The sequence below is a fragment of the Bos grunniens genome, chromosome 6, assembly GCF_055505025.1.
Source record: "Bos grunniens cultivar Pamir isolate PY7600 chromosome 6, Bosgru_T2T1.0, whole genome shotgun sequence".
Classification (NCBI taxonomy): domain Eukaryota; kingdom Metazoa; phylum Chordata; class Mammalia; order Artiodactyla; family Bovidae; genus Bos; species Bos grunniens.
In genome coordinates this window covers 7,534,997-7,607,085 of record NC_141170.1, presented here as the reverse complement: position 1 = coordinate 7,607,085, position 72,089 = coordinate 7,534,997, and the positions used below count along the sequence as shown (strand labels likewise).

At 41.8% G+C, this 72,089-nt stretch overlaps 1 long non-coding RNA gene across 1 annotated transcript; it reads right to left on the bottom strand.

The window, feature by feature from the left end:
• Positions 1 to 33,285: 33,285 nt before the first annotated feature.
• LOC147370253 (uncharacterized) lies at positions 33,286 to 60,616 on the bottom strand. The gene is made up of 3 exons (XR_015166079.1): positions 58,817 to 60,616; positions 35,503 to 35,759; positions 33,286 to 34,301 (listed from the first exon to the last, which is right to left on the bottom strand). It is a non-coding gene; the product is annotated as an uncharacterized LOC147370253 (long non-coding RNA).
• Positions 60,617 to 72,089: the final 11,473 nt, after the last annotated feature.

The window sequence follows — 72,089 nt, the reverse complement described above, 5'->3', positions numbered from 1 at the left end:
GGCTTTTTAAAAAAATCACTCAAGGAAGAAAAGTGCCCTTGGGGGGAAGTGAGAAAAGCTTGCAAAACAAAGTTTTACAACCATCACAGGGTGGTTGCAGGGGAAAGGGATGGGCGATAGCATGGGGTAACGGGAAGGTCTTTCATGGGCTTGAAAATTAAAAAAAAAAAAAAAAAATCTTGGTTTAAGTATTGATTTTCCCAATTACTTGTGTGACCTTGAAAAAGTCATTAACAGAGCTGGAGTGCAGATTACTATCTCTAACGAGAAGAGTCCAGACAGTTATTTCATGGTGCTGTGATGAAAAGGAAAGGAACTGATGCATGCAATTACTTGCTTAGCCCATCTTCCTTCTGGTGGCTCAGGTGGTGAGGAATCTGCCTGCGGTGCAGGAGACCCAGGTTTGATCTCTGGGTGAGGAAGATCCCCTGGAGAATGGAATGGCAACCCGCTATAGTATTCTTGCCTGGAGAATCCCATGGACAGAGGAGCCTGGTGGGCTACGGTCAACGGGGTCACAGTCGGACACGATTGAGTGACTAAAACCAGAAGTTGGCAAGCTTCAGCCCAATCTGAGCTGTTTCCTGTGTTTAAATCAAGTTTCATGAGGAAATAGCTAGGTCCCTTTGTCTTCTGCTGTCTATGCCTGCTTGTGCACAGCTACTGCAAAGTTGGGTATTGCAAGACATCACATGGTCCACAAAGTCTAGAAAATTTATTATCTGGCCTTTTGTTAAAAAAAGTTTGCCATCCATTGCTCCAGAGAGTCCTGAAACTTGGGAGTCATCTCAGACCATCAATCACCATATATCACGGATCCCATCTCTAAAATATCTCTTGAGTCTTTGCTCATCTCTCTATCTCATAACTACCACCCCCATCCAGGTCACCATCTTGATCATATCAATCTCCTGCAAGAGCTCTCAGCAGCCACTCTTGCTCTCCTTTCCTGCCCACCCCACCAGATACACACGCTCACTATTCTTCAAATAGCAGCCTGAGTAAGCTCTTTCAAGTGCATTTCATGCCAACTCTCGGCTGAAGCTGCTCAAAGGAGTCCCATTGCACTTAGGATAAAAACCACAGTTCTGACGGTGGCCCTGCAGAAGCAGCTCCCGGCTCCTCACACTCTAGGCTTGAGCGATAACTCCCCTAACACTTTTCTAGATCACCAGCCTTCTTTCTGCTTATCTGTTAAAAACAAGCTTGCTTCTTCTTGCTTCAAGGCCTCCACATAGGATGCTTTCTGATCTAGAGACAGACTTCTCACATTCTCCATCCTCTCCACCCAGATAGCTCCTAGTCAGCCTACAGGCCACAGCATAACTGTCACCTGCTCAGGTACAGCTGTCCTCAACCCTCATCTGCATTCCAGACCACGTCAGAATCTCCTGATTTACACCTAACTGTGCACCTGTTAATTGCCTTTTAAATATCTACCCTAAGAGTATAAGCGCTCAAGTGCATGTGAAGGTCATGCCAGTGGCTGCCTCTATCTCCAACACATGGCAACACCTCTGCCTATGGCAGGATGGTGTCATGGTGAAGAGTGGACATCACTGCTAGATTTCTGGATCAAAATCTCTACTGTTTGCCTACTGTGTAATCAGACCATTTAACCTCTTGTGTCTTGATCTCTATGTATATAAAATGGAAATGATAGAGTATATCATAGGGTGTTATAAGGGTGAGATTATTTAGTCGATGGAAAACACTTAGGACAGTGCCAGGTCAAAGTTAAACCCCACGTGAGGGTTTGCCATCCTGACTAGAGGAGGCCTCAATAGAAATGGAATGGAGGGATGATTAATTTCTCCGAGGGAACACATCTTTGGAGTTTGCTATTTAATCTGAAGTTCATATCCATGCTCCAATAAACTAGACATTTGACTCTCCCAAATATCATCTGTATTGTGACCCCTATTTGCTTTTGCACATGCTATTCTCTCATCATCCCCAGTCTCTCTACTGAATTGTGTTCATTGATTACAATTCTTTGCAATACGATCTTCACCCCAAAGCCAGTTGATCCTCAAGGACCCAGAACAAACAAGAGAAATTTTTCCCCTTTTCCTCTGTGCTATAATGAAATAGATAAATGATAGATAGATAGATAGATGGAATGCTATATTGATCTTCCTCATTACGCATACATATTTATATATGTACATACAAATCTATCCACGTGTATATATGAATATACATATACATATATACTATATGTACATAATTATCCCATGATGCTTTAAGTCATTTTTTTCTGCACAGGGACCATGGTAAAGAATTCTCACCTCAACATTCCTCAAGTGTAGTATTTTCACCTTTGCTATAACATTCAAACTATTTTATTTCAATGTTTATAGCAATTTACTTGTCTCTTTTTCAGGGAATTTTAACTTATGAAGGGACAGGGACCACATCTTACCCTGGAATGCCCTCTTCTATGCATGCAGTAGGTATTCAGAAAGTGCTTAGTAATTTATTACCGGTGGTTGAATTAATTTCTGTGTCATTAGCACCTACTGTGAAATACTAGGCTTTTGAGCTAATGTTTGTGGAACTGTGCTTTTTTCCAGTACCCATGTATGGGTGTGAGAGTTGGGTCATAAAGAAGGCTGAGCACCTAAGAATTGATGCTTGCTAGCTTTAGTGCTGGAGAAGACTCTCGAGAGTCCCTTGGACAGTAAGGAGATTGAACCAGTCAATCCGAAAGAAAATCAACCCTAAATATTCACTGGAAGGACTGATGCTGAAGCTGAAACTCCAATACTTTGGCCACCTGATGCAAAGAGTAAACTCATTGGAAAATACCTTGATGCTGGGAAAGATTGAGGGCAGGAGGAGAAGGGGGTGATATATGGTTGGATGGCATCATGGACTCAATGACCCTGAGTTTGAACAAACTCTGGGAGATAGTGAAGGACAGGGAAGCCTGGTGTGCTGCAGTTCATGGGATTGCAAAGAGTTGGACACAACTTAGCAACCTGATAAAGCTGCTAAGACAACAACTTGATAAAGAAGCATCTTTGGCATTGAATTTTTACTTTCTGAGATTAAACTTCAAGGACCAGCAGTAATGCAACCTAATGCAAGGGGAACAGGGATTTGCCATTTACTGAGTCAGAGGGATAGCTAAGGAGTATGTTCATGAAGGCCAATGCAGTAATGAATCAGGGAGTCCCAGAGCAGAAACAGATATAGTAGACCAGCTAGAGAGGGCAGTGAGATTTTCAGATTCCATCCCCCCACCCAAAATCAGATTGACACCCTCATTCCCAAGCACCTTAGGGCTTGCCCTCAGTGAGATATTACTACACATTGCAATGTTCCCATTGGGCTGTTTGCATCTTTGTGGACAATATGGTCTTCTTGACATGCTACATGCATATATTCGGTCCCACCATGTGTAGGGCATGTAGCTACATGCTGAAGATGCAGCAATAAAAGTCCTGTCTGCCAAGGAGCTCACAGCTTAAAGTGTGTTGGAGGGGGGAGGTCCAGAAAAATCAGGAAGTCACACATTCACATAAAAGATTAGAAGTCATTGTGTGTAGAAAGTTGCTTGTATAATACGATCGGGTGAAGAGTATTTTGCAAAATAACTTGTTGAAGTAAATGCTTCTGTCTATATGTATTTTTCTATAGAAAATCACATTACTACATAGAATTTTGTGTGTGTGTGTATCAAAATGTTAGTTCTATTTCAGGTGAGTTGATTTGGGGGGTCTCTGATGAAAAAGAATTTCTGTAGTGTTTGATACATTTTTTAATAATAATTGTGCCTTTAAAAGTAAAATTTTTGAGATAAATTCACATGCAGTTGTAATAAATAATACAGAGATCCTATATGTATCCTTTATCCAGTTTCACCCAATGAAAACATCTTGCAAAGCTACAATACAGCATCACAACTAGGATACTGACATTGGTGAAATCAAGATGCTGAGCATTTCCATCACTGTGGGGATCCCTCCTGCTGTGAATGACTTATTTTTGAAAATAAACAAATACAGTTCTCAGGGAAAAATGTAGTAAGTCACTGGTCCTAGAAAACAAGGATTTAATTCATTAAGATTAGATGCTTTTTTATTCGATACCTTCATACAAAGATATAATAAATGAATTTTGTGAAAACTCAAAGTGGAAGAATTATTGTCTTTTGAATCAATATAAATATATTAAAAGAGAATTTTAAGATGTAAAGTTCTTGAATGAATCAAACCTTTGCCACCAGTTTTACTAATAGTCCAAAAGCACTGATGATATTTCAAATGATTATCACTCAATATCATGAATACTCCTTTACTCCATGAGTCAGACATTATAATGCTAAAAAGAAGAAGAAAATAAAAAACACTCACCTACCCCTTCCATACCAATAGAAGCAGAATATTGGGGGGGGGAGGATCAAATGCTTTTAAACTTTTACATTCATTAAATTGGAGTACTCCCACTAGCTCGGAGAAGGCTATGGCACCCCACTCCAGTACTCTTGCATGGAAAATCCCATGGACAGAGGAGCCTGGTAGGCTGCAGTCCATGGGGTGGCTGAGAGTCGGACACGACTGAGCGACTTCACTTTCACTTTTCACTTTCATGCATTGGAGAAGGAAATGGCAACCCACTCCAGCATTCTTGCCTGGAGAATCCCAGGGACGGGGGAGCCTGGTGGGCTGCCGTCTATGGGGTCGCACAGAGTCAGACATGACTGAAGCGACTTAGCATAGCATACCAACTAGCTATTGACTTGAGGGAGTCAAGATTCTGGGAGCTTTTATGGTGCCTGAACTTTTGTGGCTGCCCAGAATCTAGACACCTTTCCTTTTCTGGGAATACCAAGACGACTGGGAGCAGGGCAGTTGTCTTCAGGGACAGAAGCCAAAGGAGAATAGATGCTGTCTCCACCTCTACGTATCGAGGGTGCAAGCACACAGGTGATGCTCACAACCCTCATCCCACAGGGCTCCGAGCCCTGAAGGACTGACTTATAGGCACAGATGCCATAGAGTTTATTTGTCAAAGAGGCTGATTCTAAAATCCAGTGTGAATGGCAAGTGACCAGTTCGGAGACCCTAGAGTGGACATTCTAGCCAACTGGGTCTGTCATCGGCTGGTGTCTGAGCCTTGGCTCCTTTGGCCCCTGCCCATTTTCCAAGTCTTCTGATCAATAAGGTGAGCCTTCTCACTCAGAATTCCATTTAATTCATTTTCTGCTTAAATAAGCCAAAGTTTCTTTTAGCTGTTTGCAAACGAGAAACACTGAGAGGGATAAGCATCTACTGTGTACAATTAGCTGTTATTGCTATGACCTCTTTGGTTGGCAGAACAATCTTATTAAATGGGCAGTATTCCACTATGCAACCTTTTTTTCCCCTAAGATTTTAAATATTAGAAGCACCTAAAAAAAAGACCGCAGGGCCTAATGGGTAAGGTGTCTGACTCCGGAGCAGAAGATTGAGGGTTTGAGTCCCTTTGCTGTTGTCTGTCTCTTGTTAGGCAAGAAACAGAATCTCTTTTTCTGAGGTTTCCCGCGTGGCACTAGCTGACTTGGATTCCACCCCTGGGTCTGGAAGACCCTCTGGAGGGGAGAACGGTATCCCACTCCAGTGTTCCTGCCTGGGAATCCCATGAACAGAGAAGCCTTGTGGGCTGTAGTCCATGGGCTCACAAAGAGTCGAACACAGCAACTAAACAACAAGAACAACAGAACTTCTAATCCACTCCATTTTTCTTCCGGTGGGTTTGCAAAGAGCTTAGTAAAGTGCCCAGCATATAATGAGCAACACATACCTGTCAACTGTCAGATCAACAAGATGATTCGTCTCTTCATTAACCCATCCATTGGATTTTAATTTCAATAATTATATTTTATCTCCAGAAGTTCCCTTTCATTCTTTTACTAGATCTGTTGGGTTGTGATTGATAGTCACTTTTTGCTTGCTACTTTTATTCCATCTTTTATTTCTTCAGGCACAATAGTCTTGGGTAGTATATCTGTATCTGATAATCCCAAAGCTTCTACTGACTCTCACTCTTGGTGGCCTGCTCCCACATGTGCTGGGATATTTGGTCATCTTTCTCTAGGAGTTTATATTCAGTTCAAGTTAACCTGTAGACATCCTGAAGGCCTCAGTTGAAGGTGCTGATCCCGTAAGAGATTTTTGTACATGTATGTGCCCTGGTATTTCTGGACACCAGGGAGTGCTCTCTCAGGCTGGGACCACTTTCTTTTTTTTTTTTTTTTTGGCTTTATTTTTTCTGACACCATGGAGGCTACAAAAGGAGTCTAGGTCCACATGAGAACAGATCTGGACTGGAGCTAATGATCTCCAGGGTAGACAAGTATTACCATTAATTAAGTTAATGTGACTCTATCCAGAGTCACAGCAAAGACAGATACACTCTCGCCGGCTATAGGCAAATATTTTTCTTTTTAGTCCAGCTTTTCCCTGACTATAGACGTGCTTGTGGACTCATGGTTTATGTGCATTGCTTAGTCGCTCAGTTGTGTCAGACTCTTTGCAACCCCTGGGACTATAGCCCCCCAGGCTCCTCTGTCCATGGGATTCTCCAGGCAAGAATATTAGAGTGGGTTGCTGTGCCCTCCTCCAGGGGATCTTCCCAATCCGGGGATCGAACCCATGTCTTCCTCACTGCAAGCAGATTCTTTACTATCTGAGCCACCAGGGAAGCCTACATAGATGCTGTAATTTAAAGAATGTAAACCATGTACAATAAGTACACAGGATAGATGAGGGGACCTCAGGTCCAGTTTGGCGCTTGTGTGTGAGCCCCAGATACCTTTTGTCATAGTCTGTGTGATCACCAGTCCTCAAAGCTTCAGGTATACCTGGTTGTCTCATTTTATGCAGGATGACTCTGCCTTCATGATCCTCACCTCTCTGGTTTCATTGTGGTATTAATAGCTTGAAGTTTTGCCCTTTAGGAAATCCCCTACTTTCTTGTGGACTCAGTAACACACTCACAAGTGTGTTGTGTGTTGGTTGGTTTTGTGATTTATTCCACACATAGGTATTCCATAGCAGAACATTTCTGCAGTCCATCTAGTCCATCACCTGGCTAGAAGAGGAAATCTGTACAAACCTCACAAGTGCAATTGTAACCAACCTGAGAGAAAGGGGACCACACAAGAGCTCTGAGCCCTCTTATTCCGTCCCCTTTCAAATGCCAGGTGCAGAAGAGTCCCGCCAGGTCCTAGAAGGGCGTCTCATAGGTGCTCTGAGAACTACATGCCTTTCAACTTTTTCTCTTGTCCTCTGTGGATCACAGTGCTGCTATTAATGTCACCAGTCACCAAGACACCAAAGTGGCCACTCTTCCCTTCACATCCATGAAAGGACCCTCTGCCTTTGCTGCTGCCGCCCAAGGACCAGAGCACTGACTTTACAGACAAGTGTCACAGCGCCATCCCACTCAGCCCAGCCAGTTCAGCCCTGTGATCAAGGCCACTGCTCCCAGGCTATTGGCAGCTTTGTCCTCAACCTTTATAGAAATCATAGAAAGATCACTTTTTAAAAATGTTAGCAGTAAGGGTGATAGTCAAAGACAGTCACTGTCCTTGTGAGTAGCATTTGCCGAGTATACCAGGCACTGTGATTTCTCTATACATGCTGTCTCATTCATCTGATGACAATCCTCTGGTCTCCATTTAGGATCTGCCAACGGGGAGGGTGGGTGTCTCCTTCTGTTTTCAAATGAGCATCTAAACCACATCACGGTTAAGAATGCTGGTTCTGAAGCCTCACTGCGTACGATTCCTCTTCTGCCACTTATTAGACATGTCATTTTGAGCAAACTACTTCATCTGTCACACAGACTCAGTTTTCCAGTCTGTTAAATGGAGCCAGACAGAGAAGATACCCCATAGGACTGGCAAGAGAATCACCATTAAAATGTTTGGCTCCATGCCTGGCATGCTGTAAGTGCCAAATGCATTTGAAGATTTTTAATGTTTTGCTATAATTATGTATGTCGATGTAAAAGTTAATGAACACAGGATAGGTTTTGATCACCATGACTTTTTCAATGAGTGAATACTGAAACTATAATTAGTGGACAATTTTGACACCAAAAGGTGTGGGGGTGTCACAGATTCAAGAAGATTATAAACTACCGGCTAAAGGAAATCCATTTCTACTACACAGGGCTGCTGTGAGAATTAAAATAGAACTGTGGACCACAGGTCCAGAGGGGTTACACCCACCTAGGCCCTGAATAGGGATCAAGTCCACCAGGACCTGTTGAGGGCAGGGTCTGGATCAAGAACAGCTTGTGTGACAGAGATGGGTGGGACTTGTGCCAAATCTCTTCCCATCCCCTGATCAAGGGTTTGCCAGGCCAGACCTGTGCACATGTTAGGGTTCTGGATCTGTTGGGAGAGGTGAAAACATTTAGGAAAATCACCATTTCCTAGCCCAGGATCTCACAATGGACGACAGGAGAATGGCTTGCAGAAATCTCTTAAGGTTTCTGAGCCTTTTTTTTTTTAAGATATATATTGAAATAACATACGAGAGAACAAATGAGTGGCACAGCCTTGAAGATACAACAGGGAGACTGTATTTATATCTCTATTGATACTCACATCTCTACCATGTCTATATTTATAGCTGTGCTTTTATCACCAATCTCATTTGTCTCATGCAATTAAGAGTCATCTTCTGCAGAGCTGGCAAGCAACATGGAATTCAGGGATGGCCCTGAAATACAAAAACCTGCAGCGATAATTGCCTGTTCTCTCTCTCTACACACACTGCCTGGCTTTTCTCTTTCTTGGGACCTGGCGTCTTCATTTATACTCATTAAAATGTGTTAATGAGAACTTTGCAGAGTGAAAAATGAGGAAAGTAAGAAGGGGAAAGAGAAGGAAAGATACATCAAGGGAGTTTAGGTTCTAGTTAATAAGCAAGACAGAGCAAAGTTGTATTTCTTGGCCATGGGCATACTGTTTTCTCCCTAAAGATGCTTATCACTCCTTCCCCAGTTTCTCTGAGTCTGTAATCATTTTGCAGTGCCATGAACAGGTTTTCAATTCAATATAAAGCTGGTTTTAAATACCTGCTGAACACAAGATACGTATCTGGATGAGCTAGGAAATGATGTGTATAGCTCAAAACTCTTCTTTCTGCCCATGCCTGAGCTTCTCTGGTGGCTGAGACAGTAAAAAAATCTGCCTACAATGTGGGAGACCTGGATTCGATCCCTGAGTCAGAAAGATCCCCTGGAGAAGGAGATGGCTACCCACTCCAATATTCTTGCCTGGAGTATTCCATGGACAGAGGGCCCTGGAGGCCTACAGTCCACAGGGTCCCAAAGAGTCAGACACAACTGAGCAACTAACCCTCAGGTAAGTCAACCGTAATCACCATCCAAGGCTCCTCTGTTCAGCCTTCTCTGATACAAAATGTTGGGCATATGCTAGCTACTTAGTAAGTATTTGCTTAGTGAATAAATAAATCCACCTGGATACACAATCAAGGCACACCACCATGGCAGGGCCTTGCCTCTTTCTTTAAAAGCAACTCAAACCAGCCAGACCATGATTATTAGTATGAAACCCTGTGCTTCCTTCCCTGGTAGTTCAGCTGGTAAAGAATCCGCCTGCAAAGCGGGAGACCTGGGTTCGATCCCTGGCTTGGGAAGATCCCCTGGAGAAGGGAATGGTAACCCACTCCAGTACTCTGGCCTGGAGAATTCCATGGACTATAGTCCATGGGGTCGCAAAGAGGCAGACATGACTGAGTGACTTTCAACTTCACTTTCTGTGTTTCCTTACTTTAAAAGATGCCAATTTGGGGATTCCTCTTACCTCATTCATGTTGGTCCTCGCTTGCCCCCCACCTCATTTTCCCACTCCTGCTCTGACACCTTACCACAGTTGCACCCCTTTAGCACAGCTGCTGAAACACCTCAGTTGATATCAACTTGGCTGCATTTCATGTCAGACCTTCAGGACTATATTTGAGGTGAGGGGTCAGCGGATGAAAAAGGAACCTCCAGCACACACCACGTTTCAATCTCCCTTAGCTCTGCCCTTTCACTTCACCCTGTTAGTCGATCAGTCATATCTGACTCTTTTTGATCCAGGTGGACTGTAGCCCACCAGGCTACTCTGTCCATGGAGTACTCCAGGTAAGAATACTGGAGTGGATATCCATTTCCTTCTCCAGGGGACCTTCCCAACCCAGGGACTGAACCTGTGTCTCCTGAATTGCAGGCAGACTCTTTACCATCTGAGCTACCAAGGAACCCCCACTTCACCCTACAAGTTTCTAAAGAATGTATTGATGCAGGCAGAGCTGTGTGCTTCAGGGAAGATGACCCTGAAGGAAATGGCAGGTTGAAGGGAAATTAGAGTGAAGGCAGAAAGTTAAGAAAATATCCGGCCATCCAAGTGAGAAGAAACGAATATCTGAACTAAGGAGGTGATGAGAAAGAGAAGGAAAACATGAGACAGATATTCTGGGAGGCAAATGGCCTGGAAAGGGAATTGAATGAGATTCAGGCACAGTGAGCTGTGGTGAGCTGGTGATCTGTAAAGACCTGCTGGATCAGAGAAAACAGTCTTGATGGATAAGAGCTGCCAGAGAAAATGCCATGGAGTCCATGACAGGGGGACTGAGTCCTCAGTGACAGAGAGTCTACACTGGCTCAGGAGTGAGGCAGATGGGATTTCAGGTGGGAGACAGTGAGTGGGGAAAACCAGAGCAATGGCCTTGAGTATCACAGTGTCCTAAACACTGAGACTTGTGGGTAGGGACTGACCACACCTTTACCCTGGATTCCGGAGTGGACAAGCTAGGCTAAGCTAATTAAGATTTCTACTTGGACAATTAGCCCCCAAAGGCCTAATTCACTGGAAAAGACCCTGACGTTGGGAAATATTGATGGCAAAAGGAGAAGGGGGTGGCAGAGGATGAGATGGTTGGATGGCATCACCAACTCAATAGACATGAGTTTTAGCAAACTCTGGGAGACAATGAAGAACAGGGAAGCCCAGTGTCCACAGTCCACAGGGTTGTAAAGAGCTGTACACGACTTGGCGACTGAATATCAAGAAAAAGATGGAGATGACCTATTCTAATGCACTACAACTATTAATAAGACTTATTTCTCTAATTACCTAAATGGAAGGAAATCCAAGAAAGAGGGGATATATGTATGCATATAGTTGGTTCACTTTGTTGTACAGCAGAAACCTACACAACACTGTAAAGCAACTATACGCCAATAAAGTTTTAAGAAAATATTTATTTTTTTCTAGCTAGAGTGTAAATGGTTTCTCAGGTGGCACTAGTGGTAAAAAAAAACCTGCCTGCCAATGCAGGAGACATAAGAGCTGGGGCTCCTTCCCTGGGTCAGGAAGATCCCCTGGAGGAGGGCATAGCAACACACTCCCTCCTCTATTCTTCCGTAAAAAATCCCATGGATAGAGCAGCCTGGTGGGCTACAGTCCATAGGATTGCAAAGTGTCAGCCATGACTGAAGTGACTTGGCACAGAGTGGAAATGCACTCTAACTTTTATTTTTCCTAATCCTCTTCCCCACACAGCCATTAGAGCAGCCATGGGGAGCTTTCAGTTGCATGTAATTAAAACCCAATGCTAACTAGTTTAAGACAAAAAAAAAAAGTTACCCCGATTCCCAGGCTAATTTTCCTTCCACTGTGTGCTACAGTCTTCATCATCCTTATAGAGATTTCAGCAGAGTTGCCCTCCCAGAAAAAAAGCCTTGCTCTGCTAATTATACAACTGTCTTCTTGACATTTCTGCTCTGTTACCTCTTCACACCATTTTTAAAAGATGTAACAGCAGATGATGTTACTTCACATCACACACACACACACACACACAGCCCCATGCCTTTGAAAAGTGCTACTATCTTTTGTCTCTCTGGCTGTTTTTATAGTTCTCTTTCTTTTTCGATGCTGGCCTTTTCCAGGTAAGAAAAAAAAAAAAGTCTTAGAATTGTATAAAGGTTAGGGATGAACCAGTACCACCCTATTGTTGTAGAGCTGAGAAAATTGCATAGTGAACACCTATTTTCTACATTGAAGACACAGGGCTGGGCTAGATCTGATTCTGCAGAATTACTGAGAATCAATGCACAGCTAGTAGGTACTTACATTCCGCAAGGAGCCAAACCTGTCTTGCTCAGCAGAGGTGCTGGAAGCTTCTTCTAATATCACCTGCAAGTTTACTGGAAGGTATGTCTGCCACTGGATACCTCTGATGGGGCAAATGGAGTAGTCTGATGTTCACATGGCCAATGAAAATCAATTATCAATGGAGTGAGTTTTTATACGATTTTAGAGGATCACACTTAAAAACTGCTTGGATACGAATATTTAAGTAAGCCTCAATTTTTAAAACTCTGTTAACTAGAAAATTTATGCTAGTAGACTTTTAGGAAAGAAGCAGAAAAACCACAAGAAAACTTGCTGAAGTCAGGGATTATCTCCAAAAAGTTTTTTTTGAAAAGTCTAGGCTAATCACATAAATAGTTACTCATAATATTCTAGGCTTTTACCATTTGAAGATACTTCGCTCACAGATGCTTGAGTTCAGGTAAGCAGGCACCTTTATTTTTATCCCCTTTTGACAGATGCTAAAGTTGAAGGATAGAGGGGTCGAGCCAATTTCCAAAGGTAAAACAATGCAAATTCGACAGCCAACCTGTAGTACGTAGTCATTGTTAGTTCCTCCCTTCTCCCTCCTCTTGGAGCACATTGCAAATTCCATATGTACTACAGTGTAATTCCAGAGCCAGGATCAGTGTGCGTATGTTCACACATTCATGATAAAAAGCACGAGGAAGCCCTTGGCCATCAGTGAAATATGTATTCACACTCACTGTCTCCCTCTCCACCCCACCTCCACCCCAGGAGTATACCTCCTTTATTTCTTATTTGAGCACTTCCCCAAACCTGAAATCTGTGAGGCAGCCCATGCTCTGCCTTCTTCTTGCCTTTGACATCCTGTTAGTCATTGAATCCTACTCACGACACATCCTAATAATCTCTGCTCACTCTCCTTTCTCCCCTCCATCACTGAACTGTCTCCAGTGATCTAACACAATCCCATCTAATGCTGTAGGATAGTGTGACTTTGCTCTCAGCCCACTCTATTCTACCCTCCAGGATGGTTCCCACAGTGAGTCTGTAAGGGACAGATCTGATTACAGAATCAGATCTGCACCAAGTTACCCAATCTCTGCAACTGCCTGAAGCATCTACAGTCTTTAGTCTGGTACATAAGACCCACCATCGGCTGTTCTCTACCTCACCTCCTCCAGCTCCTGGTGGCATAAGATGTTCTCTGATGCAAGGCCACATCACTGCAATCTCTGCCTCCAATGCCATGTGACCTATTCCTTTTCTGTATCTTCCATCTCTATGTCTCTCATAAAGACATTTTTCACTGGATCCCATCTTTTTTCCAAAACTCCACAGGCCATTGGGCTTCCCTCGTAGCTCAGACAGTAAAATGTCTGCCAGCAATGTGGGAGACCTGGGTTCGATTTCCGGGTCAGGAATATCCCCTGGAGAAGGAAATGGCAACCAATTCCAGTACTCTTGCCTGGAAAATTCCACAGATGGAGGAGACTGGTAGGCTACAGTCCATGGGATCACAAAGAGTTGGACATGACAGAACAACTTCACTGGCACCACAGGCCATGTCTAACTATTACAATACCCTAAAGGTGCTTTGGCCACCTGACGAGAAGAGCTGACTCATTTGAAAAGACCCTGATGCTGGGAAAGATTGAAGGCGAGAGGAGAAGGGGAATGACAGAGGATGAGATGGTTGGATGGCATCACTGACTCAATGGACATGAGTTTGAGTAAGCTCTGGGAGTTAGTGATGGACAGGGAAGCCTGCATGCTGCAGTCCATGGGGTCACAAAGAGTTGGACATGGCTGAGAGACTGAACTGAAACTGAAAGGTGCTTTGAGCTTTTCCATTGTTTTTGTTTGGAAAACTTCTTGATGTTGTTTAGTCACTAAACTAAGCCATGTCTGATTCTTTGTGACCCCGTGGACTGTAACCCACCAGGCTTATTTGTCCGTGGGACTTTCCAGGCAAGAATCTTGGACTGGGTTGCCATTTCCTTCTCAAGAAGATCTTCCTGACTCAGGGATCAAACCCATGTCTCCTGCATTAGCAGGAGGATTCTTTATCACTGACCTACCTGGGAATCTCCTAGGAAAACCTACCCCACTTTATAATCTAGAGAAGTATCTTCATCATCAAAAGCAGCCCAATATCTACTGTCTCTTCTAGGATGACTTCCCTGATAATCATTCCCCCAAAGTTGGGAACATGTAACTTTTGCATGTACCCTCGTATGCTCCTATAGCCCTTTATATTTGCACCATGTTTTCAAAGAACATTTTGGAGTATAATATAACTGGTAGTTTATCTCTGTGAAGACAGAGTTATAAGATACAATATTCTACTAAGGTTGAAAGCAAGTTCTAAAGCTGCCTGAGTTAGTGTCATATAATATCATCTACTAGATATGGGACCTTAGGTAAGTTTAATTGACCCTTTAATGCCTTGATTTCCCTTGAGAAAACCGTAACTGAAAAAGATGCATGCACCCCAATGTTCATAGCAGCACTGTTTACAATAGCCAGGACATGAAAGCAACCTAGATGTCCATCAGCAGATGAATGGGTAAAGAAGTTGTGATATGTATATACTAAGGAATATTATTCAGTCATAAAAAGGAGCGCACTGGAGTCAGTTCTAGCGTGGTGGATAAACCTAGAGCCTGTCATACAGAGTGAAGTAAGTCAGAAAGAGAAAAATGAGGTTCAAGTATTAATACCTATGTATGGAATCTAGAAAAAATGATATCAATGAATCTATTTATAGAGCAGGAATAGAGGTGCAAACATAGAGAACAGACTTTGGCCACAGTGTGGGAAGGAGAGGATGGGACGAATTGAAAGAGTAAAGCTCACATTGCTGTTGCTGCTAAGTCACTTCAGTCGTGTCCGACTCTCTGTGACCCCATAGACGGCAGCCCACCAGGCTCCCCCATCCCTGGGATTCTCCAGGCAAGAACACTGGAGTGGGTTGCCATTTCCTTCTCCAATGCGTGAAAGTGAAAAGTGAAAATGAAGTCGCTCAGTCGTGTCCGACTCTTAACAACCCTATGGACTGCAGGCCACCAGGCTCCTCTGTCCATGGGATTTTCCAGGCAAGAGTACTGGAGTGGGGTGCCATCGCCTTCTCCAAAGCTGACACTACCATGTATAAAATAGATGGCCAGTGGGAAGCCACTCTATGGGCACAGAGAGCTCGGCGCAGTGCTCTGTGACAACCTAGAGGGGTGGGATGAAGAGGGTTAGGGAGGAGGCTCAGGCTGGAGGGGACATATTTGTACTTGCGGCTGATTCGCATTGTTGTTTGGCAGAAGTCAATTCAATATTGTAAAACAATTATCTTCCAACTAAAAAAAATTTTTTAAAGGAGCTATCTTCACATAGGCTATTTATCTTTCTTTCTTAAGGACATTAAACATTTTATGCTTAAAAATATTATGTTGGTTTCTTCCACCTGCTGTGACAACACATTACCACAAACTCAGTGACTTTAAACAACAGGGCTTTATTTATTCCCTTCCAGTTCTGAAGGCCTGCTGTCTGATATTAAGGTGCCGGTAGGGTTGTACTCCCTCTGAAGCTGAATGATCTGTTCTTTGCCTCCCTGGCTCCTGGTGGTACAGGGTGTTCCCTGGCCCATGGCCACATCACTCTGCCTCCAATGCCATGGGATTTTTCCTCTTCTATGTCTTCCCTCTGTGTGTCTCTTTTAAGGACATTTTTCATTGGATTTAGGGTCCATCTTGATAATCCAGATGATATCATCAACTCAAGATCCTTAACTCAATTACATCTATAAAGACCTTTTTTTCAAATAAGTTCACATTCATGGGCTCCAGGAATTAGGACATGGACATATCTTTTGGGGGACCACCATTCAACACACCACAAGTCTAGCTTTTATATTTCTTGGGAATCTTGAATGAAATTATGCATGCAAAGCTCTCAGAACAGTACCCGACAGGGAATAGATTTTCAATAGCTATGATGATAATAATGAAGATGATGAGTTATGGTGATTATCTCAGAAGCTGGTATATACATAATCATTCATACTTGGTTTCTTTTTTTTTTTAATGTGTTTCTTAGATCAAAAAAAGTTAACTAGTATACTTAAGACATATTGCTAACACCAAGGATTTATATGGACTTCTCAGGTGGTGATAGCGGTAAAGAATCTGCCTGCCAATGCAGGAAGATATTGCAGGAAGAAATGCAGGTTCAATCCCTGAGTCGGAGAGACCCCCTGGAGAAGGAAATGGCAACCCACTCCAGTATTCTTCCCTGGAGAATCCCATGGACAGAAGGGCCTGGCAGGCTACAGTCCATGGGGCTGCAAAGAGTCAGATGTGACAGAGTGGCTGAGTACAAGGGTTTATACAGGTTTTTCTGGTTAATTTTCACTTCAACAACAAAAAATGCAGTTCACCAGAATTCTCCTCCACCATCACACATGAACCTTGACAGTGCATCCAGTAGTAGCTATTTCCCCAAAGGAGTTTATACATGCCAAAGGCATGGAGGTCTTTACTATTTGCCAGCACCCAAAAATGAATGACTTTATGGGAAATGAAGTTGGAGAGATCAAGTGTGTTTGACTGTGGACTTGGAGAGGCTAGGAAAGCAACTATCAAATAATCACCTAGCAAGAAGACAGATATAAGGTTACCAAGGCTGGCAAAGAGACAACCTTCCCCAGGTCACTCCTTGAGTTGGTGACAAAGCAGAGACTAGGACCCAGGTCTCCTTATTCACCCCACTGTTATTCTCACCAATGATCTGCCTCATGTTGTTGACACTACTTAGAGCAAGAAATTAATATAAATAGTAAGATCCGCTATTTAAAAGGATGAAGAAGGTCAAGCACTTTAGCACAGGCTTATCGTCATAAGCTTTTGATATTCTACTCCAATAGACTCATATAACGGTATAGGTAACAGCCATATAAACTTATCAGCTCAGCTGCTCAGTTGTGTCCGACTCTTTGCAACCCCATGGACTGCAGCACACCAGGCTTCCCTGTCCCTCACCAACTCCCAGCACCTGCTCAGACTCATGTCCATTGAGTCGGTGATACCATCCAACCATCTCATCCTCTGTATATTTCATTTTCATTTGGTAATAGCGACATAGAAAAGTCATGCAGTGTATTCCAGCCACTTCATTTTGACACCAAAGGCCCTCTATGACTTTCCTTGATAATATAATCACCTTCTGTTCCCCTTCATATACCTACCTCTCCATTAAATGTGTCAACTCCATACCTATTCCATCCTTTTCCAGCCCACGTGTTGTCCCAGCTCTTGTTCTTTGTGTCCTGAACACCTTCTTCTCCATGTCTACATCTCCAAGTCCTGCCATCCTTGAAAGACTCAGTTTAAACAGAACAGGATCCAAAAAGCCTTTTCTTTTGCTTCTGCCTGCATGTGACATTTCTTGTTTCTGAACCCCCATTTCCTATTTTTTTACACCACTCTTAAAGCATTAGTCATTTCCTGATTTATATTTTTGTAGCTTCCTCTTAATCTGTTAAGATCTCAGAGATATCTGTAAAATAAGAATTAAACAAATAATATTTATCTTAGAGTGTATTATACACTGTAAACTCCCTCTTACCCAAGGACTTTCTGAGAAAGATTCATGGTGTTCCTGATACCATGACCACAGTATAAATGGACCAGGATGGGAATCCAGTTCCAGGCCAGCCAATCCCTAGACTGACCAGTAACTCACAGGATCCAATTTAAAAATTTTTAAGATTTGAGGAGCCAGGTGACACTGTGTCAATAGCTTGAAGTCAACCAGAGTGGAAATATCTGCACCATAGAAATTGGCAAACACTACGAATCAGAATTTTCCCCTACCCCAACCCCCTACAGATAGCCAGTTATCAAATATTTATCAGCACACCACTAATGCTAAGGAACTGAATCTTCTCCCTCGGCAGTTTGAGGGAGAGACCTATAGAAAGAGGCAGTGGTCCTTAACAGAGACAAAAGCAGAATAACTTAGAAGAGACAGCTGTAAGCAGGAAATTGAGACAGCAAAAGCTAGGAGGTAGCAAGGGCCACAAGGTGGAGAGACAGGATAGAAAGAAATTAATCCGTCATGGCAGGTTCGGTGAAGTTGTTATGATGACCAATTCTTGAAGTAGGAAAAACAGGTGCCCCCATCTTGGGTTGATGCTAATCCTGGTTCCTAGAGTCTCTGGCTAGATCTCATGTGATCTTTCCTAAATCCTTTTGCTCTGTGAGGCTGGCTCTGCAGTGATTCCTGTTTTTCCCTTACTTCCCTGTCTCTCCTGAAAGACAGATCCTTATCACCGAGGACAAGTGGCCCAAAGAGGGACCGTGATGCTTCACAGCTCATAAAGGACTTTCACATCCATCCTCAAAAGTCAACCTTCCAACAGCTCTGCTGGTTACACAGACCATCAGCTGCTGTAGGTACCAGCCAGCCCATGAGACTAGAAGTTGAGGCTCAGAGAGTGTCTGGGACTTGCCCAAGGACATGCGGCTAGAGAACAGTAGAGGCAAAACATAAACCCATGGCTTCTGGTGTCAGGATCGAGGCTCTGTTCACTTCGGGCCTACATGAGCTGTACAGGTCCAGATAAGTGATGCTCTGACGTTCTGACCACCCAGATTACACTCTGAACAACAAGCTTAGTCAACAATTAGAAGTAGCACAGAGGAAAAGTAAGAGAGGAGACAGGAAGAAAGAGAGAAAACGTGATTTGAAAGTTCAGATGCCATATACAGATAACATGGTATAAAGGTAAACATGGGATTTCCCTGGTAACTCAGCAGTAAAGAATCTGCCTTCCAATGTAGGAGGCACTGGTTCAACCCCTGGGTTGGGAAGAATCCCTAGAGAAGGAAATGGCAACCTACTTTGGTATTCTTGCTGGAACATTCCATGGACAGAGGAGCCTAGGGGGCTACAACCCATGGGTTGCAGAACAGTTGAACATGGCTTAACAGCTAAACAATAACAACAAAGGTGAACACACATATATGCACATACAACATGCAATATCAGATTCCCAGGTGGCTCAGTGGTGAAAAGCCACCTGCCAGTTCAGGAGGTTCAGGTTCAATCCCTGGGCCATGGAGATCCTTTGGAGGAGGAAACAGCAACCCACTCCAGTATTTCTTGCCTAGTAAATTCCATGAAAAGAGGGTCCTGGCAGGCTACAGTCCGTGGGGGTCTCAAAGAGTCGGACACAACTAAACAACTGAGCACATACACACATGTAACATCACATAGATTATAGTTTACGTATATTCTGGAGCATCAGACACACCTGAATTAAAGTCTTAGCTCCCTATTCATTGGTCCTGAGAACTTGGGCAAGTCATTACCCCTATGAAACTTCGTTCACAAAGTAGATATTAAATTTCTTTATCTACTTCATAAGATTCTGATGAAGCTTAAAGAGAAAGTGGATGCAAACCATTTGGCACAAAGTTTGCCATGAAGTACATATTTGATATATTTGGTATATATTTGCTATTTTTTATGTAAAATAATAAACATAACTAATAATTTGAATTTATCTGTATTAATATTTAATTGATTTTAATGAATCTTGAAATTTGTGAAAGGCACTGGCTGCTAATTAAATGACTGCTATACATAAATCAGTGGTGTTTTAGACATGCACACAGTCTGCTCTACAAAACACACACACACACAGGAAGACACACAAGGCTCAAAATTAAATGTCTTTAAATAAAACATAAAGCAAAAACATCTGCTGCTGGAACCTGGTCTCTGGGCAGATTTGATTTTTGAAAATGACAAAGAGGCCAAATTGTGCTTCGATTCCTGGGCTGTGAGAGAGTGGGACAGTGATTGCTTCCCTGGAGCTGACAGCCTGCTGGAGGGAAAGATGCAGATGCTTAAACAAAGGACATTGTATGCTGGACACACAGCACTCTGGGACCCTGGGCCAGCAGGGAATTCTGTAGCCACATCGTAAACAGTGTTGCTGAATTTCCTTCCATTTTCTGAAATAGCAACCACCACAAATGAGATGCCCTAACAGAGCCGTGAATGTGAAAAGAGCAAATTCATTAGGCTGCTGGAGGATAACACTCCTTGCTACTGGCAGAGAAATCACCTATATTTCCAGAGGCCTCGGGATGTGGCCTTATCATTTCCTAATAGAGCCTCTGCTAATATATTACAGACCGAGACCAGTTCCTCCTGGGAGATGAGTTTCTGTGGCCGTGACCTAGAAATTAGACTCAGGATGTCTGTCGGAGGTCTTCTTCAATGTAATTCAAATATAATTTTTTAAAATATAATTTTAAAGTCAGTAAAATCAAACAAACAAAAAGACCCACGTAATATAGAGACAAGAATATCCACCAACAAACCCATCCCCCTAACATAATTACCACCTTTTACGTAAAGGCTTTCCAGCCCTTCTTTCTCACGTGGTTGCTCTCACAGAATTGAATTGAGAGCATCCACATGATTTTGCAACGTGAATTTCTGGGAACTGGGCTGGGGTTCCTTGAGGGTAAGTGATTTAAAGGGTGGCCATCTATTCCACTCACCTGCCAGGGGTTCAAGCAGAAAGTACTCCTAGGAGGAGATTCGAGGAGAGGAGTATGAGTTCCCGTTGGGACGGGACTGTCACAGGAGTGAGAATGAGAATCTGCTTCTTTGTCTCAGCCCAGCTTACCTTTGCCACGTTCCCACCTCACTTTCTCCCTCATGCCCAGTGCTCCTGGCCTAGAGGACTGATTCCAATTTTCTGACCACTTCTCATGGCGATCAGAAAGGGAAAAAGTGCAAGCAGTGACAGATTTTATTTTCCTGAGCTCCAAAATTACTGTGGACGGTGACTGCAGCCATGAAGTTAAAAGATGCTTGCTCCTTGGAAGAAATGCTATAACAAATGTAGACAGCATATTAAAAAGCAGAGATGTCACTTTGCCAACAAAGGTCCGTGCAGTCAAAGCTATGGTTTTTCCAGTAGTCATGTATGGATGTGAGAGCTGGAACAGAAAGAAGGCTGAGGGCCAAAGAATTGATGCTTTCGAATTGTGGTGCTAGAGGAAAAGATCCTGATACCAGGAAAGATTGAGGGCAGGAGGAGAAGGGGATGACAGAGGATGAGATGGTTGGATGGTATCACTGCACATGAGTTTGAGCAAACTCTAGGAGATAGTGAAGGACAGGGAACGCTGGCATGCTGCAGTCCATGGGGTCACAAAGAGTTGAACATGACTGAGCAACTGAACAACAACGACAAAGCTTTCTATTATTTTATATATATTTTATTAATTTCATTTTATTTATTTTCACTAAGTGATGGTGTTACATGTGTTAATTTATTATAGCAGGAGATGACCAATGTTGAAACCTCACCGTGATGATAAAATCCCAACATTAGCAAAGAGGCAACTTTATAGTGAAATTAGGTACTTGATATTAATATTGCTTTATGTATCAGCCCTGGGATTTCTTTGGAAGGAATGATGCTAAAGCTGAAACTCCAGTACTTTGGCCACCTCATGCGAAGAGTTGACTCATTGGAAAAGACTCTGATGCTGGGAGGGATTGGGGGCAGGAGGAGAAGGGGATGACAGAGGATGAGATGGCTGGATGGCATCACTGACTCGATGGACGTGAGTCTGAGTGAACTGCGGGAGTTGGTGATGGACAGGGAGGCTTGGCGTGCTGCGATTCATGGGGTCGAAAAGAGTCAGACACGACTGAGCGACTGATCTGATCTGATCTGATCTGATGTGTGCTCAACTGTGTCCGACTCTTTGTGGTCCTATGCACTGCAGCCCACCAGGCTCCTCTGTCCATGGGATTTTTCCAGGCAGGAATACAGGAGTGGGTTGCCATTTCCTTCTTTAGGGAATCTTCCTGACCCAGAAATTAAATCTGTGTCTCCTGCTTTAGCAGGCAGATTCTTTACCATTGAGTCATCTGGGAAGACAATGTTGCCACAGTTGCTTCTCTCTTTGTGAACTTTCGCCTATCATAATTTTCTAATCTTTTACTTTTCATTTTTTACTTGATATTTTTAGAAGCATGCACTGTAATACATTGCACGCGTGTGTGCTCGGTCCCTTCAGTGATGTCCGATTCTTTGCAACCCTATAGACCCTTGTATCCATGGGATTCTCCAGGCAAGAATACTGGAGTGGGTTGCCATGCCTTCCTCCAGGGGAATCTTCCAGATCCAGGGACGGAGCCCGAGTCTCCTGCATTGCCAGGAGGATTCTTTACCGCTGAACCACAGAGAAGCTCCATTATAATACATTCAGCTCATTTCAGTCACTCAGTAGTGTCCAACTCTTTGCGACCACATGGACTACAGCATGCCAGGCTTCCCTGTATAACACATTAAGTTGTATTTAAAAGAAAAGAAACTCAGACTCTGTCCTTTAACAGAGGCATTTAACCTGTTTACATTTTTGTGATTACCAGCATATTTGGCCCTTATGAATTTCATTGAATCAATGTAAATTTCCTGTAAGGATAGCTGAACGATTGAAATAGTTTAGGGAGTGCAAAAGCTCCTTTTCAAGACAGCTGAAGTCCTTTGGGACTTTAAACTTCCAGTGTTCATTTGAACATATGGATGCTGACACTGCCCTGATTATTCCCTAAAGTGGTACCTAGTCAAGAAACAGGGTCCCACTGAATCAGAGCCAAGGAGGCTTCCCTTCATGTATTTGCAAGCTGCTTCTCTCTTTGATCTTAAAAAAAACTCTATTTATTTATTTTTTGGCTGCACTGCATGGCATGTGGGACCTTAGTTTCCCAGACCAGTGTTCAAACCTGCACACCCTGCATTGGAAGTGCAGAGCCTTAACCACTGGACCTCGTGGGAAGTCCCCAAGCTGCTTCCCTCTTTGCGTCTGCATTTGTCCTGCTTTGCTACTGAAACTGTCTTTTCAAACTCCTGGTTGAGGAAATGACTGCCTGAGTGATACTATTTTTGTGTTACTTTCTAAGACCCAATTATCTCTGTGATACCCGGTAGTAGCAATTTACTTTCCCTTCCATCCATCCATCCACCCATCCAACAAATGTTTACCATCATGCTTCATCCACCAGCTCTTGTTCTGGGTACTATTATAATTTAAGTGTACATGAAAACTATTTTGAAGGTCTAGAAAAATTCTACCCTTGAGGAGTACCCAGGACTTTTCTATGGACAGCCTCAGCTCTGCAGACCACAGCTTGGGTTTATTCTGGCCCTTTTCTCTGAGCACAGGACTGTGACCTGTGTTGCCGTAGCTGACCACTATTCTTGGCCTTAGCTCCATGTAATTTTGCTCCACTGCAATAGTCCAGGGCCTTGGAGTCCCTCAGAGAGCTCCTAGTGGGGCTTTTCACATCTCCTCCTCTCACTCCTTCTTGGCATCATGTGTCTAGCAGTGAGAACTGATGTTGGTTGTCTCCACTCTGAGCCTCAGGACATTTCATCATGACTATCACGGTTGCATTTTCTCAAGTTGATGGTTTCTTTTCTTCAGTGATGGCCCTTTTAAAAACTGACCCCATTAAAAAGAATACATTTGAATCAGTTCTAATGAGGCGAATGAAACTGGAGCCTATTATACAGAGTGAAGTAAGCCAGAAAGAAAAACACCAATACAGTATACTAACGCATATATATGGAATTTAGAAAGATAGTAATGATAACCCTGTATGCGAGACAGCAAAAGAGACACAGATGTATAGAACAGTCTTTTGGACTCTGTGGGAGAGGGAGAGGGGGGGATGATTTGGGAGAATGGCATTGAAACATGTACAATATCATATAAGAAACGAATTGCCAGTCCAGGTTCGATGAGGATACAGGATGCTTGGGGCTGGTGCACAGGGATGACCCAGAGGGATGGTATGGGGAGGGAGGTGGAAGGGAGGGTTCAAGATGGGGAGCACATGTACATCCATGGTGGATTCATGTTGATGTATGGCAAAACCAATACAATATTGTAATTAGCCTCCAATTAAAAGAAATAAATTTAAATTTAAAAAAATAAATAAATAAACTAAAATTTTAAAAAATAAAAACTGACCCCAGCCCGGAAGGCCATTTGGAGCTGTGAGAAAGGAGCATCCTGTCTGAATGGATGGGTCCTCCTGCAAGCCCTAGAGTGGCTTCACCCCAGACCTACTGCTGCTGACTTAAAAAATAGTCATAACCTAAAAGTTAAGAGTTATGTTTTACTCAGTGGAAATTTTTAGGATTCATGCCCGGGAGATAGCATCTCCAGTGACCCCGAGAGAGCTGTTTCCAAGGAGGCAAGGAGAGAAACCAGGTTATACAGAAGTTTTGCAACAAAAGGTAGGTAAGTCTGAATATCCCAAAATTATTGCTAATTAAGGAGAACCAGATATCCCAAGTTAAGGAATTTAACACTTTTCTATGTATGGAAGATACAAGAGTCTGAGCTCACTGAAATCATTCCTTTCATGTGCATCTCAGCTCTCTGGGACCAGTTTCCTGTGTTTTTCACATCCTGAGCTTCCTTGAGGCTCACCATAGGGAGTGGCTGCAGTCTGGTAGCTGCTGGGTGGCAGGTATTTGTCTCCTTTTTGAGTGCCCTTAGGGTTCAAATGGGCTTCTCTGGTGGCTCAGATTATAAAGAATCTGCCTGCAATGTGGGAGACCCAGGTTCTATCCCTGGGTTGGGAAGATCCCCTAGAGTAGGAAATGGCAACCCACTCCAGCATTCTTGCCTGTAAAATCCCATGTATAGAAGAGCCAAGCGGGCTACAGTCCATGGGGTCACAAAAAGTCAGACATGACAGAGTGACACACACTTCACTTTAGGGCTCAGAAACTCACAATGGAGGGCTGTAATTGCTGATGACTGTGATATCCTTGTTTATTCAGTCCTTTCAATGATTATTCAGGGTTGATTTCCTTTAAGATTGACTGGTTTGATCTCCTTGCTTTCCAAGTGACTCTCAAGAGTCTTCTCCAACACCACAGTTCAAAAGCATCATTTCTTTGGTGCTCAGCCTTGTTTATGGTCTAACTCTCACATCCGTACATGACTACTGGAAAAAGCATAGCTTTGACTATATGGACATTTGTTCTCAAAGTGATGTCTCTGCTTTTCAATACACTGTCTAGAAAACACATATACCCTGCATGTTTAGTGAATAAAATCTTACAAGATATAGGTTCCATGTAGTGACAGTAAATAGAAGGGTTGGTGCTCCACGGAGAAATGTATGAGCACCCCAACCTAATCTAAGCTTCTCAGAGGACTGAAGCTCCCAGAATGCCTGGGATCTGTCCGTAGACACTCCCCCGGGCTGTTTAACTCCAACACTCAATTCTTTTGTACGCAATCAGTTCTGTCCCACAAAATGAAAGCCTGTTACAAAATACTGAGTGTCTGAGACCCTGCAGCCTTGCTGCTTGGCCCTAGACCCACCAGCCTGACCATGTGAAGTCTGCCTTTCCAAGCCTGCAGTGAAACAGTAGACACCTCTCAAATACCACTGGAGCCCCCCAAACTGTAAGCTCAAACAGATTCCTATGTTCCAGTCTGGAGGCCAAATTCCTTCTTTGGGAAAACTCACTCTTTGCTCAGAAGGGCACTGGTCAGCATAGCTTAGCCACATTGACTCATAAAATTATCCTTCCCAGCCACAGTTCTATCAGTATTCAGAAAACTCCCAAGGCAGAAGAAAGAAAAAAAACTCTTAGAGATGTCAGCTCCTTCGGCCTCCTTTCCCGAATCTGGCAAGGGAGAAAGATCACATTCTGTGTGAGAGAATCACCAGTTTTTAAAATGCTGACAAGGTTCAAATTAGCCCCAAGTGTCCTATGGTGACTAATACACAGGGCAGGGCTCCCTAGGTGCCACCTTCTCAGCACATTTCTGCACCCCAGGTCCAATCTACTTGCCCATGAGTCCTGAACCTTGTGGGGAGGGGAAGACTTAACTACACACAATGAAAAGGAGCTCTTTATCATTAGCTCCGACTCTTGCCCCAGCTTGCCACTCCTAGCTGGACTGCGCCAGATGGATTCCATTGCCAAGTTGTCATAAATGTCTTCCCAGCCCCAAGCCATGTGCCCTTTCTGCTTAGCTGTGTCTGGTGTCATGGGAAAGCTCACACACACCCCTTCCCTCTGTGGGCCAAGGGGAAGCACCCACAAGGTGGTGGGAAGCCCTGGCTCAGAGTCCACACACACACGAGGCCTGGCATTGATGGAGGCCCTGGAGAGTTTGCTGGTTTGACTCATTGTCTCAGTCATGCCCAGGCCCGAGAAGTCAAGCTTTTCGTCTTATCATTTCTTTTCTTTTTTTTTTTTTAGCAAGGAATGTACTGTCTTCTGGGGCTTCCCAGGTGGCTCAGTGGTAAAGAATCTGCCTGTAGTGCAGGAGATGAGGGTTCAATTCCTGGGTTGGGATTGAAGACTCCCTGGAAACAGAAATAGCAACTCAGTCCAGTATTCTTGCCTGGAGAATTCCATGGACAGAGGAGCCTGGCAGGCTACAGTTCATGGGGCCGTAAAAGAGTCGGACACAGCTTGGCAACTGAATAACAACTAGTGTTGTCTTCTACAGGTGTGAAGCACCTTTCTGCTTTGGAGGAGACCTGCATCCACATAATAGAGGAGAATTGGAGTAGACTCACTGCTGGCTGCTCTATCCTTGGATCTCTCTTACCTGGGAAGCCAGGAAGGTTGGCAGTCACCCACAGAGTCCTTGTAAGGGTTACATGAGGTGCTGATCTTAAGTGCCTGGCTCCAGTGTGCATTGAACAGAGTGTCTTTCCTCTCCCCTGTTATCTATGGACTGCTCTTGTTACAACTCAGTTCCCCACATGCTGTCCCATTGGATCACTCATATTCCCATGAGACAGATGTCGATTTCCTGGCCAGCAGAAATGGGACTTGAGAGTTGGCATGTCATCCTCCTAGCTTTGGGACCATGGGTGGCGGCCCCACAGTGTTCCCCAGTCTGTCCATGAGCAACCTCGAGCCTTTCTGTTTCACAACATATCAGGGAAAACAGGTGTCTGAGGAAATAACAGCCCACAGGGAAGGGCCAGCCAGCTTGAGCCTTGTGGGCCTCTGTGGCAATTCTTAGGCTACAAGTGGGCCAGACAGAGGAAGGAGCTGGGATTGGTAAGTGTGTGGGAAGCTGAGGGGAGAAAGAATGAGGATCCAAGCCCCACAGTCCAGGCGGAGAAAGAAAAGACCACCTTGCATGTGCCAAACAGCCATCTGAGATTCTAGAAGCACTGGTAAAAGACAGGTCATCACCCAGTGAGAGAAAGATTAGGAGAAAGGCAGGCCCTCAGCTCCAGCTGCTATTTCAAGGCTACTGTCACCTCTAACCCAGAATACTGCAACAGTCTTTCAACTGGTCTCTTGCTTCTGACTTTGACTCCGTCAGGTGAGACTAGGCTCCACATAGCAGCCAGAGAGCCCGTAAAGGCATGAGTCAGCTTATGTCACTTTTTTTGCTCAAAACCCTGCAGTGACTCCCATCTCAGAGCAAAACCAAACTCCTCATAAGGCCTTGCAATGACCTCTGTGGTCACTACAATCTGCCTTCCATCCCTGACCTCCCCTAATACTACTTCCCCATGGGCTTGTTATCGTTAATCACTAACTCATGTTTGACTCTTTTTTGACCCCATGGACTGTAGCCCACCAGGCTCCTCTGTCCACGGGGTCTCCTAGGCAAGAATACTGGGGTGGATTGCTGTTTCCTACTCTGGGGGATCGTCTAGACTCAGGGGTTGAACAGGCATCTCCTGCATTGCAGGTGAATTCATTACCACTGAGTCACCAGGGAAGCCTTCCCCACAGGCTTACTCTGCTCCAATCAAACCAGCCTCTTGGCCTGTCCACACACACACTAGGCCCACATCCACTGTCCTTTCCACTGGCTGTTGCTCGACTCGGAAGACTTTTTCCCTGAAGATCTACTTAGTTATTCCATGACTCAAATCTTGTATCAACCTTGCTCAAATCTCCTATTCTCCGGGAGGATTACCCTGCCAGTCTACTTCCTACTACAAACTGCCCTCAGTCCCCACTGCCTTCATTTCCTTCTCTGTTCTTGCTCCTTTGTGTCTGCATTTTTTTTTAATTTTACTTAAAGATATCCTCTGCATTTCAGTACAAGAATGTCAGCCTCACAATGGTAGCAGACTTTCTTGTTTTTAAATATAAATTTATTTATTTTAATTGGAGGCTAATTACTTTATAGTATTGTATTGGTTTTGCCATACATCAACATGAATCTGCCATGGGTGTACACGTGTTCCCCATCCCGGAACCCCACCCACCTCCCTCCCCATACCATCCCTCTGTGTCATCCCAGTGCACCAGCCCCAAGCAAACTGTATCATGCATCGAACCTGGACTGGCGATTCGTTTCACATATGATATTACACATGTTTCAGTGCCATTCTCCCAAATCATCTCACCCTCGCCCTCTCCCACAGAGTCCAAAAGACTGTTCTATACATCTGTGTCTCTTTTGCTGTCTCGCATACAGGGTTATCATTCAGATCAGATCAGTCACTCAGTCGTGTCCGATTCTTTGCGACCCCATGAATCACAGCACGCCAGGCCTCCCTGTCCATCACCAACTCCCGGAGTTCACTGAGACTCACGTCCATCGATCTTTCTAAATTCCATATATATGCATTAGTATACTGTATTGGTGTTTTTCTTTCTGGCTTATTTCACTCTATATAATAGGCTCCAGTTTCATCCACCACATTAGAACTGATTCAAATGTATTCTTTTTAATGGCTGAGTAATACTCCATTGTGTATATATACCACAGCTTTCTTATCCGTTCATCTGCTGATGGACATCTAGGTTCCTTACATGTTCTGGCTATTATAAACAGTGCTGCGATGAAAACTGGGGTACCAGGAAGAAATTGAAAATCTTAACAGACCCATCACAAGCACAGAAATTGAAACTGTAATCAGAAATCTTCCAGCAAACCAAAGCCCAGGTCCAGATGGCTTCACAGCTGAATTCTACCAAAAATTTAGAGAAGAGCTAACACCTATCCTACTCAAACTCTTCCAGAAAATTTCAGAGGAAGGTAAACTTCCAAACTCATTCTATGAGGCCACCATTACCCTAATACCAAAACTTGACAAAGATCCCACAAAAAAAGAAAACTAAAGGCCAATATCACTGATGAACATAGATGCAAAAATCCTTAACAAAATTCTAGGAATCAGAATCCAACAACACATTAAAAAGATCATACATCATGAACAAGTGGGCTTTATCCCAGGGATGCAAAGATTCTTCAATATCCACAAATCAATCAAAGTAATACACCACATTAACAAATTGAAAATTAAAAGCCATATGATTATCTCAATAGATGCAGACAAAGCCTCTGACAAAATGCAATGTCCATTTATGATAAAAAAAAAAAAAACCTTCCAGAAAGCAGGAAGAGAAGGGACATACCTCAACATAATAAAAGCTATATATGGCAAACCCACAGCAAACATTATCCCCAATGGTGAAAAATTGAAAGCACTTCTCCTAAAGTCAGGAACAAGACAAGGGTGCCCACTTTCACCACTACTTTTCAACATAGTTTTGGAAGTTTTGGCCACAGCAATCAGAGCAAAAAAAGAAATAAAAGGAATCCAAATTGGAAAAGAAGAAGAAAACTCTCACTGTTTGCAGGTGACATGATCCTTTACAAAAAAAACCCTAAAGACTCCATCAGAAAATTACTAGAGCTAATCAATGAATATAGTAAAGTTGCAGGATATAAAATCAACACACAGAAATCCCTTGCATTCCTATACACTAATAATGAGAAAACAGAAAGAGAAATTAAGGAAACAATTCCATTCACCATTGCAAAGAAAAGAATAAAATACTTAGGAATATATCTACCTAAAGAAACTAAAGACCTATATATAGAAAACTATAAAACACTGGTGAAAGAAATCAAAGAGGACACTAATAGATGGAGAAATATACCGTGTTCAAGGATCAGAAGAATCAATATAGTGAAAATGAGTATTCTACCCAAAGCAATCTATAGATTCAATACAATCTCTATCAAACTCCCAACGGTATTTTTCACAGAGCTAGAACAAGTAATTTCACAATTTGTATAGATTTACAGAAAACCTTGAATAGCCAAAGCAATCTTGAGAAAGAAGAATGGAACTGAAGAAATCAACCTGCCTGACTTCAGGCTCTACTACAAAGCCACAGTCATCAAGACAGTCTGGTACTGGCACAAAGTCAGAAATATAGATAAATGGAACAAAATAGAAAGCCCAGAGATAAATCCATGCACCTATGGACACCTTATCTTTGACAAAGGAGGCAAGAATATACAATGGAGAAAAGACAATTTATTTAACAAGTGATGCTGAGAAAACTGGTCAATCACTTGTAAAAGAATGAAACTAGAACAATTTCTAACACCATAGACAAAAATAAACTCAAAATGGATTAAAGATCTAAACATAAGACCAGGTAGCAGACTTTCAATTTGCTCATGACTATACTCTAAGGTCTGGTAACCCACTCCAATACTCTTGCCTGGCAAATCCCATGGACAGAGGAGCCTGGTAGGCTGCAGTCCATGGGGTCACTAGGAGTCAGACATGACTGAGCAACTTCACTTTCACTTTTCACTTTGATGCATTGGAGAAGGAAATGGCAACCCACTCCAGTGTTCTTGCCTGGAGAATCCCAGGGACAGGGGAGCCTGGTCGGCTGCCGTCTCTGGGGTCGCATGGAGTCAGACATGACTGAAGCGACTTAGAAGCAGCAGCAGCAGCAGCAGCATACTCTAAGGTCTGAGAATAGACCTTGACAAACACTGGGTGTTTCGTAAACATTTTTGAAAAATGAATGAATAAATGAAAGAAAATGTACTTTGGAGCCAGTCAGACTTAGGGCTCAAATATACCACCATCTACCATAACCCACTGATCTTTGGAAGGTAGATTTAGCTTTCAGGGCTCAGTTTCCTCATCTGTAAAATGGGAATTGTAGTTTATACCTCATAAGATTGCTTTAGGGATTAACTAGAAGAACTTTACATAAAGTGACTGGCTATCAGTAAGAGCTAATTTTCTTTAAATATTTTCAGGAATTTTTCAGCACCAAAGTATCTGAAAGTGAAAGTTGCTCAGTCATGTCCAACTCTTTGTGACCTCATGAACTATACAATCCATGGAATTTTCCAGGCCAGAATACTGGAATGGGTAGCCTTTCCCTTCTCCAGGGGATCTTCTCAACTGAGGGATCGAATCCAGGTCTCCCACATTGAAGGCGGTTTCTTTACCAGCTGAGCCACAAAGGAAGCCCAAGAATACTGGAGTGGGTAGTTTACCACTTCTCCAGTGGTCTTCCCCACCCAGGAATTGAACCAGAATCTCCTGCATTGCAGGCAGATTCTTTACCAACTGAGCTCTGAGAGGTTGCTTATATCAAAATAATCAGGGATAAGTTTCAAAAATCAATAAAAACTTCTGAACACCAACCTGTACCAAGAACTCTGCTCGTCTAAGTGAATACGAATAGATAATAAAGCAGCTGTGCACTCAAGGAGCTCAGAGTCCTTGAGAGTCAGAGCCAACAGTTCAAAGCGTGAAATGTTCTCTTAGAAGCATTCAGAACGTGTTTCAAGAGGAAACAAAGCAGCATAAATTAGCTTTCTTAAAAGTATATTTTGAAATAACTTTAGATTGGCAAGATACTGCCAAATAATGCAGAAATCTCTGTACCCTATGTCCAGCTTCCTCCAGTGTTGATCTCTTCCACGTATGTCATGTTGGTTTGGTTTAGTCACTAAGTAGTTTCTGACTCTTGCAATGCCATGGACTATAGTCATCCAGCTCCTCTATCCAAGGGATTGTCCAAGCAAGAATACGGGAGTGGGTAGCCATTTCCTCCTCCAGATCTTCTCCACCAAGGGATCAAGCCCCAGTCTCCTGCATTGCAGGCAGACAGTTTACAGACTGAGCCACCAGAGAAGCCCCCATGTATCTTACATTCCTCATCAAAACCAAGAAATTGACGTTGATCAGTTGCAACTACAGAACTTATTCAGATTTCACCAGTTTTTACATACATTCTGTGTGTGTGTGTGTGTGTGTGTGTGTGTAGCTATGAGATTTTATCACATATATAGAGATTAACTGTTAAAGAAAACCAGAAAACATTTCACAAAAGTAACACAGTATCTTGTGTTTTTCCTGAGGTTGTGAATTTGATATTTCCATTTTACAGATAACATAATGAAATTCATAAAGCTAAGTGACTTGCCTAAGATGACATAATTCCTAAGTGGCAGAGCTGGTACCTGCAATTTTCTGACACTCAGCATGTATTGACATGAAAAACCTTAATGTTGGAAGTTAGGGTGCAATAGCATTAGGAGTTATCAAGGCTTTGTTTTCTGACTTATCTTGCCATAGAGACATTTGCAGCTATAGAATTGCTGTTTTGTAGGTATCAAATTGCTATTTTCTTTGATCTTGCCCCAATATCTGGGCTCTGGAGTATCTAGGATATAAAATGCAAAAAAAAAAAAGGCACTGATATTTCAGGATGACCTGAGTGAAGGATTCCCCAGGACTTTCCCACTCTTAGATGTGCCAGCCAGACTCACCTGTCTGGGCTGTCAGAATCCTATAGAGCAAAGAAAGCAAAAAGGTTTAAAACAAGGGCCATGGACAGAGGCTTAAACAGCCTGGGAGGAATCCTGCAGAAAGAAAGTAACTGTTGTCCTTTCCTCTGAAGCTCCTCTCTATTGCCCAGTTTGAAAGCAGCTGAGTCTGAACCTCAGCCAAGAGATAAAGGGCTTTTTTTTTGGCTAAAAGAAGTAACTGTGATCACGGTGGGCCAAAATAGGAGGGAAGTATTAAGACTTGAAAGGGTAACAGAGCTACCAAGTGTCAGAATCAGTGCTTTAGGATACGCATTAATTCTGCAAGGAGTCATGCAGTACATGCATCAGGCATGCATACGTGATTATGAGACAACTCCAGGTCTTTCAGGGAACTCCCAAACTAGTAGAAGACTTGCTCATTTTGCTCACTGTTTTTTGGAAAAAATCTCTGACTCTTTCAGAATATAATTTAGTTGTTAAGAACATAGTCTTGAAATACGAAAGTTTCACTCATTCATTCATGTAATATTTATTCAGTGCCTACTAAGTTCGCAAGACTGCTCAAGACACTAGGAAACAAAAGTCAACAAAACATAGCTGGGAACTGAGAGATGGAGGGACAATGGACAGGAAGCAGAGCAAATAAATAATATAGTATATTGTTTCTGTTCAGTCACTAAGTCATATCTGACTCTTTGAGACCCCATGGACTGCAGCACACCTGGCTTCCCTGTCCATCACCAACTCCCGGAGCTTACTCAAACTCATGTCCATGGAGTCAGTGATGCTATCCTCCCATCTCATCCTCTGTCGTCCCCTTCTCCTCCTGCCTTCAATCTTTCCCAGCACCAGGGTCTTTGCTAATGAGTCAGTTCTTCGCATCAGGTGGCCAAAGAATTGGAGTTTCAGCTTCAGCATCAGTCCTTCCAATGAATATTCAGGACTGATTTCCTTTAGGATGGACTGGTTGAATCTCCTTGCAGTCCAAGGGACTCTCAAGAGTCTTCTCCATCACCACAGCTCAAAAGCATTAATTCTTCAGTGCTCAGCTTTCTTTATGGTCCAACTCCCATATTCATACATGACTACTGGAAAAACCACAGATTTGACTAGACAGACCTTTGTCGGTAATGTAATATCTCTGCTTTTTAATACGCTGTCTGGGTTTGTCATAGCCTTTCTTAAAAAGAGCAAGAATCTTTATATTTTGTGGCTGCAGTCACCATTCAAAGTGATTTTGGAGCCCAAGAAAATGAAATCTATCATTGTTTTCACTTTTTGCCTATCTATTTGCTATGAAGTGATGAGAGCGGATGCCATGATTTTCATTTTTTGAATGCTGAATTTAAAGCCAGCTTTTTCACTCTCCTCTTTCACCTTCATCAGGAGGCTCTTTGGTTCCTCTTTACTTTCTGCCATTAAAGTGGTATCATCTGCTTATCTGAGGTTGTTGATATTTTTCCTGGCAATGTTGATTCTGGCTTGTGAGTCATCCAGCCCAGCATTCCACCTGATGCACTCTGCGAAATAATATAGTATATTGGAAACTGGTAAATGCCATGGGAAAAAGAAAACAGAATTAGGTTAAAAATCTCAGAAATATGGGGCAAGAGAGTTTAGAAGGCAGTATTAGACAAATTTGTCAAAGTCGACCTTATTGAGAAGGTGGCATGTGAGCAGGGATCTCACATGAGATGAAGCAGGTGAGGGAGTGGGCGATTGTGTGGATATGGGATGGAGGAGAGGAAGCAACGGAGATGGGGGGACAGACAAAGACAAGACCCTAATGTGGAGCCAAGCCTGATCTTTCCAGGAACACTAAAGAAGGCCACAAAGTTAGGTATAAAGAGGGGAGGGGAAAGGGGGAAGAGAGTTAAGACTGGGCCGATTATAGAGGGCCATGTTGGACACGGTAGGATTTCTTCTTTTATTTAGTGACATGGGTAGCCACAGCAGAGTTTCAGCAGAGAACTGCCATCATCCATCTCGTGTTTCAACGCACCCCAGTATTCTTGCCTGGGAAATCCCATGCACAGAGGAGTCTCATGGGCTACAGTCCACAGGGTTGCAAAGAGTCAGACATGACAGAGAGGGAACATACACAATATATATTGCTACAATACATAATCTGCAACATATTATAATACCAGTATATTTATACAGAGAACACACAGAATATACACCTTGCATATATACAGCAATATATGTATATACACACATATATAGATTACAACACATATACAAACACATATAGCTAGATATACTCAATAGCTAGTTATGGACACATATATACATAGGTAGATACAGCCACGGAGAAGGCAATGGCACCCCACTCCAGTACTCTTGCCTGGAAAATCCCATGGATGGAGGATCCTGGTGGCTTCAGTCCATGGGGTCGCTGAGTCAGGCACGACTGAGCTACTTCACTTTCACTTTTTACTTTCATGCATTGGAGAAGGAAATGGCAACCCACTCCAGTATTCTTGCCTGGAGAATCCCAGGGATGGGGGAGCTTGGTGGGCTGCCATCTATAGGGTCGCACAGAGTCGGACATGACTGAAGTGACTTAGGAGCAGCAGCAGCAGATACAACCACAGCATGCATAGATAGATAGATAGATAGATGAAATTGAACTGGTGAGATTCCGAGAAAACTGCTACCAGGAGCAGGACTGTGAGGTTGGAGGAGGCGCAACCAATTCTGCCAGAAAAAGAAAATAACCTGGCATTTCATGAAGCAAATTAAAGTCCAAGTGTTTGGGGAGCGTCTCAGTGTTTGTCTTTCTGGTGAACTCCGGTGCTCTTGGCCGTGGGCCCAGGCTGGAGAGCGAGTGCAGGAAGGAGGCAGTCCTAGGCACCCAGCCTGCCGAGATCACACTTGTAACACTCCTCTCATGGGTCTCTCAGCCAAACATTGCTCAAGGACTCCAGAGGCAGGAAAACACTGTTCTGTTTGTGTTGGAAGTTTGGAGAATCTGTCTGAAACAGAGAGAAATTCCAGACTTTTAGAAGTTTATCTTTTATGTTTGGGAAATAAATACAAACAGGACTGGTGTGAGAAAAGTCTTAGAATGTCCTAAGGAGGTGACATGGTCACATAAACATAAAATAAATAAGATATGTGAGGGGCATTCAGGAGGGGGTATCACAGAACACAGTGTCCTGGTTAATTTATCCGAATCGGACTTGACCATCTCCTACCCTTTTCACCAGGTGAAAAAGCATGGACTTTCATTTGATGGTTGGCTTTTGTTGTTTGCTGCCATCTGGTTGATTTTTAAAGACTTTTTAGACTTTCTATGAAGATGGGATATTGAATATAGAGTTTGTTCCTCTGATCCACAAAAAGAAAAGTGATAGGGAAAAAATAAGTTCAATGAATAAAGAAATAAATAATAAATTCTATCATTAATATATGTTATATATATTGATATACAGGTGGCCAAGAATCTGCCTGCAATGCAGGAGCCGCAGGAGATGTGGGTTCAATCCCTGGGTCAGAAAGAACCTCTGGAGGAAGAAATGGCAACCTACTAGAGTATTCTTGTCTGGATAATCCCATGGACAAAGGAGACTGGGCTACAATCAATGAATACATACATATATGGAACAAATAAACTAACATATACATATATGTTAGTCACTCAGCCATGTCAGACTCTGCCACCTCATAGACTGTAGCCCCCCAGATTCCTCTACCCATGGAATTATCCAGGCAAGAATACTGGAGTGGGTTGCCATGTCCTTCTCCAGGGGATGTTTCCAACCCAGGGATCAAACCCGGGTCTTCTGCATTGCAGGCAGATTCTTTACCATCTGAGCCACCTGGGAGTGATTTTGTAAAACCACTCCCGAGTTTTATATACATATATGTATATATACATGTATGTATGTATACACATAAGATGGCAAGAGTGAACAATGACATTTTAGGAATCAGCAAATTAAAATGGACTGGAATGGGTGAATTTAACTCAGATGACCATTATATCTACTACTGTGGATAAGAATCCCTTAGAAGAAATGGAGTAGCCATCATAGACAACAGAAGAGTCTGAAATGCAGTGCTTGGATGCAGTCTCAAGAATGACAGAATGATCCTTGTTTGTTACCAAGGCAAACCATTCAGTATCACAGTAATCCAAGTCTATGCCCCAATGAGTAAGGTTGAAGAAGTTGAAATTCAATGGTTCTATGAAGCCCTATAAGACCTTCTGAACTAACACCCAAAAAAGATGTCCTTTTCATTATAGGGGACTGGAATGCAAAAGTAGGAAGTCACGAAATACCTGGAGTAACAACATATTTGGCCTTGGAGTACAGAATGAAGCAGGGCAAAGGCTAGTAAGAGTTTTGCCAAGAGAATGCACTGGTCATAGCAAACACCCTCTTCCAACAACACAAGAGAAGACTCTACACATGGACATCACCAGATGGTCAACACTTAAATCAGATTGGTTATATTCTTTGCAGCCAAAGATGGAGAAGCTCTATACAGTCAGCAAGAACAAGACCAGGAGCTGACTGTGGCTCAGATCACGAACTCCTTATTGCCAAATTCAGACTTAAATTGAAGAGTGTGGGGAAAACTTCTAGACCATTCAGGTATGACCTAAATCAAATTGCTTATGATTATACAGTAGAAGTGAGAAATAGATTTAAGGGACTAGATCTGACAGAGTGCCTGATGAACTATGGATGGAGGTTCGTGACATTGTATAAGAGACAGGAATCAAGACCATCCCCAAGAAAAAGAAATGCAAAAAAACAAAATAGCTGTCTTGGGAGGCCTTACAAATAGCTGTGAGAAGAAGAGAAGTGAAAAGCAAAGGAGAAAAGGAAAGATATAAACATCTGAATACAGAGTTCCAAAGAATAGCAAGGAGAGATAAGAAAGCCTTCCTTAGTGATCAGTGCAAAGAAATAGAGGAAAACAACAGAATGGGAAAGACTAGAGATCTCTTCAAGAAAATTAGAAATATCAACGGAACATTTCATGCAAAAATAGACTCAATAAAGGACAGAAATGGTATGGACCTAACAGAAGCAGAAGATATTAAGAGGAGGTGGCAAGAATACACAGAAGAACTATACAAAAAAGATCTTCATGACCAAGATAATCACGATGGTGTGATCACTCACCTAGAGCCAGACATCCTGGAATGTGAAGTCAAGTGGGTCTTAGGAAACATCACTATGAACAAAGCTAGTGGAGGTAATGGAATTCCAGTTGAGCTATTTCAAATCCTAAAAGATGATGCTGTGAAAGTGCTGAACTCAATATGCCAGCAAATCTGGAAAACTAATAAGTGGCCACAAGACTGGAAAAGGTCAGTTTTCATTCCAATCCCAAAGAAAGGTAATGCCAAAAAATGCTCACACTATTGCACAATTCCACTCATCTCACAAACCAGCAAAGTAATGCTCAAAATTCTCCAAGCCAGGCTTCAGCAGTACATGAACCATGAACTTCCAGATGTTCAAGCTGGATTTAGAATGGAACAATATCTGGTTCCAAATCAGGAAAAGAGTATGTCAAGGCTGTATATTGTCACCCTGCTTATTTAGCTTATATGCAGAGTACATAATGAGAAATGCTGGACTGGATGAAACACAAGCTGGAATCAAGATTTCCGGGAGAAATATCAATAACTTCAGATGACACCACCCTTATGACAGAAAGTAAAGAGGAACTAAAGAGCCTCTTGATGAAAGCTAAAGAGGAGACTGAAAAAGTTGGCTTAAAACTCAACATTCAGAAAACTAAGATCATGGCATCTGGTCCCATCACTTCATGGAAAATAGATGGGAAAACAATGCAAACAGTGACAGACTATTATTCTGGGCTCCAAAATCACTGCAGATGGTGATTGAAGCCATGAAATTAAAAGACGCTTACTCCTTGGAAGGAAAGTTATGACCAACATAGATAGCATATTAAAAAGCAGAGACACTACTTTGCTAACAATGGTCCGTCTAGTCAAGGTTATGGTTTTTCCTGTGGTCATGTATGGATGTGAGAGTTGGACTATAAAGAAAGATGAGTGCCGAAGAATTGATGCTTTTGAACCGTGGTGTTGGAGAAGACTCTTGAGAGTCCCTTGGACTGCAAGGAGATCCTACCAATCCATCCTAAAGGAGATCAGTCCTGGCTGTTCATTGGAAGGACTGATGTTAAAGCTGAAACTCCAGTACTTTGGCCACCTGATACAAAGGGCTGACTCATTTGAAAAGACCCTGATGCTGGGAAAAATTGAGGGCAGGAGGAGAAGGAGATGACAGAGGGTGAAATGGTTGGATGGCATTGCCAACTCAATGGACATGAGTTTGAGTAAACTCCAGGAGTTGGTGATGGACAGGGAGGTCTGGCGTGCTGCAGTCCATGGGGTTGTAAAGAGTCAGACATGACTGAGCAACTGAAGTGACTGACTGATATATACAAAAATGTTTGTAATTGTGTATATATATATATATATATATACACAAATATATATACATATATATATATATATAAATATATATATATTATATTTATATATACATATATATATATATATAAATATATATATAGCCAGGAATAAAGGGGGAAATAGTACCTTTCTTGGATGGTGGGTGGAATAAAGACACAGGTGTGTGGGAAGGCCTGCAGTTTGAGCCTCCTGGGCTCTGAGTCTGGAGCAGGGCTGAAGATTCTGCTTCTGAAAAATAAATCAAACCAGCCCCCAAGATGGGGATCCAGGACAAGGCTGACTACCCAAAGCCAGCAGATGGATTCATCACATTTTCCCACTTATGAAAAAGGGAGGAAATGACTGTTGCCCTCCCCCACCTAAAACTCTGGATTTGAGCCAATTTTGGTCTGAGAAAGCACAGAAGTCACAGCCATCACCTCTCAAATAGGAATGGAGTCAAGCAACATGCTGACCAGGAGACTGGATCTACAACACTCCCATTAATAATATATGTGGAACAGGATTCCTAAAATGCTTGGGTGAGATCTAGGGATCTGTACATGGCCTGGGAGCAAGGAGAAGGCAACTGTCAAATCATTAGGTAAGGTGGGATTAATACAGGTGGAGAGAGAGAGGATAAATATAGTTCTCTCATTTAAATCTAAGCCTAAGCCTAGCTCTAATTCCTGGCCAACTCCTAGTGGAACAGAAGCCAGGAATTAGAAATGATTGTACCTCTAGAGTTGGAGATATACTGGATCAAAGACTAGGAGGACTGATTAGAGGTATATGTACGTGAAAGAAGCAGCTAGATTCCTAGGGCATTCCTGTAGCCAAAATGACATAATTACTCTTCCGTCTTCACTCATCCCATGGCCACAGAAGACTTTAAGTTTACCATTGAGAACACTGAACCAGGAGACCCTGGGCTCTGGGGCACCAGGTATAGCCGAGGAAGGATGCAAAGCTAAAACTGCTGAAATGAGAGTCCAAAATCCTTTTTCCCCTCAACTCCTGTCAGTCAGGCTTATACCCACAGGCAAGAGATTGGCGCATACAGAAACTCCTCAGGAGACAGATAAGCCCAAGTAAAAAGACCTACAATTGCTAGACAATTACAAATTCTGCAAGAAAATAGCTGATTATTTGTTCAATTGCCTGAGAATGAAGTTCACCACTCACTAAGGCTTGACCTCACGTGTTGGACTTCCATAAGCTTTTAAGTGCCTAACTTTTTGATGTAAATGGATGGAAAAGAATCATCTTTTTTTTTTAACAATCACTTCTAATATAATAAGCAGACCAACACAATTATTTCTTAAAAAGAAATAAGGAAATAGATAAAATGTGGGAAGCCAAATAAATCAAGGGAAAAAAACATTCCTGAAGAAGTCAAAAGTATTGCATCTATGAAACAGGAGCAAATACTGTTTAAAAGAAAAGTCGCAAAATAAGCAATAACAACAAAAAAAAACCTCTTCAAAATTAAAAATCTAAACTAATCTGTTCTAAGGAAGGGAGCCTCGATAAAGACAGGCAGGTAGGTAACTATCCACCAGGCTCCCCCGTCCCTGGGATTCTCCAGGCAGGAACACTGGGGTGGGTCGCCATTTCCTTCTCCAATGCATGAAAGTGAAAAGTGAAAGTGAAGTCGCTCAGTCGTGTCTGACTCTTAGCGACCCCATGGATTGCAGCCTAACAGGTTCCTCCGTCCATGGGATTTTCCAGGCAAGAGTACTAGAGTGGGGTGCCATTGCCTTCTCCAGGTAGGTAACTAGGTAACAACAAACACCCAGTTCAAAGTAATATTCTAGAGGGATTTAGCTGTTAATCTCTGATTAATAAGGAACGGAAACGGGATGGAAGAGCAACATACAGGGTGTACATCTCTATCTATGATGGCTTATTTCTTAGAAAACACTTTAGAAGCAAATATGTCACCATTTGACAAAGCTTTTTTTTCTTTTTTTGATTGTGCCAGGGCTTACAGGATCTTATTTCCCAACCGTGGATTGAAATTGTTGGTAAAAGCCCAGAGTTCTAACCACTGGACAATCAGGGAATTTTCACTGATAAAGATTTGGGAAACTCTCATATCATTTATTTTCACGCTATCTGTATTTTAAATATTTCACATAAGTTTTTTTTTAAGTAAATTTTTCAACAATCCACTTTCACTACAATTCTTATATTTTTTTAAAAATTCTAAGTACACACATATATAAACAATTGAAAAATACTTAGACGACATCAGCTTCACTACAAATTATCTCATACATGGAGCTTCAGTTATTTTAACTTTAAGAATAAAACTTCAGATGCATAAAATAGCTAGACGTTTGACTACCCTGAATAAGTTTTTGTCGTTGCTATTAACTAGTATCAATTGAATATCTACTACATGGAGATGACTGTGGCAGGCTTTCTTCTACACAATACATTACAGAATATGTTCCCAGTGTCAATTATTCATTTGCACTGTATTAACTGTGAATTATGAATAATTCCCTAAATTTCTGATTCTTGTACAAAGGCCAATGCATTTCCCTATTGATTCAAACTGTGGTTACAGTGAGAAAAGTGGAAAAAACACTCTTCTCTAAAGCTTGGGAGGCTGTGAACACATTCTTTTAACTTTCCTTCCAAAAAAGATCTATTGAGTAATTATAATTGAGTCTGCTGGCTCCACAGATCTCTGCTTCGCTGAGGACTTTTACCAGAAAGCATTTTATGACACCAACCAGCACCACCAATCCACTTGGATTAAATCAGATGCTCCTTTTCAACACTGTGGTCTTAGCATGCTTGTGTCTTAGACCCCTTCCCCATCCAACCACTCCTCTATACTTGGAATTCCTGTTTACTTCTTCACCTGCCCCCAAAGAATGGGATCTCTCTAAGGGGGTTCACTGTTTTGGTCACTGTGGTATTCCCCAACATGTAACTTAGGGCATGGCACATAGTAGGTGTTCAATAAATACTTCTTTGAATGAATGGGTAACTAAATGCCAGCCTTCGTTTTCTGCCATTGCCCTGGATAGATCTTGATACTGCAGCTTGGTCACAGCAGAGCAAAGACAACTGTGGTCCAAAGTCTTCCCTTATTACGTCTAATCATACAACTATAAAACACTGCAAAAGGCACACCCACCAGAAACTAATTCCTGCATGGTCAATTTACAGTAAGTGCTTCTGGAATTTGCCTCAACTGTGGTATCAGAATTTGAAGGTTCCAATTACTGGGAAAACAGTTCCCATTACCAACAGAAGAATCATGAGGAGGAACGTTCGACTAGGTTGGCATATGAACAGCTTAGTGTAAATGGATTATCAGAATTTCTACATCACCAAGAGAAATGGCAAAGAAGAACAAAGTCTCTGTCCAAATGTTCAGGCCCTCATTTCCTACTTTTCCAGTAAATTTGTCTTAGCTGCAATACTTAACATTTGCATATCTCAGTTTCTGTGGAGGCATATGAGTCTTCCCAAAGCCTTATAAAATCAGAGCCTTAGGCATCTTAGATTACACTGTTTCTTAACATTTTCTGACTCGTGTTCCTCAGAATCACACTATTGAAAAATCTGGGTCTCATTCACCTTTTATAAGAAGGCAGTGAATAGCATACATTGAAATAAACTATTATTCTATTTATCATCTACATTAAGAACTTAAAAATTCCAAGGGTGAGGTTTACATTATTATTGCTATTTGCAGTGGGTTGAATACTGTCCCTCCAAAAAATTCATGTTCACTTAGAATTTCACAATGTGTTCTCTTTGAAAATGTAATTAGTTAAGGATCACAGATGAAACATTCTGGTTTAGGGTGATTTTTCCAGTAGTCATGTACGAGTGTGAGAATTGGACCATAAAGGCTGAGTGCCAAAGAATTGTTGCTTCTGAATTCTGGTGCTGTAGAAGACACTTTAGAGTTCCTTGGACTGTAAAAAGATCAAACCAGTCAATGCTGCAGCAGCAGTCATTGGAAGGACTGACGTGGAAGCTGAAGCTCCAATATTTTGGCCACCTGATGGAAAGAGATGACTCACTAGAAAAGACCCTGATGCTGGGAAAGATTTAAGGCAAAAGGAGAAAGAGGCAGCAGAGGATGAAATGATTAGATAGCATCACCAACTCAATGGATATGAGTTTGAGCAAACTCCGGGAGATAGTGAAAGTCAGGGGAGCCTGGTGTGTTGCAATCCATGGGATCACAAAGAGTCAGATCCAACTTAGCAATTGAACAACAACAATTAAATCCATTAACTTGTATCCTTATGAAAACAGGGAGGGGACAGAGAGATACACAGGTAAAAGGCAATGAGAAAATAGAGCAGTGGAGGTCGGACTTCAGCTGCCACTTCCCAGGAGCCTCCAGAAGCTTGAAGAAGCAAAGAAATATCCCCGCTTATAACCCCTGGCAGGAATGTAGTCCTGCTGATATCTTGATTTCTAATCTACAGAACTGTGAGAGTCTAACTTTCTGTTGTTTAAGCCACCCAGTTTTTGGTACAGCATTAGAAAACTAAAAAACTGGTTTTGAAAGCACCAAAGCAGTAATTGCATCATTGGTTGAAAATGGTAACAAATACTATTACATTAATAAAAAGACAATTCTTTTTACTTCAAGAATACTTCAGTATTCTTGCCTTGAGAACCCCATGAACAGTATGAAAAGGCAAAAAGATAGCACACTGAAAGATGAACTCCCCAGGTCGGTAGGTGCCCAATATGCTACTGGAGATCAGTGGAAAAATAACTCCAGAAAGAATGAAGGGATGGAGCCAAAGCAAAAACAACATCCAGTCGTGGATGTGACTGGTGATAGAAGCAAGGTCCGATGTTGTAAAGAGCAATATTTTATAGGAACCTGGAATGTTAGGTCCTTGAATCAAGGCAAATTGGAAGTGGTCAAACAGGAGATGGCAAGGGTGAACGTCGACATTCTAGGAATCAGAGACCTAAGATGGACTGGAATGGGTGAATTTAACTCAGATGACCATTATATCTACTACTGTGGGCAGGAATCCCTTAGAAGAAATGGAATAGTCATCACAGTCAACAAAAGAGTCCAAAATGCAGTACTTGGATGCAATCTCAAAAACAACAGAATGATCTCTGTTCATTTCCAAGGCAAACCATTCAATATTATGGTAATCCAAGTCTATGCCCCAACCAGTAATGCTGGAGAAGCTGAAGTTGAACAGTTCTATGAAGACCTACAAGACCTTTTAGAACTAACACCCAAAAAAGATGTCATTTTCATTATAGGGGACTGGAATGCAAAAGTAGGAAGTCAAGAAATATCTGAATTAATAGGCAAATTTGGCCTTGGAGTACAGAATGAAGCAGGGCAAAGGCTAATAGGGTTTTGCCAAGACAATGCACTGGTCATAGCAAACACCCTCTTCCAACAACACAAGAGAAGACTCTACACATGGACATCACCAGATGGTCAACACTGAAATCAGATTGATTATATTCTTTGCAGCCAAAGATGGAGAAGCTCTATACAGCCAGCAAGAGCAAGACCAGGAGCTGACTGTGGCTCAGATCATTAACTCCTTATTGCCAAATTCAGACTTAAATTGAAGAGTGTGGGGAAAACCACTAGACCATTCAGGTGTGACCTAAATCAAATTGCTTATGATTATACAGTAGAAGTGAGAAATAGATTTAAGGGACTAGATCTGATAGACAGAGTGCCTGATGAACTGTGGACGGAGGTTCGTGACATTGTATAAGCGACAGGAATCAAGACCATCCCCAAGAAAAAGAAATGCAAAAGAGCAAAATGGCTGTCTGAGGAGGCCTTACAAATAGCTGTGAAAAGAAGAGAAGTGAAAAGAAAAGGAGAAAAGGAAAGATATGCCCATTTGAATGCAGAGTTCCAAAGAACTTCAAGGAGAAATAAGAAAGACTTCCTCAGTGGTCAGTGCAAAGAAACCGAGGAAAACAATAGAATGGGAAAGAGTTTCTTCAAGAAGAATCTCTTCAAGAAAATTAGAAATACCAAGAGAACATTTCATGCAAAGATGGACTCAATAAAGGACAGAAATTGTATGGACCTAACAGAAGCAGAAGATATTAAGAAGAGGTGGCAAGAATACACAGAAGAACTGTACAAAAAAGATCTTCATGACCCAGATAATCATGAAGGTGTGATCACTCACCTTGAGCTAGACATCCTGGAATATGAAGTCAAGTGGGCCTTAAGAAGCATCACTGTGAACAAAGCTAGTGGAGGTGATGGAATTCCAGTTGAGCTATTTCAAATCCTGAAAGATGATGCTGTGAAAGTGCTGCACTCAATATGCCAGCAAGTTTGGAAAACTCATCTGTGGCCACAGGACTGGAAAAAGTCAGTTTTCATTCCAGTCAAAGAAAGGCAATGCCAAAGAATGTTCAAACTAACACACAGTTGCACTCATCTCACATGCTAGTAAAGTAATGCTCAAAATTCTCCAAACCAGGCTTCAACAATATGTGAACCATGAACTTCCAGATGTTCAAGCTGGTTTTAGAAAAGGCAGAGGAACCAGAGACCAAATTGCTAACATCCGCTGGATCATCAAAAAGGCAAGAGAGTTCCAGAAAAACATCTATTTCTGCTTTATTGACTATGCCAAAGCCTTTGACTGTGTGGATCACAATAAACTGTGGAAAATTCTGAAAGAGATGTGAATACCAGACCACCTGACCTGCCTCTTGAGAAACCTGTATGCAGGTCAGGAAGCAACAGCTAGAACTGGACATGGAACAACAGACTGGTTCCAAATCAGGAAAGGAATACATCAAGGCTGTATATTGTCACCCTGCTTATTTAACTTCTATGCAGAGTACATCATGAGAAACGCTGGGCTGAAATCAAGATTGCTGGGAGAAATATCAATTACCTCAGATATGTAGATGACACCACCCTTATGGCAGAAAGTGAAGAAGAACTAAAGAGCCTCTTGAAAGTGAAAGAGGAGAGGCAAAAAGTTGGCTTAAAGCTCAACATTCAGAAAACTAAGATCATGGCAGTTGGTCCCATCACTTCATGGCAAATAGATGTGGAAACAGTGGCTGACTTTATTTTTATGGGCTCCAAAATCACTGCAGATGGTGATTGAAGCCATGAAATTAAAAGATGCTCACTCCTTGAAAGGAAAGTTATGTCCAACCTAGATAGCATATTCAAAAGCAGAGACATTACTTTGCCAACAAAGGTCCGTCTAGTCAAGGCTATGGTTTTTCCAGTGGTCATGTATGGATGTGAGAGTTGGACTGTAAAGAGTGCTGAACGCAGAAGAATTTATGCTTTTGAACCATGGTGTTGGAGAAGACTCTTGAGAGTCCCTTGGACTGCAAGGAGATCCAACCAGTCCATCCTAAGGGAAATCAGTCCTGGGTGTTCATTGAAAGGAGTGATGTTAAAGCTGAAACTCCAATACTTTGGCCACCTGATGTGAAGAGCTGACTCATTGGAAAAGACCCTGATGTTGGGACAGATTGAAGGCAGGAGAAGGGGTCGACAGAGGATGAGGTGTTTACATGGCATCACTGACTCGATGGATATGAGTTTAGGTAAACTCCAGGAGTTCGTGATGGACAGGGAGGCCTGGTGTGCTGTGGTTCATGGGGTCGCAAAGAGTCGGACATGACTGAACAACTGAACTGGACTGAAAAAGATAATAAGAAATAATTTTATCACCAAGATCAGTATGAGGAAGCAGAAATTCTTAGAAAGCATTCAGAAAACTGGGTTTCCTTTTGCCACAGCCATGGTCTGTGGAAAATATAGAATGAAAATGTACTGATTGGGTGGATAATCAGTATTGGTCTCAAATGACCAAAAAAAGTGGTCAACTGAATACCAGCTTGAATACATCCTTTCAGATAGAGGGTTTAAAATAAAACTGATAGTGAAATGAGGAATTGCAGAACTCTATAACTGTGTTAGTTGCTCAGTTCTGTCTGACTCAATGAGACCCCATGGACTGTAGCCTGCCAGCCTCCTCTGTCCATGGGATTCTTCAGGCAAGAATATTGGAGTGGGTTGCCACTCCGTTTTCCAGGGGATCTCCCTGACCCAGGGACTGAATCCAGGTCTCCCACATTGCAGACAGATTCTTTACCATCTGAACCATCAGGAAAGCCCCATTAAACCTTGGGATTCTCCAGGCAAGAATACTGGCATAGAGAGCCATTTCCTTGTCTCGGGGATCTTCCTACCCAGCGATCGAATCCTGGTCTCCTATATTGCAAGCAGATTCTTTACCACTGTGCAACCAAGGGAAGCCTAATTATAGGACCTTTTTATATAAAAATGTAAGGCATTATTATATAAAAGTACCGGGTATCATTAGCACTTCTCCAGAGCTCACGCGTTTCAGACATTTCTCCAGGCTGGCTCATCACCACCCTGTCCGTTGGACACATTGCCGCTCTCCGTGAAATGGAAGGCACACACCAGAATGGAAGCTCCGAAAGCACAGGGAATTTGACCTGTTTGTTTGATGAACCATGCCTGGCACATACTAGACACTCAGTAAACACTTGGTGAATTTCAGGAAACTGAGACTTGCTCAAGGAAACACAGCTAGTGCACAATGAAACCTGGACTCCAAGATTTGAGCCCAGGTAATATTATTTCTGGAATCATACTCTCAACCAGCATCCCAACCTGCCGCTGACAGTGCAAGCGGAGATTTAAATCTCAACATATGTAAACAAACCAACGCTAACCATTTCAGAAAATCTGCAAAATAGAGAATAGGAGATAATCACCTGGTAACCTACCACTCTGCTGTTCAGCATTGACATTTTGTTAATATTTCCTCTTAAGGCTCTTTCCTTGTGTTGTGTGTGTGTGTGTGTGTGTGTGTTAGTCACTCAGTCACGTCCGAGTCTTTGTGACCTCATGGACTATAGCCTGCCAGGCTCCTCTGTCCATGGAAATTTTCCAGGCAAAAATACTGGAGTGGGTAGTCATTCCCTTCTCCAGAGGATCTTCCCAATCCAGGGATGGAACCCCGTTTCTCCTGCATTGCAGGCAGATTCTTCACCATCTTTGTGTTATATATATTTTCCCCAAAGGTATATTAAGACTCTAAATACAGATTCTGCTTTTAAATTTAGCATTCTAGCAGATCATATTTCTATGCCATTATAAATTCATAGATAAAGCATCACATGTTGCACTGAGAGGTTGTTACCTGCTTTACTTCTATTCCTAGGTGTTTGGTGTAAGTCATTTTCACTGTATATTTTGTCCCTGCAAATAGTTCTCTGACAAATATCTTGGCTCATAATCTTTTAATAAAATTTATTACAATATTTAACATACTTATATTAAATATAAACTTTGAATACATATTTACAATAATAAAAATATCCTTAGAGTAAATTCTTTTTTTTTTTTTAGGGTAAATTCTTAAAGAGAAAAAGACAAAAAAAAAAAAGACTCCTAGGTCAAGTGGTACAAAATTTTAAAGGCTCTTATTAGTAATACTGACAAAATGATTTCCAAAATGGACATGCCTATTTATCCTTTCATCAGCCATGTATGGAAGTGGGAGTAGGTTATGGTGGATCTTCTGTACTAAATACACTAAAATACTAATTTCATAAGCAATAAATGTTATCTCATTATTTTAATTTGCATTTCCTACAGGCCAGAATATATATGTATATGAAAGTGAGTGGGTGAAGTTTTTATGTGTATGCAAAATAGAGAAAGGAAAAGAACATGTCTATACTCCCACCAATTCACTCCCAGAGAAACAGTCAAGAGAAATCAACGTGTCTACCACAGTTGTTTTGTTCATAATACCCTTGACTGGAGACAACTCAAATGTCTATCATGAGTAGAATGGAGAAAGCAATTCCAGTATATTCACAAAATGAGACACTACAGAGAAATTCTAAAAAGAATGAATTGCTACATGCAACAACATGGCTACCAGATGTTGCTGTTCAGTCACTAAGTCGTGTCTGCCTCTTTGCGACCCCGTGGACTGCAACATGCCAGGCTCCCCTGTCCTTCGTTATCTCCTGGAGTTTGCTCAGATTCAGGTCCATTGAGTCGGTGGTGCTATCTAACCATCTCTCCGCAGATATGAGGGTTACATAAAGAAGTCAGGCACAAAGGAAATACTGCACAATTTCATTTATACTGTGTTCAAGGACAGGCAAAACTAAACAATGATAACACGACTCAGAATAGTCGTGGGGAAAGACAGAGTGGGTATCAGTGGAGAAAGGCAGGCTTCTGGGTGCTGGAAAGCTTCTAAATTTTGATCTGCATGCTGGGCAGATGAGCATACACAGGTGTAGAAATTCATTGGGCTTAAAATTAGCTCAATTTATCATATAAAGCTTATACCATTATATAGGTAAAACTGTAAAAATAAAAATAAATAACAAAGCATGGATTTTGAATGTCCACGTAAGAATACAGACCCTCCCGTAAAAGTCCTTTAAGCTAAACGGTTCATTGCTCCATTTTATGGGAGTGAGAATTGGCTTTGGGATGATATCATGCTTTGCTGTTCAGGGAGTTCAATAATGAGCTCACTGAACTATTTACACATATGTTTGAAGGTTATAGAAAACTGGAATGGTGCCCAAAAGACTTAAAGAGTAAAGGAAGTCATTTTAGCAATTACCATCTGGCAAATCTACCACTTCAGTTATTATTTAAATAACACTTTAAGGAACAAAAAAATGATAAGCATAAAAAGGAAAAAAAGCATCGTGAAAATCTTCAATAACTGGGGAAAGACACAATACCCTGAGTCAGAAGAACTGCATTTTCATCCTAGTTCTACAATAAATGATTTCAAACACCAGTTTCCCTGGTTTTCTTCTCCCTTTTTCTTTTCAGTCTCCTTTAGTGCCTCCCAATCTTCCCCTCTTCCTTTAAATGTTGGTGTGCCCCAGGGCGTGTCTCCCTAGATAATTGCATATAATTTTAGGACCTTAAGTACCATCTGTAAGCCAATGCCTCCCAGATTTATATCTCTGGACTTGACCTCTCACCTCAACTTCAGACTTTTGTGACTGCTAGCTTGACAACTCCATTAGGGGTCTAATAGACATCTCAAACATAAGATCTTGATTTTCCATACATTCTCCATTCCCAGCTTCTCTAGTTCAGGACAAGATAACCACACTCTGCTCAAAACTCCCAAACCCCAAAATAGAGAAAGATCATAAAATGAGAGAGAAACCCATTCCCATTTTCTCTTCTACTCATAGTACTTATCACCACTTTCCATTTCGTATATTAATATTTTTATCATCTGCCTCTCCAAAACAGAATGAAAGCAGGGACTGTGATAATTGTTGTATTAACAAAGTGCTTAGTATGTTGTGGGCTTCCTTGTAAAGGAAGGGCTTCCTCCTTTCTTTACGGCTAGTAAAGAATCTGCCTGCAATGCAGGAGACCCGGGTTCGATCCCTGGGTTGGGAAGGAAGATCTGCTGGAGAAGGGAGAGGGTACCTAGTCCAGTATTCTTGGACTTCCCTGGTGACTCAGCTAGTAAAGAATCTGCCTACAATGCTAGAGACCTGGGTTCCATCCCTGGGTTGGGAAGATCCCCTGGAGAAGGGAACGGCTGCCCACTCCAGTATTCTGGCCTGGAGAATTCCATGGACTGTTCCATTGGGTCTCAAAGAGTCGAACACAACTGAGCGACTTTGATTTAGTATTTTGTAGGCACCTGGAATACACTGGTTCAATGAACGATTGATATATTGAACATCGTACATTTCTGATGAAAACATTACTGATAATAACTTTAAAGGACCACCTGTAGTAGTACTTTCATCACTGGGTTGCTGTGAGGTTTAAAAATGAGATAGGCTATGTGTGTGCTAAGTCGCTTCAGTCATGTTCAACTCTGCAACCCCATGGACTGCAGCCCGCCAGGCTCCTCTGTCCATGGGATTCTCCAGGCAAGAATACTGGAGTGGGTTGCCATGCCCTCCTCCAGGGAATCTTCCAGACCCAGGCATTGAATCCGCATCTCCTGCAGCTTCTGCGCTGCAGGCAGATTCTTTACCACTAAGCACCAGAGAAGCCTGAAGTATACTATAGAAAATGTCATTTTTTTGCAATAAATGGCAGATTGCTCTGCTGGTCTCAGAGGACAATGGTCTCACAACTCCGACACTGACTTTTGTAGGCAGAAGTCAGAAATTTTGTGTTTAAATCTGGACTGTGTCCCTGATTACCAGGGGACCCTTAGGTTCTGTGTGTAATCTCTCTGGATCTAGGAACTCTCATCTATAAATTGAAGGCAATGAAACCTGCCTCACAAGGACAATGCAGATCTCTTTAAATGATACAATGTTTAGGAGTACAACTACACAGTCTTCCAAAAAAAAAAGACAAATGACCAAAAAAACAAGCATCTGCATTTATGTAAATTATGCTGTGTATCATTATGCTTTCATGAGAGGCCAAGTATTATTTTTAAATAATATTTACTTCCCTATTTCTCTTTATAAATTTAAACTTACTGTGGAAATTGTAAACTAACCATAAAAATATTTTTTTTAATGAAAGTTACCTAGAATTCTTCCTCCCAGAGATAACCACTGCTAACATTTTGGTTATATATTTTTCAAGTCTTTTTAACGTACGTATCTGCATGTGTGCATGCTCAGTCACTCAGTTGAGTCCAGCTCTCTGCATATCTATGTTGTATGGTGTTTTACTCTGTCATGTTAACAATGTCATACAAATTCTTAAAGCCCATGGCTTATAAAATCTGTATTTATTTTTTCTGAACTCTTATTGATGGTCTATTGGGTTGATTTACACGTATACAACTATAATATTGTTAATAATTTTTTTGTGATTATTTCCATGGGTGAAATTTCCAAATGAAATGCTTGGATAAAAGGGGGTTAAACTTTTGAAGCTTTTGATGCATCTTGCCAAATTTCTTCCAAAAAGACCACTGTGCCAATTTACACTAAAGCCAGCAGCATATTATTGCCTATATCATCACATCTACATGAAATATTGAATTTCAGGGTGGGAAAAAAAAAACATGAATACCATTTTGATAAATAAACAATTTCTATTAATTTTATAATATTTAAAACTATACTTTAATATCAATTTTTAGTAATCACATCATTATATTTATAAAAATTTGTTTTATGATATTTTTGTTTTCAAAAGAAAATTTTTTAAATCCACCATCCAGTAATAGTGATTGTCAAACTCTTGCTGAGTATAATTCCAGGCACCTCTCTATGGATAGAAAAACGTAAGGACAAGTTGGTAGTTAGGTGAGGAGGGGAGGAAGAAGGGGGAAAGAAGTTTTATTAGAAATACAGGCAATTCTCCTTATTTGTGGATTCTGTGTTTATGAATTTCCTACCTGCTGTGCTGCGGTTATCATTTCACAATATATGCAATATAAACCCAATAAATTAAATTAAACATGCCTTTGCAATGCACACACACATGAGTACCAAACCACATCACACATGACTACAAGCTCCCCCAGGACTGGGACAGGCCTGTGCAGCAACAGCTATCCTTGTCAGGGAAAGCCAACCACTCAGGGACCACCGCTCCAAGTCCAGGAGCCCGCACTGCATGGCGCACATTGACAGTCTGAAGCTGACCTAGAAAGAAACAGCTGCCTTGCTGTATTTCACTGATTCTAAGACACACACTATTTTCACATTTTAACATCTCTGAAAATGAAGTGTGCCTTATAATTGATGTCACGTCAAGGCTTAATTGGTAGAGGTTTTTGTTTGTTTCTTAGAGATATACAAAAAATGATGGTGCAGTTACAGATGATGCCTACAAATGATGGCATCTTTGAATGAACAGACAACAGTGCCCTAGACCTGGAAAAGCAACCCATCAATGATGCAGGGGACCTGGGGGTGATTGGCAGCGAGAGAAGAAGGTTTGGGTAATTGGTGCAGAAAATGGCAAAGGTGAGTGAGTAGGAGGATTCACAATCACAGACAAGGAATATTTTAGTTGAAAGACTGCTCAAAGGTCACTTGTCCATGATCATCATCTTCACATATTTGAAGGGCTGCCATGTGGAAAGAGGGAACACACCGGTGCTCCGCAACCCCTGAGGGCAAACAGGACCAACCAGTGCAGTAAATGATGTGACTTTGGCCTCAAAAAAAGCCAGAATTTAAAAGTTTTTGTTTTCTGAACAAATTGGATGAACCTCCATGTGAAGAAGTAAGGTTAGTTGGAAGAAGTCAGCAAGAGGCATGATGCTTTAGAAAGCATCTCTGCCTTCAAGTTGAGATCTGACAGAGCAACTTCCCTTCCAGTTTAAAGAAATGAAAACTTGAAAAATATATACCCATTTTAGCCCCTACCCATAAATTATTTTATATAAATAAATGGAGATATGTGTATAAGGAGATTAATTGCAGAGTAAGAAAGATTCGATCAATATATCCATTCACTGGGATATGGTTCAATAAATATAGCATGATGAAATATACAACTGTTAAAGAGAACCATTATGAAAGCCACGTACCAGCAAAGTAAACTGTGTGTGGTAAAGTCTTGACATAAAACCATATCTTCACTGATTGCAAAAATCTCATGTCTGCACATAGACAAGGGCTAGAAACAGGAAAACAGGTTATTCTTCGAGAGGCAGAATTGTAGGTTAGTTTTTTCTTTTTTTAATTTTTGATTTCTGTTATTGTTGTGCTTAAGCAATTTATGTTGTGGGGAGTTAGTACCACTGCTACTTTGAAGGGCACAAGGGGGTGGGCCTCTCCAAGATGAAAAAAAAAAAGCACTGTAAGCTCCCAGGGCTCCTTTCCAAAGCATTAATACTTATAAAAGATGATCTTAAGTTCATTGGACCTAATTACTCAACAAACAGACCCACTAGGTATTTCTTTCAGACTAAAGATTCCATAAACTAACTACCAAGACAATGAGAGCAAAGTGAACCAAGAGATTTTTGGAAACCTCTCATAGTCTCTACATTCGAAGAGTATAAAAGGCAAAACTGGATGATCAAATATCAATGAATCTAGTGTAATAAATCATATAATCTACACGAACACAAAATAGACGTGGGAGAAGGGAAGAGAAATAATTTAGCTATATGGAAAGCATCAAGGCAAGCTACATGGAAAGAATAAGTTCTGAGGGCATTTGTTTCATTTCACCTAAATAACAAATGCTCTAATGTTTAAAAATCAAATAAACTGGTTTATATTGAGTGATCACAATCTCCTCCCCCACTCACCACCAAATCCTCAGTCCTACTCCCTAGAACCTATTTCTTTCAAACATTAATATCTTACCTACTTTTCCTGGTAATTATCTCATCACTAAACAAGATACTCACACTGCTCTATCTTGCTTTCTACATTTAAGACCTTCTATATTGACTTCCAATATTAATCAGTCAATCCTAAAGGAAATCAATCCTGAATATGCATTGGAAGGACTGATGCTGAAGCTGAAGCTCCAATATTTGGCCACCTGATGCAAAGAACTGATTCTCTAGAAAAGACACTGATGTTGGGCAAGATTGAAGACAGGAGGAGAAAGGGATGACAGAGGACAAGATGGTTGGATGGCATCACCGACTCGATGGACATGAGTTTGAGTAAGCTCTGGGAGTTGGTGATGGACAGGGAAGCCTGGCGTGCTGCAGTCCATGGGGTTGCCAAGAGTCAGACACAACTGAGCAATGGACCTGAACTGAAGAAAAGATGTATACTGGATAAAATGCTTGCATCTTTCATGTCAGAAAATATGTAAATAATACCTTATGCTCTCAATTGATAATTTGCTGTGTATAATACTAGGTTGACTATAATTATCTCTTTCAATTTTGAAAATATTGCTCTCCTGTTTTCTAGTGTTGCTATGATTAAATTTGAAGCCATTTTGAATTCTGAATCTTGTCTCTGTCTCTTTGTCTCTCTCTCGTATTTATTCCAAGTGTTCTACAATTTCACACTAATGTGGCTGGAGGTAAGTAAGATCTTCTTGCTGACTGTGGGCTGAGCAATCAGGAACCAGTCAATACGGAAGTTCACATACTTCAGTTAGGGGAGACATACTCACATTAGACCTCTGATCAGTTAATCCTTTCCATTTTCTCTGTCTTCTCTTTCTGAGTCTCCTAATGTACTGATGGGGGAGTCCCTGGGTTGAGCTTTTAATTTTCCTGTTTTTCTTCCTTCTTGTCCATCATTTTTCCTTTTGGTGGGCGACAAAGTCACCTTTCAACTTTTAATAAACTTTTTACTTTTTTAGAGGTGTGTGAAATCAAAATGATGTCTTTTCCCCAAAAGAGCTCTTTATTATTCTGTTTCCTTTTCTCAAGCATCCTACTGATATTTTAAATGTGTAACAAATTTTCTTACCTTTCTGAAGATATTAGTTGTAGATGTTTTAAGTTTTCCCCTGATGCCAGCATGGTTTGTTTTATTGAGTTCCTTTTCGTTGTTGTTTTCTGTTGGTTGGTTTGTTTCACTGGTTGGTTCTCTGGGGGATTTGGTACATTTTTGTCACTTTCATGTGGAGGGCCTTCCTTAAATACCTGGATTGCCCATTTGCTTTTTTTTTTTAAGAGCAAAGCACCAAATGTTTATCTGAGGCACTGTGAGCATGGGCAGAGACTTAATTGCTGGGTTTTACTTGGGATAATTAAAGGGCACGCCATCCTTGCGGATGGAAAGCTCCATTTGTCTGTCTCTGCGAAGCTCTCCTTTAGAGCTACTTTGTTTCATTACAAAATGATCTTTCAATCTGCTGCTCCAGAGCTTCAGAAAATAGGTATATATGCTGAGATGCTGGCCTTCTGGGAAAACAGGGAAGGGTGCTGATGGCCTTGCAGTTTGTTATATGAAGCGCTCTTAATCTTCTGTTCTAGCCCCATCCCATACCACCTTGCTCTCCCCAGACCTTGGTGTCCCTGAGAACAGAGTCCCATGAGTTTAATTTTCCAAAGGTGAGGAAGGGACCACCTCGAGGAAGGGTAAAGGAGGGAGCCAGGTCTGCCAACCCTCCAGTTTCAGCCTGTGTGCCCCCTCAACCTTCCACTACTCCTGGTGTTCTTCTCGCAGAGCCTCTCAGAGACTCCAGGGGCAAGTCATCTGCAGGCACTTAAGTGGGAACTTTCTCTGCTCAGCTAAGTGGTCTGCTGCGCCTGCATCTGTTTCCTATCTTCAGAACAGTGGTTGAGCCGTTCCATTCATTGCTGTCTCTTCCTACTCATTTTGTCCTTTGCAGACCAGTGTATTTTCTCTTCTGCCACTACTTCAAGGGTATGGGGGGTGGGGAGGGAGAAGAGAAAGGCATGTGTGTGGACCTTTGCTATGACTAACTGGAAGCCTCATGTCAATTTCCAAGATACAGTGGAACCAGCCAAGTTGAGAACCTAAATGAGACAGTCCAGGGAGAGTCATATGTGCTGGGTTTCTAGCAGACGTAAAGAATAAACTCTCTGTGGATGAAATCTTCTGCCTGCTCCAGAAAAGACACTGAAGGAGCATAGCACTCAGTTTTCAAGCTCAAGATCTGGAAGGATATAGGCTTCATCCCAGGTCTCTTACTTAGTAGCTGGGTATCTTTTGGGGAAATTTAACTACTCTGGTTTCTTCATCTGTCCAATAAGGAATATAATCAAACCTACCTGATGCCTGTATTGAGCGCATTAAATGAGATGATGCTTTGTGAAGACTTAGCACCATATATAGCAAAGGAGTAAGGACCAGACTATCGTCATCACCATCACCATTAATAGCATCATCATATGCCTACACAAATACACTGTAATAGGGAACATTTGACTGAAGAGACAAAAGTAATTTAGATGAGCAGGAAAAAAAAACAAAACAAAACTGTACGAAGAGTCAGTGATGGCATCGTGAATTCCTTACACTGGATTATGTTTACTGAGAAAACACTAGAGTTATTTGAAGGAGTAAACTAAATATGAGTATTTGTATAGATATTACTTAGGAATCTCTCACATAGGCATTTACTAAGTGATAGCTCTTATTATTATATGTCATAAGAAAGGGACAAAGAAGACACTTTGAAAGTTCAGAAATGGGAAGCTGGGATTAAACTACAAAATAGGTTGACTGGCAGGTTTAAACACTGGCTTAGAAGAACACTCTGATATATCAGACAACCCCTGGGAATGACGAAGTACCTGGTTATGTTCTCCTATAGGACTGGGTACTTACCTCAGTACGTCTCATTCCCTGGCTGAATTTGCCTCTATGTTCCCAGCACCCAGCACAGGATCTCACATATAATCATTTTTGATAGGAACCAAAAACTGCTTAAATTATCTCCATAACCATTTTTAATAGCAAGCACGAGGATATAGGAAGGACAGAAAATAGCTGGTTTGGCACGCCCCCAGATATTTCATATACATATTTTTTTTAAGTTATCTTGTGCATGAATCAGGTACATTGATCAGCACTAAGACAAACAAGTCACTTTGACTCCCACTCTTTCCACAGATCTTCAAGGCTTCCCACATGGCACCAGTGATAAAGAATCCGCCTGCCAATGCAGGAGATACAAGAGAGGTGAGTTTGATCACTTGATCAGGAAGATCCCCTCGACATGGAAATAGCAACCCATTCCAGTATTCTTGCCTGGGAAATTCCATGGAGAGAGGAGCCTGGAAGGCTACAGTCCATGGGCTTGCAAAGAGTTGGACACCACTTAGCACACACACACAAGGCTGGCTGAGCCCACCTGGAAATGACAGTATTGATTTCCTTCTTTGGAAAAAGATTGATAACAAGAATTTCAGGAAAGCCCTACAGTGCTGACTGTGTTTCTTTTTACCACATGCATTTCCCATGCTTTTCTCATTAGCAAGACATTTTGTCACAGATTATTAAAATGAAACAACACTTGTTAAAGCAAATGGAAGAAAGATGCTCTCTGTAATGGCTTGAATTTTACTCTTTGTAGACATGCCAAATTGCAGGATTATACAACGTTTCCTGTCACCAAAGGGAATGAGTGACTTTGTCTGCACGGTCCCCAAAGTCAAGAAGCATCCTACAATGAAATCTCATATTTTGAAGGTGTATTTATAGCTCTCAGCGTGCTTTCATGCACTTATATCACTTGGTTCTGTCAGGTCATCGGTAACAATAGTTCCACTTTTGTAATGAGAAAATAAGGACTCAATGAGGTTTAGGTGATGCAAATCAAGGGATTGAGAGTACATAACATGGCTGAAAAGTAGCTGGAAGAGCACAAGTTGGGAAGAAGGAGGTCTGGGCGCCCTTCTTGAACCTGAGTCTAATAAACTGTGCAACCGTGGGCAAGTTGCCTTATCATTCTGGGTCCCAGCTTCCTAATTTGAGAAATGAAAAGGCTGAACGATGCATGCTCCCGATACTAACACTCTGAATTGCAGAATCCGGATTTACTAAACTCTTTCCATAGTACAGCACAACTTAGATCACTCTCTGGGATTAAAACTCGTCTGATACTGATGAACCCGATGGATCTTTGTTTCTCAGTTTCTAGTTCCTCACTTTGATCAACAACAAACTATTAATATATACAAGTAGATTGAGTACCTGCTATCTGTCAGGGATGATTTGCGGTTGTTCAGCCGCTCAGTCATGTCCAGCTCTTTGTGACCCCATGGACTGCAGCACGCCAGGCCTCCCTGTCCTTTACCATCTCCCAGAGCTTGCTTAAACTTATGTCCATTGAGTCGGTGATGCCGTCCAAACATCTGGTCCTCTGTCATCCCTTTCTCCCACACCTTCTATCTTTCTCAGCATCAGGTTTTTTGTTTTTTTGTTTTTCCAATAAGTCAGCTCTTTTCCAATGAGTCAGGGATGATACAGGGCAGTAATGATGCCAAGGTGAAGAGGCCTGGTCTCTGCCCTCAAGGAACCTACTGCCTAGAGGAGACACAAGAGCAGATATAAAGCTATGTTGTGACTACAGCAATGGAGAGATTGTGTACAGAGGTCTCAAGGAAGCATTAAAAAAAAAAAAATAGCCAACTCAGGTCTGTCGTCCTTAAGGAGTGATGTTTGGGTTGACTCTTGGTGATGGGTTGAAACAGACATTGTGGTGAGTAGTAGCAGGCACACAGTTGGGAAGGCAGGGTGCACCCGGAGAACAGCCAGTCCTTCTGCAGTGGGGATGGAGCTGGTAGAAGGAGACACGCACAGAGCAAGGCTGAGGTTAGAAAAGTGGACCAGATCCAATCACGCTGACTCTGGTTGATGATGCAGTTCACCGGTTTCATTGATTGACATTCTCCCTTGCTCCCAAAAGGATTTGAGGTGGTTTAAAGTATGGTAACAACAAAGAGCAAAAATTCAGATTGGCTTAAATAATAAAGGGGTGTATTTGGTTCAGATTAAGGAGAAGCCTACTGAAGCCCTAGTCAACTAATACAGTGATCTTCAGACCCTTCGGATGACTGCCCCCTCTATGAATATGTTTCTTTGAAACAGGCAGTTGATAAAAATCAAGTCTTTTGTCTTTTACAAGGACAGTGAAGATGGCATTGCCATCATTGTGGGGATAAAGGCCAGTCCTCTGTTGGGAGAAGGCGATGTGCTCCAGGAACCGGAAATAAGCTCTTCCTGCTCCCCAGTTTCTGTCTTTGTGTCTGATGGGCTCACACAGACTGCCTTGTCTGGATGTCAGCTCTGATGCCGACTAGCTGTGTGACTTGAGGACAGTAGACCAACCTCTGTGTTCCTTCATCTGGAGGAAGAAATGACATAACATACCTAAACAAAAGGCCTAAGTAATGCATATAGAAACATGTCATGTGGGGCCCACTATGAAGTAGGATTCCGAAAATAATGTAAGTCTCCCTCCTTGCTCTCCTTAGAATGCAATATATATTTTCCCATAAAAGAAGTAAAAGTAAGTAACCTCTAACAACTTAACAATTTTAAGATATCTTCTCTCTTTAATATTATAATCTGGTCAGCTTTCTACATCCAAAAAAAAAAAAAAATCATAAATATGTTTAAAAAAAAAAAAGAACATGTTTAAGTAAAAAGATGACAAAGAAGTTCATTTTATTCTGGAAAGGGTTAATTATTGTGCACTAAACATTTGAATTTGTATCTTAAAATTTTTAATTTAAAAAACAATCTCAGTCCTTGTAGTGTATTTGTAAAGTTTGGCTAAGGTTTACACTTAGAACAAATATTTTTGATTTATTATACTACTAAGTCAACCAAATCATTGTGTGTGTAAACTCAGTCTCCATATCTTGTAAATGCATTTTTTCTAGTGTCTTGCTCTATGTGATTTTCATTGTTTAATTTTTTTCTTTATTGCTTTTTAGCAGCTGAGTGCCTCTTAAACCAAGCAGAGAAGACTAGAAAAAAAAAAAAAAGCATATCCTCAATCATGGGTTTGAGGTCATTTGATCCTAGTGATCTTTGGCTTTCCAAAGATTAAAGCCAAATTTAAAACAGAGTAATTTTCCAGAACTAGCAACAAAGAGATGGTTTTGGCTCTAATCCATCCACTATGAAAGAATAGAGAAAATTCAATATTATTATTTATTCCAAGCCCTAACTAACACTTTTGCAAGAATATCAGAACTCCAGGTTAATATTCTCTTTCACTTAATATTATCCAGGGTTAACAATTATTGAACAGGGCCAAGCATGATGGAGAAAATAAAGAACTCTGTACTTAGCATTATCTATGGAGAATTCAGTATATGCCACACATTTGGAGTTCAGGTATAAATCATAAAGTGTACAAAAAATTTAAAGTAGGAAAAGGCAAGCCAGGTAAGGGCATTTAGGGCAGGTAGGAATGCTAGTTAACAACAAATGGGGAAAATAATAAAAACTAATCACAAGGCTATCAAACCTCAGCATTCATTTTTTTTGTAAGAGGCACAGGGTGTTAACTATACCATAGGCCCCAAGACATCATACAACCCAACAAAAAAGATAGGGCTGTTGCAGCTTTTCTTGAATGGTAGGCGTTCTAGAACCACACACTATGAAGGGCCTCTGATTAGCCAGGCCATCTGGGAATCATCATTGACTCTCCCAAAGCCATTCTTTATCTCCAGAATGAAAATCATGGTTCTATCACTCCCTACTGCACGGGTCATAGTGGACATCAAAAGAAAAAGAGCTGCATAAAGTCACTGACTTGATTTCACAACTCAACCGCTTCTTTCTCCTCTCTTGGCTTCTGGGACCACACACTGTCCTATTTCCTTCCAATGCATCAACTATTTCTGGCCAGCCTCCTATACTGGTTCTACTTTTTGATCGCTAAATTTTGGAGTACACCAGAGTTCAGTCCTCATTCTTTTCTCTGTCTCCAGGCTCTCTCTGGATAATCTCAAAGTTTTAGGTATGACCCATTTTGCTGGTCATTCCCACATTTGTATCTCCAGTCCTAACTGCCCTTCTGATCTCCAGATGTATAAACTCACTGAAACTTGATATCTAACAGGTTATCTCGAACTTTATTCAGCCAACATAGACCTCTTGGTCTTCCAGCACCTTCCCTACTTTTGTCAATGTCATCCACTTAGTTGTTCCAGTCAATAAACGCGAGGAATTATCTTGAGCTTTCTCTTTCCCTCTTCCCTCACATCTAATCCATCAGCAAGATCTATCAACACAACCTTTGAAACAGATCTCAAATCTGTCTACTTCTTTCTATTTCCACCCCTTGCCCTTGTCCAAGCCGTCATATTTGCTCTGAATATTCCCAATCAACGCTCAACTGATTGCCCCTATTTAGCTATTGGCCTTTACAATTTTATTTTTTATGTTTATTAGAGTCTTAAGACTAAGATGGCAGTGGCACCCCACTCCAATACTCTTGCTGGAAAATCCCACGGAGCCTGGTGGGCAGTCTATGGGGTCGCTAAGAGTCGGACATGACTGAGAGACTTCACTTTCACTTTTTACTTTCATGCATTGGAGAAGGAAATGGCGACCCACCCCAGTGTTCTTGCCTGGAGAATCCCAGGGACGGGGGAGCCTGGTGGGCTGCCGTCTACGGGGTCGCACAGAGTCGGACACGACTGAAGTGACTTAGCACCAGTAGCAGCAGCAAGACTAAGATGATGGCATCTGGCCCCATTGCTGCTAAGTCGCTTCAGTCGTGTCCGACTCTTAGCGACCCCATGGACCGTAGCCCACCAGGCTCCTCCATCCATGGGATTTTCCAGGCAAGAGTACTGGAGTGGGCTGCAATTGCCGGCCCCATTATTTCATGGCAAATAGAAGGGAAAAGGTGTTAGTAGTGACAGATTTCCTCTTCTTGAGCTCCCAACTCACTGCAGCTTGTGACTGCACCATGAAATCAGAAGATGATTGCTTCTTGGCAGGAAAGCTATGACAAACCTAGACAGTGTGTTGAAAAGCAGAGACATTACTCTGCCTACAAAAGTCCATATAGTCAAGGCTATGGTCTTCCCAGTGGTCACATACGCTTGTGAGAGCTGGACTGTAAAGAAGGCAAAACTCCAAAGAATTGATACCTGCAAACTGTGGTACTTGAGAGGACTCCTGAAAGTCCCTTGGAGAATGGAGATCAAACAAGTCAATCTTACAGGAGATCAACCCTGAATATTCACTGGAAGGACTGATACTGAAGCTTAAGCTCCAGTATTTTGGTCATCTGATGTGAACAGATGACTCATTGAAAAAGTCCCTGATGCCCTGGGAAAGATTGAGGGCAGAAAGAGAAGAGGGCATCAGAGGATGAGATGGCTGGACAGCATCACCAATGCAATGAACATGAACTTGGGCAAACTTGGGAGATGGCGAGGAACAGGGAGGCCTGGTGTGCTGCAGTCCATGGGGTCACAAAAAGTTGGACATGACTGGGTGACTAAACAAAAATGACAACATAGGTTTTATATAAATTTTATGACATATAAATAATCCATAAATGATAATATTTCTAAATTTAAAAATCCACCAAATATTTAAAATATATACAAGTATTTAAAAAATAAAAATTCAGCAAAGACCTAAAATGCCATAACAAAATCTATGATGCATTGAACTGCTTATAAAGGAAATAGGATAGGAAAAGAGGACAAAATAGACTTTACTTTTATATGTAGTATTTGTGTGTGTGTGTGTATGTGGGTGTGCACACTCAGTTGTATCAGACTCTCTGTTACCCCATGGAATGTAGCCCACCAGGGTCCTCTGTCCATGAAATTTTCCAGGCAAGGACACTGGGGTGGGTTGCCATTTTCTCCTCCAGGAGATCTTCCAACTCAGGGTTTGAGCTTGTATCTCTTGCGTCGCTTACATTGGCCGGCAGATTCTTTACTACTGCACCATCTGGGAAGCCTATGCATAGTATATTTTTCTTTTATTAAAAAATATAAGAAGTTGAACATGTAAGTATGTGAAAATGTCGGTCTTGGTCGGACATTTGAATATTGTTTCCTGTAATTTTTTTTCCTAATTTTCTCAAAAGAAAAAAATAAAACACACAGAGAAGGGAAGATAAAGAGCAATAAAATAGGTAAAAGGGGAAAATATCCCTGAACCAAAGATTGAATTAAAATTTAAATATATTCTATGCATAAACAGCTGGAAAAATATTTTGATTTCATGAATAAAAGTCTTGCTCTAATTCTGATTTTTATCAGGATGTTTCTATTTGCCTCCACACTGTACAAAATCTGGAAAGTGTAAATCATATCACGATAATTTTAAAGTCCTCCAAAGACTCCCAGGGTTTCCCGGGTGGCATTAGTGGTAAAGGACATTCCTGCCAATGCAGGAGATGTAAAAGATAGGGGTTTGATCCCTGGGTTGGGAAGATACCCTGGAGGAGGGCATGGCAACCCACTGCAGTATACTTGCCTGGAGAAACTCATGGACAGAGGAGCCTGGTGGGCTACGGTCCATGTGGTCACAAAGAGTCAGATACGACTGAAGCAACTTAGCATGGCACAGTATAGCACAATGACTCCCAACATGTTTAGAATCAAATTCAAATTGTCTGCCATGACACACAAAGTCCTATCTGACCTGGACTCTGCCACCTCTCCAACCTCCTCTGCTGGCTCCCTAACCATGCAGGTCCCAGCCACGCTGCCCTTCCATCCGTCTGTCAACCACAAGCTCCTTCTCACATGACGCCCTTTGCCTTGGTCCATCCTCTGCTTGGGTAGCTTTTTCTTCCGAACTGAACCTGGCTTGAAACTCCTTACTGTGCAAGCCTTTTTAAGTACAGCTACCCGACAGAGACTTTCCCTGACCAGCTGATCTGAAGGAACCCTCTAGACCCTCTAGATCATATACTCCATTATAATGCTCTGCACAGCACTGCCCACAGTCTGATTTTTTACTATGTGTATTTGTATTGAACTTTCCTGGCTTAGCTCAGGTGGTAAAGAATCTGCCTGCAGTGCAGGAGACCTGGGTTTGATCCCTGGGTTGGGAAAATCCCCTGGAGAAGGAAACAGCAACCCACTCTAGTATCCTTGCCTGGAAAATCTCATGGACAGAGGAGCCTGGTGGGCTGCAGTCCATGGAGTTGCAAAGAGTCAGGCATGACTGAGGACTAACACTTATTTACTTACTTTCCTGGTGGCTCAGATGATAAGGAATCCGCCTGCAAAGCAGGAGACCTGGGTTCAATCCCTGGATCAGGGGGTGGATCTCCTGGAGAAAGGAATGGCTACCCACTCCAATATTCTTACCTGGAAATCCCATGGACAGAGGAGCCTAATGAGCTACAGTCCACGGGGTTGCAAATAGTCGGACACAACTGAGTAACCAACACATCTTCATTGCATCTCCTTCATCCTCTACCCTCTTAAGTGAAGTTGCTCAGTCGTGTCCAACTCTTTGCAACCCCATGGACTGTAGTCCACCAGGCTTCTCCATCCATGGAATTTTCCAGGCACGAGTACTGGAGTGGGTTGCCATTTCCTTCTCCAGGGGATCTTCCCGATTCAGGGATTGAACGCTGGTCTCCCGCATGGCAGGCAGACGCTTTTACCATCTGAGCCACATCTACCCTCTTACCAGAATTTAAATTCTGTGAGTGAAGAAGCCATATTATATTTCCAGCACCAAGTACTGTGCCTGCCTAGCACATAGAAGGTGTATTGGTTTTGTTTTTGTTTTTTATTGTTTTGTTCCAAATTACCATTTAATTTTGTTCCAAATTACCATTACATTAAATGGTAATTATTAGCTCAAAGCTAATAAATGACCCTGCAGGTCAGGCCTCCTGGCACAGAATAGCTGGATCCTATAACACTTTCAGGGCATTAGAAGCTAAAATCAAGGTGTCCACCAGGCTGAGTTCCTGTATGGAGGCACTGGAGAAGGATTCACTTCTAAACTTGCTCAGATTGTTTACAAAATCTGGCTCCACGAGGCTGAAAGATTGAGGCCTCCATTTCCCTGTGGTCAGTCAGGCTTTGTTCTTAGCTCCTCGAGGCCACCCACATTTCTTACCAGGCATCCCCCTCTATCTTCAAGCCAGTAATAGAATGTCAAATCCTTCTTGTAATTTGAATATCTGACCTCCTTTTCTCTAAAACCAGCTGGAAAACTGCTTTCAAAGGAGTCCTGTGATTCAATCAGGCCTACCTGGATAATCTCCATATCTTAAGGTCAACTTGCCAAGTAACCTGACCTATTTACAGAGCAAAATCCCTCACATTCACAATCCTGGGGATTATCTGAAACAAGTACCAGGGGCAGGGACTCATGGGGCCCATTTAGAATTCTGCCTACCACAGAGGGCATTCTATAAATGTTTGTGGATTGAAAAAAGTGAATAGCAAATGAGCTCATCTAAAAATCATAAATAACCTCACGATGTCAGCATTAAAGTAATTGTGATTCATAAAGATGTCCCTGTGAGTCATGAAAAGGTTAAGATGGGTATGATTTGCCATGGCTAAGAAGTCAGTCTATCAAAGCAAGGCTATTTTTTTCTTTAAGTTTTGGAGCTCAGAAAGACAAACTCTAGTTGGCTGATAAATGCAGTTTAAAAAGGCAAAAACCATAGGCTCATTGGTAAGACTTGGTTTTCATTTGACTCACCTACTTACTACCTCTGACTCTAGACAATTTATTTCAATGTGTCCAGTTTAGAATTCTTTCTAAAATGAGCAGAGATTTTACAGGTGGTTGTAAGGTTTAAACTATTAGGTACGTGTACATTAGCTGTTTAGAATAACAATTCACATATCTGAATATGCAGAAAAACTTTTCCAATGGAACTGCACAGTAAAGGAGTGGGTATTTGCTAACATCAGAAAATTAATGTGTGTGTGTATATATATATATATATATATATATATGGCTTCCCAAGTGGCTCAGTGGTAAAGAATCTGCCTGCCAAGCAAGAGATGGGTTCGATTCCTGGGTTGGGACATCCCCTGGAGAAGGAAATGGCAACCCACTTCAGTATTCTTGCCTGGAAAATTCCATGGACAGAGGAGCCTGGTGGGCTAAAGTCCATAGAGTCGCAAAGAGTCGGACATGACTGAGCATGCATATATATATGTGTGTGTGTGTGTGTGTGTGTGTATGTGCATCTATTGTTGTTGTTCAGACACTAACTTGTATCTGACTCTTTGTGACCCCATGGACTACAGTACACCAGGCTCCTCTATCCTCCATTGTCTCCTGGAGTTTGCTCAGATTCAGGTCCATCAAGTCAGTGATGCCATCCAACCATTTCATCCTCTGTCGTCCCCTTCTCCTCCTGCCCTAAATCTTTGCCAGCATTAGGATCTCTTTCAGTGAGTCATCTCTTCACATCAGGTGGCCAAAGTATTGGAGCTTCAGCTTCAGGATCAATCCTTCCAATGAATAATCAGAGTTGATTTCCTTTCAGACTGACTGATTTAGAGGCCATACTTATTTTAGTCAAAAAGAAAATACCTTTATGGGATTGCACAGAAAGTTAATCTAGTTTTGGAACCAGAATTACCCACTTTATTGAATAGAGATTGTCATTAGGAAAGTTGACATTGCTTTTTAGCCACCAAAAGTATAACATCAATAAAACAACTTTCGAAGATTTTCCTCGTGAAATGAGATCGCACATCGCATTCCAGAGCTCTGCAGCCCCAGCTGGCCCTCGGCCTGTGTGTTGCCCGCATCTCACCTAGCGAAAGGAGCCCAGAACAGAAGGCTCAGTGCCAAGGCTTGGAGAACACACCCTCTTAGGTGGGACGGGTGAGGACGAGAGAGCTAGAAGAGGTGGAGTGGAGATGCTTTGGGAATTCAGAGGAATGAGCCACAAATAACCATTATGGGAGTGGCACTGATTAGCTGAGACTCCCAGACAGGCTGCCAAATGCAGGACAGCCAGCTTTTTCCTTATCTTACTTCAAACCTTGGTTTCTAGCTTAACCTTGGTTTTTCCAATGCAAATGGTTCAGTGTGATCATTACCACACCAGTTCCTGACTGATGTTATCATCCATCCATCCATCCTTAGTCCAGGACATACTGAGTACAGAGTGCACTTGGATCACAGTTTCTACTAACAGCACATCCCTTACAGTGAGTATATATTTTGCTATACTGATTTGTAATGTTAGCCAGTGCAAATCACTTTGGGAGGGAGGGATAAATTAGGAGTTTGGGATTAACATACACACACTACTATATATAAAATAATCAAAAGGACCTACTAGAACTTTACTCAATATTTTGCAATAACCTAAATGGGAAAAAATCTGAAAAAGAATAAATACATGTATATGTATAACTTTGCTATACACCTGAAACTAATACAACATTGTAAATAAATTCTATTCCAATATAAGGTTAAAAAAAAAGCCAAACCAAAGCTCTTTTGACTGATTTTAGTTTAAAGCCCCCACATCTGTGACCCACCCTGGAGTAGCAGGAAATGGCAACTTAATCCAGTATTCCAAACATGGGAGAAAGCCAGCTTGAACTGACTTAAGCAAAAAATGTTACTGCTATTATCATTATACAATGATTGGGGTATTTCCTGAGTCACAATATTGCTCAGGTAGTTTGACAGCAGAGACAATAGGAACCAGGCACTCATGTGGCATTTGAACTCATCTCTTTGGCTCTTTCCTGCGTATTGGCTTGAGACATCTCTCTCTTGCTGCTTACTTGCTTTTACTGTTTGGTGGGGAACACAGCAATCAGAAAATTCTGACTTTTATATCTTACAGCTTCAATCAATAGAAAATGACTGATTCAAGTCTCAAACTCCCCAAATCCAAAAATCCTAAAGATTGGGACTCACTGGCTCTGGAAATATCCACTGACCACTCTTGCACCAGTAATTGATGACGTAAGAATTGGAGTTCTATGATTGGCCAAGCTTGAGTCTGGGCCCAGTGCTGACCAAATCTTGAGTTTATATTAACTTGGCACCTCCTTCCAGAAGAATAAGAGAAGGCATAATTCCTAGAAGAAGGGAATGTTATTCCCAGAAGAAAAAAATATGCCAGCCAAAAACAAAAGGGGTTAAAATATAGAGGTAAAAATTATTGGTATAGTCAATTGGAAGAGATATTTATCTATCAAGATTAAACATATATAATCTTATTCCAGTTCGATGGATATGAGTTTGAGCAAACTCCAGGAGATAGTGAAGGACAGGAAAATCAGTCCATGGGGTCGCAAAGGGTTGGACATGACTTAGCCACTGCACAACAACAACAAGACCAAATCTTATCCATTAATTCCACTTCTAGTCATTTACACTAAAAAAATTACATATATACACACAAAATGAGATGAACTAAATTAATTTATTCAGTAGATATTTGGTGTAAACTGTATGCTCTGTACTAGAGCTGAAATACTAGTGGTAAAAAAGGAGAAGTTCTCTGCATTTGTATTGATCAAGCATTCTGTTCAATTTCTAGACTTCACAACTGCACAATGCACATGTATTTTCTCTTTGTACCCAAGGAGTTTTCATTATCTTCAAAGCTCCATTGCTGATACCATATATCAGATTATGTCTAATTTGTATGGAATTATACACTTTACAAAGAACTTTTACATCTAATATCTCATTTGCTGCAACACTGTGACTGAAAGACAGGCATTACTATTATTTTGATCATCACTCAATCTCTAGAGCCTAGCAAGATGCAAAGTATACAGCAGGCACCAAATAAAAGTTTGCTGGAGGAATCAAAGTCAGGAGGCATGGTTGAAAACACTGAGATAATGGGCAGCAACCTAAGTTATCCAACCCAAGATCACCGCTTCAAGTTCTTGGGTTTTTCCAGGTACATTATGTTCACAATTTCTAGAATCATCCAATCATAAGATTTTAGGTAACCCATTTTATTTTGTGGGGCTTCCCTGGTGACTCAGATGATAAAGAACACACCTGCAATGCTGGAGACCTGGGTTCAATCCTTGGGTCCAGAAGATTCCCTGGAGAAGGATATGGCTACCACTCCAGCATTCTTGCCTGGAGAATCCCATGGACAGAGGAGCCTGGCGGGATACAATCCATGGGGTTGCAAAAGAGTCGGACATGACTAGATGACTAACACTTTCACTTCATTCTACTTTGTAGCTGCCATAGAAAGTTAGCCATTTTATTTATTTATTTACATTTATTTATTCACAAAACATGAACTGTTCTAACATAGAGAGTGCATGTGTTCTCAGTCATGTCCAACTCTTTGTGACCCCATGGACTGTAGCCCTCCAGGCTCCTCTGTCCATGGAATTTTCCAGGCAAAAATACTGGAGTGGGTTGCCATTTCCTTCTCCAGAGGATCTTCCCAACCCAGGGATCAAACCCATGTCTCCTGCGTCGTCAGACAGGTCCTTCACTGACTCAGCTGCTTGTGCTGTGTGCTCAGTCACTCAGTCGTATCCGATTCTTTGTGATCCCATGGACTGTAGCCCTCCAGGCTCTTCTGTCCATGGGATTCTCCAGGCAAGATTACTGGAGTGGGTTGCCATTTCACAGGCTCATTTTTCTTACAGAAACTAAAACTAATAACTAGAGCTCAAAGACTGGAGTATAGAAAGAAGTGTTGGTAACACTCAGATCTGAGCTGGACAAGAAACCTAAGACTCGTGTTTCAATCTTAACCACATATGTGTGACTTGGACATGAAATTAGGTGATTATTCTAGTTAAAAGCCGACTCTTTCTGGCTGAAAAATGTGATGATACATTGACTTTTTCAGCCACACCTGCTGTATAATTATGGATAGCCAAGGTTGTGTTTTAGTCGACTCTGGAGGGCAGGGATACACATTGCAAAACAAAGTCATTTCAGGCAGTTCTCTGAGCAATTGAGCATTTTAGGCTCCACAAGTTGCAAACTTAATTACCACAAAGAACAAGCATTAGTTCTTTCACATGATGAAATGAGTCAACAGGAGAGTGTGTTCAGGCACACCCTCTTTCTTAGAGAAGTAAGACTCAGCAAATGCCATGACATGACTTTGCAGATGCCTAGTTAAAATCAATGCATATGGACTGCAGAAAAGGAAAGTCTGGGCTTAGGCAATCACTTTGTACTGAAGGTCTGCTCACGAAACCAGTCCTTGGACAGGGCATAGCATGATGAGTGACAGATGGTTAGATACCTCACTGACTCAACGGACATGAGTTTGAGCATACTCCAAGAGACGGTGAAGGACAATGAAGCTTGGTGTGCTGCAGTCCATGGGGTCACAGACTGAGCGTCTGAGCAACAGCAACACTATCCTTTCAGATTACAAAGGATAACAAACACACATAGTCCCTCACCTAATTTTTTTCTGCTTAATTTGTGTCTTAGTTTCTTTTCTATTATCTTTCAGTTCAGTTCAGTCATTCAGTTGTGTCCGACTCTTTGCGACCCCATGAATCGCAGCACGCCAGGCCTCCCTGTCCATCACCAACTCCCGGAGTTCACTCAGTCTCACGTCCATCGAGTCAGTGATGCCATCCAGCCATCTCATTCTCTGTCATCCCCTTTTCCTCCTGCCCCCAATCCCTCCCAGCATCAGAGTCTTTACCAATGAGTCAACTCTTCACATGAGGTGGCCAAAGTACTGGAGTTTCAACTTTAGCATCATTCCTTCCAAAGAACACCCAGGACGGATCTCCTTTAGAATGGAATGGTTGAATCTCCTTGTAGTCCAAGGGACTCTCAAGAGACTTCTCCAACACCACAGTTCAAAAGCATCAATTCTTCGGCGCTCAGCTTTCTTCACAATCCAACTCTCACATGCATACATGACCACTGGAAAAATCATCTTTAGCATCAATAGTAAATACTTAATGAATGAATGTCGTATGCACTGCATGATTCTTATACTAATCTGGTCAGAGGACCCAGTTCTAGAGAGTGAATTCTATAATGAGGGAAATGTACTTTCTCAATTCCACAACCAATTCAGTTCTACAACTTATCTGAGAAGAACTCCAAGACATGTGCCTCACCTAATTTTGATAGTCTGTGCAGTGGAAAGCTAATGGGCTTTAGAATGTCAAAAACCCTAGGTACAAATTTCAGCCTTTGCTTTGAATGACCTTGAAAAAGCCATTTAATCTCTCTAAGCCTCAGGTTTCTAATCCACAAAATCAGGTTGATAATAATATTTACCTTCCAAGATTTAAGTCACAAATGTATTTAATCACCCCAGTAGAGTCCTAACACCAAATAAATGTTGAATAAATATATGGATGTACCCCAGTTTGTTTACCATTCATCTGTTGAAGGACATCTGGGTGGTTTCCAGTTTTTCTCATAACAAATAAAACTTCTTTGAACATCCATGTACAGGCCTTTGTGTAAACATGAATTTTCATTTCCTTGAGATAAATAGCCTAGACTGTAACTGCTAGATTATATGGCAGTTGCATATTAGGTTATA